This window comes from Terrapene carolina, unplaced genomic scaffold (genome assembly GCF_002925995.2).
Source record: "Terrapene carolina triunguis isolate 2854851 unplaced genomic scaffold, T_m_triunguis-2.0 Scaffold67, whole genome shotgun sequence".
NCBI lineage: Eukaryota > Metazoa > Chordata > Testudines > Emydidae > Terrapene > Terrapene triunguis.
Genome location: NW_020664418.1, coordinates 49,485,557 through 49,557,410, shown reverse-complemented (window position 1 = coordinate 49,557,410; position 71,854 = coordinate 49,485,557). Strand labels below are relative to the sequence as shown.

Genomic DNA, 71,854 nt, shown 5'->3' with positions numbered 1-71,854 from the left:
ACACCTTCTCCTCAGGCCTGGCTGCACTTGGACTCCTTCCTCACAACCCACCTCCCCCCAGCCCTACCTCTCTCTCTGCCCCAGGGACACCCCCCCCCCCTTCCTTATCTCTGGGGGAAGGTAACAAGTGAGGAAACCCCACCCAGCCTGTGCTAGCAGGATCATCCGCTACTGTATGCGGCTTTTGGGGCAAAAGCACCAGCCTATTCCCCCCGCGCGCACACACCCTGCCTCCCTCAGGATGTGGGGCTGGGAACAGACACAGCTGAATTTAACATTAGTAAGCAGCTCAGGTCAGCTCTGCCTTGGCGCTTCAGTTTTAGGCTCTTTTATTTCCTGCCAGGGCAATAAACCCAAAACTCAGTGACCCCAAGAACTGAAAAGAGCATTTACCCCCTTCCATCGCACTGGGACAGGTAGCTGCCTCCTCCACCCAGCCTTCGCTTGCTAGACTGAAGGAGGGAGGCCAGGGAGCCAGTTTTAAAGGGCCTGACTCCTCCCCCTCCAGCCTGCTCCACCAATCACAGCTTGGTTCCTACAGTTTGCTATTTTTTCCCCCTGAAGTGCCTTTTGTCTGCCCCTCAGAGCCACGCCCCCTACCTGCCTTCTTCCCAAATTGGAGGGGGGCAGGGCACATAGCAGCCATGCGTGTTCCTCCTTCCAATGCTATGGACAGTCTCCTCCAGCCCAGCCCCAGTGCGGCCTCTCTGCCAAGAGGAGGGTGGTATAGGAGCCAGGGCCGGTGCAACCCATTAGGCGACCTAGGACACTACAATTTGGGGGGCGGCGACCGCGGTGGTATTTCGGCGGCGGGACCTTCCGCTGCCTAGTGCAGCAGAAAAGCTGGCGGCGCTCCTGATAGGAGCCAGTATACTGCTTTAGGACAGTTCCCTCATGCCAAGGTTTCCTCCACCAGTTGTATCTGCCACATCAAAGCCTGCTTTGCTCTAGGGTCCCTGCCCGAGGAAGCCTTAGTAGGCCAAACTCCAGGCCCAGGAAGCCCACCCAGAGCATGGGCAAGAGCAGAATGAAACCCCGAGAGAAAAGGCTGCCCCACTTGGCCAACCCTTCTACTCCCCCCATTACACAGACCCAGCAAAGCTAATGCCAGCTCTCCCCAGGGCCATAGCGGTGTGGGCCTGACAGCAGGAGAGGGAAACCCCAAGGCCTGGCTTTCACTCGCCTTGTTCTAGTTCATTCTATCCCCTGTTGTAAGTTGTCAGGTCAAAGCTTAGTTCATTTCACCTGACCTTGAAGCTGGTATGAAAAGAGAGCGTTATGGACGAGGTGCTGTGTGAGTCCACGGTCACTCATATGTCAGGCCTCCTTTTCTCTTTCCCCCTAGCCAGTCTTTTAGCTCGGTCATTGTCTTTTGTTTGGTTTTGGTTTGGAACATAAGCAAAAAGGTAAGGAAGGGCCTTCGGTTCGGCAGAGATTAGCAGCAGTTAAAAAGCAAAGCAATTTGTTTAGAAAGACATCCTTTCTGACTGATTTGGAAAGGCGACTTCAGTAATGAAAGCCAGCCTGAGAAAAACTGGCATTTACTTTACGTGACCTGTAGCTAAGTCTATCGCTGGTGCTGAGTAAATACAGCAAGGAGAGAAAAACACAATGTCCTAAAGCAAACACCAAGGACAAGCTTGATGAGAGTATTTAAGCAGTTATTAGAGAGGATTTGATTGCAGGCCTTGTCGGTGCCCCATGGAACATGTGATGTTTGTTTTAACAGCACTTAGCAGCTATCCTGTTAAGGAAAAGAACAAAGTGTAGGTGTTATAAAGTCAATATTTTTACAAGAAGGAGTGTGACAAAGGTCCACAGAGCTGCAGTGAAATGAAATTGCTTTCTCATCGGTTTATACAGCTTAACTGAAGTTTGTATTATTTTCCCGTACTTTTCCAGATGTGTATGCCATAAAAGATTAAGATCATAGAACAAAAATGATTATTTCCACGGATGGAAACCTTTTTAGGTTGATTTTATTTTTTTCTTAAGTAGAAGATGGATTTGGGAATCAAAAAGCATATTATGAGTCCGTGCAAATTTCTACTTCAGCTGGGCACCTACAGTTCTTTCAGTTGGGTAGTCACTTTTATTCTAAAGTTTTGTCTCCTCTCAGGTGCTTAGAGACGCCACAAATAAAATTAGGCCTTGAGCTGAAATTTCTCCTGGTTGTTGTTAGCCAAGAGGTGGATTTATCTGTAAAGCCCAGTAAAATTCCCTCTGTTGGGTTCTGAGTTATTGGAGTGTGAATTTTAAGCCTTAAAAGACAAATTTTCAAACACTTTTCTTACAACTGGGACCGTAAGAAAATGGCTGCTTCTTAAAGCTCCTAGTTGCCCATAAATTTAGGGCCCTCCATAGCAGTCTTCATAGCTGCTAGCCCACGTGAGTTCTGCAGGACTCCTCGCCTTTGGAGCTACAAATGTCTCTCCGGAATTGGGAGCAGTTCTCCATAGCAGCAGATAGCATAGTGCCACCTGAGACATTACCTCCCAAACATTTCCCTACACACACACACACACCCCCCTCAAATGCCCCTCTCTCCCCCTCCCCCCCCAGTGGTCAACTATTTACATGCAGTGCTGCAAATTTAGTCTTTTCCAGCCCTTTGTACATTCAAACACTCCCTCTAATTTCCCAATTCCTGGGGAAATCCTTGTTGGCCTCCCACACCATCCCCAGGGTGCAGAATTACAGGCTGCCCTACACATATAGATCATCCTATCATGCCACCAGTACCAAGGGGAATGGGGTGGTGGGCCAGAGTTTTTGGAGGGAAATAATTACCAAAAAAAAAAACCCCTGCCAAAAGAAAGGTTGAAATTTTCCTATATTTTTCAGGTTTTCTATGAAAGCCTAACATTTTTCTATTTATGGCAACTGAAAAAATTCAGCCTTTCAGGCAACAATTTTTGGTTTTATTTAATCTTTTTGCCTGCCTGGCTGAATTTTTCCAATTTTGGTTTGCCAAAAAACAATTTTTTAAAGTTTGTTTTTGTTTGCCCCCAAATGAAAAATCTACAATTTGGCAAGTATTTATAGTCAAAAATAGACTTCCCAGAGAAATTTCCAGTTCGATAAAATAAGCATTTGTCAACTTAAAAAAACCACAACCACCGTTTAGACAAAATTTTCAACCAACTCCAGTGTTGGGGCTATGGAAAATTACAACAGCCCCTGTGATAAAGTTGTCTCCCTGCAGCATCTCTCTAGTTTCTGAGAGGCACAGGATTCTTTTCTTCAGGCCTCTGACCCTATAATCCAGCTCCCAAAGACTCAATCTGGCTGCTGGGTCCCTAGATTTAGCAAACATATGGTACTAAAGAACACTAAGGGGTTGGCATTACTTCCTACTTGCTGCATGGAAACCATATCTCCAAGTGTTCTGAGCTTTGCATGTTTAAATTCGCACCTGACCTTGCCTTTGCAGTTCTGTGCTTTTGGTGCATGCTGTAGAGAGGATCAGCTGTATCCTTATTGCAGCTATTAACCTCTGCTTTTGAGGCCATTGGAGGTAAATGAGTAACTTTTGATTTCATGGGCAATGGGAAAAAAAGACACAATGTTGATGCCAGTGCACTCCAATAAATGATTTTGTTTCCTTGTATACGTGTAAACACAATGATTTTATACACAGAAAAAAGTTAACCTGTCAGGTTGAAAATTTTCAAGCATTTTTAAACATATATACACACATATATATATATATATACACACACACATACACAGACACAAACAAACATCAGAGATGGTCCCAAACCAAAACCCCGATTGGAACATCCCCAGATCTTAAGAACTTTGGAATCCAACCGTAGATCCAGATCCACATTTTGTGAAAGGCCTCTGTCTTTATAATGGGCGGAACCAAAACACTGACATTAAACAATCTCAGGTTTTCACAGTCAGATGGAAATCCAGACTCAGATATCAATACTGCAGCATGAGCCCATCCTCTGTATTTTTCCCCTCTGGCAAACCAACTAAATATAGTTTCCTTCAAACGTCATTTAATCAGAGAGTAATATATATGCATTGCCTAGGAACAAAGCAATGGGTTTTCCGATATCTGCCTTTCCCCAGTCCCCGCGTGCGTGAAAACACACACACACACACTCTGCCACAAACATCACCTGCAGGTTTTACTTTTCCAAGCAACGCAGTTTCTATTAGCATATAAATCCTGTCATAAACACCAGAGTCTAATTTGCATCTTGCTACCTCACATGCCAAAGGACTGAGTTAAAAATAGTAAACTGCAGCGAGGTTTCCTTGTTTATAAGATTCGATGACTCTGATTTAAAACTAGGCCAGACAAAAAACACAGTGGAGGTCTCTGGTCATTTTGTTCTTTTCATCCAGGCTTAGCTGTATTTTCTTGCCATTCTGGTCCCCATGCTGACTTTGTAAATAGCAACTCTGTCTTGTTTACAGAGCTGATGTTGGCATTTTGTTGTAAATGGTAATGCCAACATGATAAAGTTAATTACTTATTAGTTGGAATCTAATTTGCGTTGAAAGCTGGATTAATAGGTAGAGCTTGTGTTTAACCAAGTGTGTTTCAAAAGCTCCTGAAGAACTAGCGCTGGTTAATTCACAGCCCTAGAGCTAGGTCCTAGTCACTCTGCAGTGGATATGGAGGCCTCAAGAAGCATAGCATGCTCAAACCCCTCCGTTAGAAAACGTATTAACAGGACAGTTGAAAGCATTAACGTACTGGAGCTAAGAATTCCCAATGCAATATCTAGTTCAGCTAGTCCAAGATCAGGTAAACGTTTACATTGTGTTATTATTCACATGAATTTCTCAAAGTGGGTGTGGAAACACATTTGCATCCTAAGTCAAGCAGGGCCCAGCTCTGCTTCCATTTCAAGTCAATGGCCAAACCCATCGTGGTTGTAGTGGGTTCTCAGGTCCATTTAAGTGCAGTTCTGAAAATAAAAAATAAAAAGGTTTAAAAATAAAGGCCCATAACTGTAGAGAATGATTCTCACAATCCCTTCATTGGTACTTCTCTCAAACAGGCCTTACAACCTTTGGGGCCAGTATATTCCATCACAACCCACAGAGAGAAAAATTTAGCATCATATTTGGGGGGGGAAATACTTCTCCACGAAGCTGTTCCGAGTTAAAAACTTGTGATCTGATCTCCTAGAGCTCCATTTTACAGAGATTAAATCCCACCGTGATTTAGACACCTAACTCCTATTTCAAGGGGAGCTGGATGCTGGCTGACTCACCTAAGTTCAGGCAGAAAGCCAGAGTCAGAAGCAGGTACTGACCCCAAGTCTCACCTTTTTTAGTACCATGCCAATCATCCCTCTAGCTTGAGAGAAATAACTATTTCCAGGGGCAGCTCTATGTATTTTGCCGCCCCAAGCACAGTAGTCAGGCAGCTTTCGGCGGCATGCCTGCAGAAGGTCCGCCGGTCCCACGCCTTCGGCATACCCGCCGCCAAATTGCCGCCGAAACCGCGGGACCGGCGGACCTCCCGCAGGCATGCCGCCGAAGGCAGCCTGACTGCCCCCCCTCCCCACCGCAGCTTGCCGCCCCAGGCACGCGCTTGCTACGCTGGTGCCTGGAGCCACCCCTGACTATTTCCTAGTGAATTCACTTTTCCCCAAAACCTTCTATGCTGCTAGATGTAACATTAATACCGCACCAGCCAAAACATTGTCCTTAAAAGACTCTTGTTACAGCCTGCTGGCTGGGATTAATTCACAGAACTCTACGTTAGCAGTGATTAAAAAAACCAACTGGTTTGTTAAGTAACCAGGCCAAGAAAGTCAGCAGAAGTTATGGTGTATACACACCAGTGGCTACATCCAACATCAGATTGGATTATATAGTGTAAAATAATTCTTCCCCCGCATTCAATAGTAGCTGATTGGAAAGCGTGACACTGGCCCAGCAATGGCATATAACACTGCCAGACAGCGCAGCGAGGGACCTGACGTGTTCTGTCTCTACGATAATTGCCAACGTGAACGTTTTTTGCCAGGGATAATGTTCCACATAAGCCAGTCACCAGTGGGCCATGTGCACACAGTGATGAGGGAAGAGTTTTCTGCTCTCTTGCTAGTCCCACGGAGTCCTACGGCCTTTGGCCTGTGCCTTGAGTGCAGTGCAATGATCCACCATGAGGATGCCGCAATGCAGAAGAGAAAGAACAGCAAAGCCCCACCTCCTTGACTTCAGTGCAGCAAAACCAGCATTCTGCAGGGAAGGGGCCAAGATTTACCCCTCCTCATGCCCCCAAATTCCCCCAGCAGCTTTGGGGAGAGGGCCAGGCTCTTCAGAAGCAATATGAGGAACCCCCCACTAGGGCAGAGAAACAGCCTAAAACAGGACTCCCACAGGGGCTCCTGGCCAGCCCCCATAAACTTCCCCCAGCAAAATCAGCTCTCCTCTGGTTGGGCCCTGGCAGACCCCTACCTGTTATCGTCACATGGGGAAAGCCTTGGCCCAGTTGTCCCACCAGGTACAGCTAGGGGGAGACAATAAGCCTGCTCCCACCTCCAACATCTTATTTGGGAATCTCCCCCTTCTCTCCTCACACCCAAACTTCCCCTTTCCCGACCATTTGAAATAGCTGTGGAATGGCTACTCTGAAATTAGCTAGCATAAATGTGCAGTACTACGTGTAGGGCTACATCCTCTGGTCCAACAGGCCCAGGTATGGGAGAGTAAAGGGGGCTGTAAACCTTTATCCTGAGACCAGCTGGAGACAGGTTTGCCCCCAAGCACAAGTTTAGAGCAACCCTAAAGCTGCTCTAACTTTCTCCTGACCTGACTCCAATGGCCTACTCATGATCTTTTAAGAGAGGGGGAGCAAAGAGCTACCTCTATCAGTCCCTACAGAATCCCTTGAGGAAAGGGAATACTCAGGCAACCAGCTAACCCACTTTGTAGTTGCTTTGCACTTGCGGCCTGGTACAAAGTAGTGACATTACAAGCCAAGATCTAGCTCACAGTGTGGTCAGCACGCAGCTCTGCAGTAACTGGCTGCACTGGCGCGCCTAAGCCAGCCGTCCTGTAGGAGAAATTCTACTGTGCTAAGTCAGAGACCTGCCACTTCGAGAAGCGCTTGGATAAGTTACCACAAGAGCTCATCACTCCTTAGCAAGTGCCGTCGTTAAACCCCCTGTTAATGACGCAGGGAGCTGTAAAGTTGTCTGCTGCCACACTGAGATGATAGATGGTCCGGGCAGCTATCACCAAGCCACCCTGAGCTTGGGAGAGATTTCCTCCAGTCATCCTTTTTATTAGGAAACATTTTCCACCCCCCGGAATGGTACCGCAGTTCTGCAGAGCCGACCGCAGAGACGGAGGTGGCAGCTCAGGACAGGGGCCCGGCCCCTGCACTTCAAACTCTTACCAAAAGCCACTGCCAATTTTGGAGCAAGTCTTGCCCCCTTCTGTGCAGATGGAGCGGTTCCCAGGATAAGCTGGGTGTTCATATCACTGTGTTTAACTCACCCCATAGAGGCGCCCTGTACAGGAAAGTCTACTAGGCTTTGGCTCATCCCACCTGCCTCACCCCAGTGGAGTAGAGCAGGGTTGTCGTGTCCATTGGGCGGTGAGTTCTGTGGGCCCGGGGTGCTTGGGCACCAGGAATATTCCTGGCCCGGGGTCCAGCTCCAGCAATGGTTGAGGCCGGGTCTCTCCCTTGGTCCCGCCTTCCACCCCCGGGCACTCCTCCCGCACGTCCCCTGGGGGATTTAAAATGGCCCCAGGCCCCCCCACCACCACTGGCAGCGCAGGGGAGCTGAGCGACTTCCTGCCTGCTCGCTCCACGTAGCTGCCAGCCCCTCCCTGTGGCCCCTGGGTGTGTGGGTGGGTGTGGGTGATATCTGTGTCCACGTGCGCTGCTCCCGCCCCAGCAGCCAATAGGAAGCTGCGGGGACAGTGCCTGGGGGTGGGAGCGCGTGGAGGCCCCCTGGCCTGCCCTGCCTAGGAGCCCCAGGTAAGCGCCGCACGCCCCCCACCCCCTCCCAGAGCCTGTACCCCCACCTCTTTCCCACACCCCCACCCCAAACTCCCTCCCAGAGCCTGCACCCCCACCCCATTCCCACACCCCCCCACCCCCAAACTCCCTCCCAGAGCCTGCACCCCTCACTCCCAGGCCAGAGTCTGCACACAGCACCCAAACTCCCTCCCAGAACCTGCACCCCAGACCGCCCCCCCCACCCAAACTCCCTCCCAGAGCCTGTATCCTGCACCCCAGCCCCAGCCCAGGGCCTGCACCCCAGACCTCCTCCCCCCACCCAGACTCCCTCCCAGAGCCTTAGGCAGGTGGGGGAAGGGGCAGAGTTTTGAGGGGGGTGGCTCCGGGTATTCTGGGGACCACCAAAATTTCTACAAACCTGCCACCCCTGGTTGGGTCTCTGTGATGCAGGAGCAGCTGCTCCATGGCCAGGAGATTTTTTCACCCACCAGCTCAGTACCAGGATGTGGGCTGCGTATGGCACAGCAGGATTTGAGCTGGTATGTGGCTGCGGTGCAGTTCGACCCGTCACAAACGAGCCGCAGGGTGCCCAGAATTCAAACAGGGCCACAACGGAGCCTGCACTTTGTGTTGCTTTCTCACTTTTTTCTTTACAGTTCCCTGGCTTGAGAGAGAAAGAACCTAGATGCAAACCACAAATATCACACATCAGGGAAAATGCAGAGAAGATCCACCCTGAAGTCATCCCATTTTTTCTCTGCCTTTCAACAGCCTTCCTTACCATAGATGTGGCCAGGCCCTCTCAGAGGTCCAGAGAGGCCTGGCCACTTCCAGCTTTTGAGGCCCCAGCCCTAATAAAAATAAAAAACGACACCTGAAAATAAAATAAGGCACCAAAAAAAAGAGGGAGACAATTTGAATCTTCTTTTATTTAACAAATACTTTTCTAGCCTTGTTCTGTGCAAAAAAATTATGTCTTTTACCAAACCACATCTCTTATTTGCTTAAATTTGAAGCTCTAAGCTGTGAGCATGTGTCACATTTTGGTCCGATAAGGATGCGCATAAAAAGAAGTTGCGAAACTTATCAAATGCCAAAAAATTAACAAGTGTCTAAATTTGAGGCCCAGGCCAAATGGCCCTCCTGCCCCCCCGATTGACCCTGGATGTGGTAATACTGACCTAATGGGCTCAGTTAAATGCTACAGGCAGATTAGCCTTAATTTTGAATTTCCTTGCTTTTGCCGGCCTTTAAAAAAGGCAACTTGTTATTTGCACAGTTATCTACTTTGAAAACATATAGAATATAAATGTTTCAAAGAAACCCTGGCTGTACCACCGGTGCATTTCCAGCAGTACAGAACGCACCCCGCATTGCTGTCACGGGAAGTTCTAGCGCAGTGGTTCTCAAGCAGGTCTTGCAGGGCGTACATCAACTCATCTAGATATTTGCCTATTTAGCTACATAAAAAGCACTAGTGAAGTCAGTACAAACTAACATTTCATGCAGACACAATGAGAAAGTCAGCAATTTTTCAGTAACAGTGTGCTGTGACACCTTTGTATTTTCCTATCGGATTCTGTAAGCAAGTAGTTTTTAAGTGAGGAAACTTGGGGGTACACAAGACAAATCAGACTGAAAAGGGGTACAGGAGTCTGGAAAGGTTGAGAGCGACTGCCCTAGTGTACTGCTGAGAGCGGCCAGTAAATTAAGCACAGAGCTGTAGCATGAGACCTTTAATGATTCATACAGCAAATCTCAATAGGCTCCGTTTTGTGCGTTTGTGTTAGATGGGTAATTTCCTTAAAGAAGAAAATGGTGCAGAAAGAATCCATCTGTGCTATCGTTTGGAAAAGGACTCTCAGAAAGGTGGGCCAGAACGTCACTAGTTCCCAGTGCCTTTTATAATACAACCCGGGGCTTCTCCCCTCCCCCTAACAAACTTTAAGGACCCAGGCCTGCAGCTTGCTGAGCGATTCTTGCAGATGCCATGTGCCGTCAGCTCCCAGCGCCGTCCATAGATGTTAAGGATATGCAGAACTGAGCCCCAGTTAGGGAGCAACTCCTCACCGAGAGCCTTGTTTGCTTTAGTCAGTGCTACATCGCCATCTGCTGCACACACGTTTTATTGTTGCACAGAAAATTCTTTGCAGAAAAGATGAGCTTTCCAACAGCTAGTTTACTGAGGGCTTGTCTACATCAGGGACTTTTGCTCCAGTTTGAGCTAGCAGTAAAGGCACTCCAGTACAAGTGCAGTCCACCTCCAGCCAGTCTCGTACAAAACCCCCTAATGTAGGCAAGCTCAAGAGTTCATGGGTTGTCATTTCTCGCTACTAAATCCTGAAGCCAGGCCGAGAGGTTTATTTTCAAGGTAAGAAACATCGTTTTTATGACAGGAGTCTGTCCAAAGAACTTTCCACTATTATTCCGTCTGACCTGATGGAAGGGTGAGGACAGCTGTTGCAGAAAGTCCATTGGTCATTGTAAAGATGCAAGTCCTTCTGCATCACCTACCTCTGATTTAGAGCAATGCAAAAGAGGAGAATCAAACCCACAGAAGTTAGCAAACATTTTCAAAACCTAAGTACTCCAGAAGGGCTAGTTAACCTAGACACAGAATAGGATACAAGAGTAACTAACTGATTCTCTGTTTGCTTACATTTTGTCTGATAAAGATTGTACTTTTTTGAGCCAACAAGGAACTTGTTGGAAGCAGAAGCTTCCCATGATCCACTGCTGTAAGGATTCATTTATTTCATTTCTCTGGTTTTCAGCTCCAGAACACTTTCCAACAATAAAGAACAAAAAGTAGAGTTCACATTTATGCACTGGATTCCACTGCTGATGGAATCCAGTGACAAATTTCATCTTTAATAATCCAGCCATATCATCATCCAGAAACTTGCAAAAATCTTAGGAGTAGGGCTTTATTCCTATATGAGAATTGTATTTTAGGGCTTTTTTCAATTAAAAAAAAAAAAAAAAAAAAAGAGAGATGGTAAGAGAACTTGATGGTGTGCCTAAAGATAGAGAATAATTAAATATGATTTGAGCAGAAAGAGAGCCGGGGAGAAGGGTGTGCAACTAGACATCTAAAACTCAGTACACTGAAAAAAAATTGTTGTTCACTAATTAAAATGTTTGCATCTGAATTGCAGATTAAATATTTGTTCAACTCCAGCACTTTCAGCAAAGCAGACATGGGGAATTAAATGGAATTCCTCTGCGGGGAAATAATGGTATAAGTAACTAAGTGGCTTCTCCTGTGAACTAATTCATAGCAAATCAGCTATCAGGAAGCCATATCTGCTTTCTCCCTGGCTGAAGAGGAGATTCCAGAACAAGTGGCAAAATCAAGAGGGGGAAAGTAATGTTTTCCAGGAAAAAGGTTATTTTTATTTTATTTTATTTTTTTTAAAGCAGCAACTTTTTTATAGCATCTTTTCTGTAAAACTGAATGTAGCCACAAGCAGTGTAATTTTAGCGAGCGATTGGATTATTTTAACAGCATAGTAATTTCATATCAATCATGACAGAAAGATGAGATGAATTGTATTTATGGGAAATACGGTGTGACTTGGGGGAAAAAGGATAATTTACTTACCTGTAATTTGGAGTCTGGGACTAGATCATCAGTACAGACCCGCACTCAGTACTTGGCTTCTGTGGTCTGTGCAGGCACATCCCAGGAGCGGAGTTCTGTATTGACAGCACTTGGAGGAGGAAGGAAGGGTTCATGATGTATATTGGCACATAAAAATATGACTTGCTTATAACAATGGATAAAATCCTGCCCCTTGGCTGCGGAAGCGATGCAGCAGTAGTAAGAGCTAGTCATTTTAGAAATTACTTTTCCCCATAAGATGACTTCTGACAAGAGAGTTATGCAGCCCTAGGTGGTGGTGAACGTCTGGCGCTAGAGGAGAGGACCAGTGTTTGAAGATGAAGTGGTATCAACACACACATCTATTAATCCAGGTGCTGATGTGTGTCGGGGGTCACCGATTTTTATAATTTAAACAAGCTACAGTTTCTCTTGCGTGCCATTAGTATTGCGAATAATTATTCATGCTGTGCAGGCAAACAAGCCAACAGGCTTCCCCCGAGGAGTTTACAATTTATATCCTGATCCTGCAAACTCTAGTGGATCAGCAGGCAAGAGCTATGCTCCTGCAGTGCCAGAACACGAGTACCAGAAGAAATGTAAGACACCGTTCCAGCTCCCCAGAACAGGGCCGCAATGGCTTCCTGGAGCATTGAAGCAGGACTAACGAACATTGTTCTTACTACCATGACAAAGATCATGAAAAAGGCACTCAGACGCCCGAAGGGGGGGGGAGGGGGAAAGCAGCGCTGCTTCGGCGGCACTCCTCCTGCCACGCACCCCGAAGGATCCTCTTACGCACCCCACTTTGGAGACCACTGGTCTACAGCTATGGTGAGATATGGCGACAACCTTGGGCTCGGAGAGCCATTTGCTCCTGTAAAGTCTCTGGGGGCAAACCATCAGCCGTATGACTCCACTAAGGCCTGGTCTACACTGGGTGGGGGGAGGGAAATCAGTCTAAGATACACAACTTCAGCTACGAGAATAGCGTAGCTGAAGTCAACGTATCTTAGATCGACTTACCTCCCGTCCTCACGGCGCGGAATCGACGGCCATGGCTCCCCCGTCGACTCCACTTCCACCTCTCGCCCTGGTGGAGTTCTGGAGTCGACGGGGAGCGCGTTCGGGGCATCGATTTATTGCACCTAGACGAGACGTGATAAATCGATCCCCGATAAATCGATCGCTACCCACCAATCTGGCGGGTAGTGTGGACGTACCCTAAGACTTCATGAGACCTGGTGGAGATTCCTGACCTTCCCTCAAGTTCCTCCCCGCCCCCCCCACACACACACTGGGGATGGTGTGGCCCTGTAAAGGGTTACATTAAATTGCTAATAGCGATTTGCCCCTTGATTTCAGCAATAAAGGAAGGTGTATATACACAACCACATCCAACTGAAGAGGAAAGAACCTTTAGGGGATTGGTCAAGAAAGTTTAAAGATTTCCTTCACTACGGATAGTCTTTTCCACATATATTTACAACACACTGATGGAACGTAACCCTGACTAAACCCGAGAAGAAGGCCTCCATTCAGACATCTTTCACTGGAGAGCATTGGTACATGCAGCTGTCTTACTGCAGGCTGCTGTTTGTTTTAACATTTCCCACTGAAAGTCAATGGAGACTAAAGAATGATTAGTAAACAAAGATACCCACAATAAATGCCAAGTCTTGTTTGCAGAGTAAATTGTGTGCTTAGACTTAGAGGAATCTTTGCAGGGTAAACACTGCCAGTGATAAGCAACAGAGGGTCATTTACAGATTCAGACTAACACGGCTACCCCTCTGATACTTGACTGCCAGTGATGTGCACTAGAGTGAGTGAGTGAAGAAAAAAAGAGCAGACGTGAATGGTGACTTCACTGGAACGTGATTTTACTGACAGGAGGGGGGCAATGGGTGGTTAAAATGGTGGGAGGGAAAACAAGGGACACAGGATCCATACGCTGGAGTCTGATTTTTTCAGCATTTTTCACAAATGAAGAAATCCAACCTCTGCCCCATCCCGTGAATTAGCTAATGACTTGACGAGTCCCTTCTGAAATAATTTGATTTCTCTTCCAAGTTTTTCCTTCAGTCTTTTGTGTTTAGAAAGAAACATTCTAACAAAGAGCCATTTGTTCTCATCCGTCATCTGGTTTCATTCTTTAATTTTCCACTCCCTCCTTTCCCCCAGCTTGAAGAGAATAGCAACAATTAAAGGGAGGGACCCCCACGTTCCAGTGGTTTTGGTTTCAGTGGCTGTGTAGAAGCAGAAATGCAAGCCTCAAATCCTCTGTCCTCACCCTGAGGCAATCATCTAGAATTACACAGCCAGGCCCAACATGGCCCTTCCTGGGCAGTAATGTACAAAAAAAAACCACACCCCTCTCTTCCTTGAAGATTGCCAACAGGCTCTGCTCAGCAGAGACCCAATCCAGCACACAGATAACAGGGAGAAAGATTCCATCCCTACAAACTGCTTCTATGGGGCGGCACTGGGCCAAACAACAAGTTGCTCTTCATAGACCCATGTACCAGGACCTGGTCATTTTATGACAAAGATTGTCGTTGCCACATTGCTCGTTCCCCCTCTTCCCCCCCTTACAATCCAATGATGTACAGACACATCCTTCTTAGTAGTAAGGTCTTAAGTCTGCCAGTCATTTAAACACCACCCAACTATGTTTTTTCCATTGATGATGCAGTTCTCAGCATGTTTCAAACTATTCTCACTGGAATTTGTCAGGTCTTCAATTTCAAAACAAAGACCTTTTCCCCCCAAAAGGAATGAGACTGGAAGAAGTTTTGCAACATTTAAGGCTGGGTGTCCATGTGTTAAAGAGTTATGCACCCCATCCCACCAGTGGTTAAAGAGCATTCTGAAAGCTTTACGGCCAGGCACTAGACAGGTTAACAGCAACCCGAATGAAGAACACCAAGGGTCACACTCACTCCACAGCTAAATATTCTTTCCTACAAAGATGCTTTGTATCTACAATAAGAACGGCCATACCGATCCATCTAGCCCAGTATCCTGTCTTCAGGCAGTGCCAGATGCTTCAGAGGGAATGAACAGAACAAGGCAATTATCCAGTGATCCATCCCCTGTCGTCCAGTCTCAGCTTCTGGCAGTCAGAGGCCTTGGGACACCCAGACCATGGAGTTGCTCATATAGTAGTTCCCCATCATATTTTTCTGCTGCTGCTGCTGTGTTTAGGTGGCAGATGGCCTGAATACTGCTTGTTAAACAGCGACACACTTCGCCCTGTGATTAACGCTAACAGATTAATTGGGATTGGGGTGAAGACTTATTTTATTCCCATTCTAAGGGGTTTTCTTCAAAACAAAAAATAGGTGGCTGCAGCCCCATTTGACTGTTTTATTGCTAATTCCGCTAGCTCAGCTTCCCAGCACTTTCAATCAGGGTAGGTCTATACTTACTCCGGGTCCGGCGGTAAGCAATCGATCTTCTGGGATTGATCCCGGAAGTGCTCGCCGTCGACGCCGGTACTCCAGCTCGGCGAGAGGCGTACGCGGCATCGACGGGGGAGCCTGCCTGCCGCATCTGGACCCGCGGTAAGTTCGAACTAAGGTACTTCGACTTCAGCTACGTTATTAACGTAGCTGAAGTTGCGTACCTTAGTTCGAAGTGGGGGGTTAGTGTGGACCAGGCCTCACTGTGAAGTATCCAAGCTGATGCAGTTAGACTCAAATTCCTCTGAGACAGCTCAACACTTAAGTCTGTATTAGTAAGCCATTTTCTTCAACTGGTACTGGTCAAGATCTTAGCCTTTCAGCAGAGGTACCAAGCAATAGGATTCGGATCACATAGCCTGGGTTACACTACACAGTATCTGGGTTCCAGACCTGAAACACAAGGATCTGTCTCTCCAATGTACACCTTGCACCAAGAAAAAAAATCTTGACTGACTGTGACCAGAAAGTACCAGATCCTGGCCCAGACAAAAGCCAAGTGCACAATAGCATAACATATCCACACACAACTCAACAAAATCCCCTAATCGCTCCAAGTACAGACCACATTTCCCCAGCTGCTCCCAGCCCTGGAAAGGAAGGAACCGTCTATAACCTGAGCAGCAGTCATTTGGTATAAGGAGAGGGGGCTGGCACGGGGGACTGGTTACAAGGTTTCTAAAGGCCAGCAATGCCCGAGGGAGGAGGCACGTCCCACAAGTGGGAACAGACAGAGGCTACCTCAGAAGAGTTAAGTTGTGGGGCTGGGAAGAATCTACGGTCACATACTGTTTCCTAACACTGGCAATGCTGTTACTGCAACCCCCTAGTGGCACTGGTTCAAGATGCCCAATGTAATTTATTGCCTTTTTAATACAAGTAGTTGTCATCTCCATGCGAAGCTATTGATACAACAGCCCTTTCCCTTCCATCTCTCCCTTTGTAGAGGTTTAAGTGACAGAAATGATGTACTCCTTCCACAAGGCTTCCTTACTGGTTATTTGAATCCTTGCTTTCCGCTTTCCTCTTCTAGTATTTAGCTATAAGTTACAGAAAGGCATGAGGCCCTACAACAAGGCCTGTACCCTATTCCTGAATGGGTCATGGGAGAAGTAATGACGCAAACAGTGGTGCTGCATATTTGCCCAAGACCTCTGTAAGAGCAAAGTGTTTCAATGTGCCTCAACCCATTTTTAATGAGTCCAGTCCCAGGGCAGGCAGCCGCATCATAGAATCCTATTCATAAATGTATCAAGCCAAGGAGGAGCAGACACTCTAGATCCCCTGGACTGCCTGCTTTGTATGTGGGATGACCACTCACACCCTTATCACCTGGGGAATCCTGCAACTCCTGGTCAACTTTTCCCATTGTGGAATTGCAGCTGCACGGGTGTGGGCAGTGGTAGCAGATCAGTCCAGCCCAGAGTGCAAGGACTGAGACTAAGGAGGGCAGTTTGCCCTTGGAAGCCTGCAAATGCTGCCTCACAAGCAGAGCGACTTTTGCTCTTCTCCAGTCAGTGCTTTGGGGCTGCTCCACCATTGTGGGGTGGGAACTGGGTTTGCGGTGTTACACGGGCAGACCCAGAGAGGTTGAAGGCCTCATTTTTGGTTTTCCCAGCCTAAGATGTAAGGGCTTTGAAACGTGACCTGCTCCGTTGTCTGCTCAAGGCTACAGGTAACAGCAACTAACATCTGAGTGTTGACGTCTATCGTTTTGCTCAGGGAGAGGTTTATTATTATGAAGCCTCACTAAGAATCGGAGTTGTAATATTAGCCTGGGAGGGGGGTGAGAGGTTACCAGAGTTGGACATGAGTCCTCACTATCTGTAGCACTGGTTTTTGTTTACACACTACACTTTTGGTTCAGACACTAAGGCCTAGTGTTGACTAGGAAACGAGGTATGTTTAGCAAATGTGTTAGCGAACACAAATATGCATATTTTTAAAACACTATTTAGCAGCCAGTGTAAACAAATTGCAGTTAAAACCATGCTTACTAGGTGTGGTCAAACCCTGTTTTTAAAAGCCATATTTTTGACAGTTATTTAAACACGTTAGCCAACACACTCTCTAAAGAGACCTTTTTCCTATTCCTAGTCCAAAGTCTAAAGCAAGACAACTCTTTCATCAAAAGATAAGGCAAGAGACTGAAGTGGAACTGGCTGCCTTGAAAGGGAGCCTATATAAAATCCCGAAGGTCTTGTCTGATGCTTTTAATGTATTGGAATTCACTGTAATCCCTTAGCCAAAGTTTCGAAGAGTGCCAAACCCCCACTTCAAAGATCCATTACTGCAGGATATTTTTGGCATGGTTGCTCTTAAAGACCAGACAATGCAAGATGGTATTGAAATTCTGGCCTCACATCTCCACCGAGAGGAAGCCCAGATTACATACACTAAAAGTAAAACGCTATCCAAAGTTAACAAGTCTACACTGAGTAAGAGCCATTGAATAAAAGTATTTATTTTAACACATTTGCAGATCCATGCTTAATATAATTGTCACCTAACAAGTGAGCATATTACCTTCATCCCCACATCTGCTGATGTAATCAGCATCATAGAACAGTTACTCATTGCACACAACTGAATAGGTATGACACCAATTCACCATTATGCACGGTCTCAGGATTCCTGCTTTCGGTCATTAGGCTGGCTCGAAGTCTGAAATGACTTTCAGAAGACGATTGTATATGTACAGAACACTGTCAGTGCAACAATTAAGTCCCATCTCTTATTGGGAAATTGTTCTGATGGGTAGTTCATATTAATAATTGTTGCTAAGTATAATAAAAACCTGAATGGGCATAGAAATATTTCTAAAGTGCATTACTGCAGCTAAATAAATAGCAGCAATTGTGTATTTTTCTTTTTAAAAAAAACAACCATACAAAGGATTGTGACCAAACTTGAAAAAGTTTTACACTATAAAAAGCAAACCTGGCAAAAACACAAGGCGAAAGCCTTGCATGATTCAGTCTACAGGAGATACAGAATATCAAGAGCTTCACACACACACACAAAACAGAAGGCTCTCTTCAAAGTTATCCATAATACACAGCAGGGCAAAAAACAAATGCGTTGGATACATGTATTTCCTCAGAATTGTGAAAAACAATCTTTCTCTTAGCTGCTTGCTGTCCAGCATAGGCCGTTATGAAATACAAGTCTGCAGCGTTAGCATAGCAGTAAATTTACCAAGACTTCACTGGCAGCAAATTCTGAAGAACTGATTAAAATCCCCATTTTGTCAACAGTATTCCAGTACAATAGTCAATTCCAGCTCATGGTTTTCTGCGCCTGAAATAAAAGACACACAACACTCTCAGCTCAAAGTTTTGATTCTCACATCATAACTTTCTATAATAGTGGTCAAGAATGTTACTTAGATTTACATAGTCTGTTGTATGAATACAAGTTTTAAGCGTATATAGTGATGGAAAGACAATCAATTGGTTCAGTGATACAACTGTGCTATGGATTTTATTCAACGCATCAGATCAGGGAGCAACAACTGTTAAGTTCACAATGTGCTTTTGCATAGAGTTCAGCCTACACACACAGTACAACAGCAAGACTGACCCAACAGGCAAAGTGAAGACTTGATCCTGCTTCTCTAAAAGGCAGTGACAAAGCTCCCACCCACTTCAATCAGGCCCCAAGATTACATGGAAGGGCGCTTTGAAGAAAAGTTTATACCATAGCAGGATTACAAGGGAAATGTTTGTAAACAGATCTAAAATCGCAAGTCTTCCGACTAGACATTCCCCAAAGCGCCAGATTTCAAATGTATTCCACCACTGCTACTGGACTTGTACAGACAAGTTTTCCCACTTGTAGCAGTGTACACCATAGACTGAAGTCTAATGCATTAGCTTCTTACAGTTGTTTAGCCTCTCTATTTCGACCTGAAATTTGTGAAGGTTGTTTGGTCATTATGGTATCACCATCCGTTTCTACCCCCCAATCCCCTTTTTGCTTCATGAAAAGCCTTTTTACCTCTGAAGCCCTCTCTCCTGCCTGTAAACATCGTGTAAAACTGCAAGCTTTCTTCCCCTGAGCTGAATGGATCACTTCCACAGCACTGCCAGCACCTATCTGCAAAAGGCCAAATCTGCAAGTGAACGCTGTTCTCCAGCAGCTAGGCTACCAGACTACCTAATAAGCACTTGTTCTGTCAGCAAGTGTTTGAGTTCCAGTCTTGCCGCTTATGAAGCTTCATGTCTAAACTATCGTTTGTTTGAACTCTGGTGTTAGAAACCGGGACTTCTACATGACATCAGGTGAGGTTTCTATTTGTATAGCGAGATGGGAGCTTTAGATTCACAAACTCTCCAGGGTGAGACTGAGCTACCCAAAAACTCCCCAAGAAGCCTCAGGCTGTCATCCAGGGCTAGGGCCTGTGCGTCTCTGTTAGAAGCTTTAAGTACCCAGTCTGGCAAGTGGTAGTTGGAATTTCATATGAACTACATCAACTTTGCCATCAGATTGTTGAACACCATCCCCCTCTCCAAGGTCCCTTAAACAGTTTTTGTAAACTAATAAAATGTATTTAAATTATCCTCCCCTCCCGCCATCAAGCAGAGATCGCGGATATGCCCATTTGCACTGCAGCATGTTACTAACATTGACAGGCATAGAGATTACTTTAATCCTTTGCAACCTTAGATGTATAATGGCCAAAGAAATCAGGGCATAGTATAGTCACTTCACTTCACTTCTGTCCCTGATACACTGCTCCATCTCTGAGCTGTCAGGGCAGCCAGTGTTCCAGCACAGGTTTGTGGGCCCACTCAAACTGCCGCTGAAGACATAAGGTGTCTGTCAGATTTTACTATCACGCCTCAGGCCAAGAGTTCCAAGTGTGACCGGTGATTCTGGGGACCCAGCTTGAGATGTTTTACATGGGACTGATGTTCAGAAAGTCGGCCCAACTCTGAACGTCAGGCTCCTTTCAGGCTTATCAAGTTGGGCACCCAAAAAAGTCACTGGTCATGCTAAATTTGGCTTCAATCTCTGTATTTTAGGCCACTTTGTCATTCCAATTGCCATGGCATTTAGCTGTCTCCAGTAGTCCCCTCGGTGACATATCATTGCTACTTGATAATCCGAGTCAGCAAGAGAACCCATTCACACAGCAGAGGAGAAAGAGTACATGGCTGGAACCACAAAGGCACAAAGTGGCAACGCCACCTGGTTTGACATTTTAGGACTCAATCTTTACCTTAAAGCTGGTAAGACTTGAGGGGAATAATATTTTTCCGGACAAAGAGCATTTAGAGAAAGAAAGCCAGAAGCTCCAGTTATGATAAGTTAATGTGACACCTACTTGGGCTGAGCATGATGCTGATATCCAGGTCCCAGATTGGATCCTGCCCTCATTTCCACAGCTACTGAACACTGGAAAGACATGTGCATTAGTCGCTGCTGCTGCATAAAGCCAGCAAAAAGACGACAGACTTACTGGCATTATTTCAGATTCACACCAACGTAAGAATCTGGCCGCCTACTTGTAACTTACTCTGGTTTCTACATCTGTCCATTCAGATTCCGCAGCGTCTTCTGGTGGAGTAGGACTTGAAGGCGATGATCTTCGCTTTCGACTGAAGGAGGCAGAGAGACGAGTTAGTCCTGAAGACTGCTGTATACAGCTCAACAGACTGTCAAACAAGTGACTGCACAAGCCATTATCTAGAGATGGTTCGCTCATCTGGAGATGATGAATAGCTTCTAGTACCCCAAAACCCCAGCAGCGTGCCAGCGCTACCTGTAGCTGAAGGATTTACAAGAAACCCTTATCTCAGTTTTACATATATTAAGCCAGTAACTCCAGTTCAAAATCTCAGCAACTTCATTCTTCTGAAGTTTCTCACCAGACCATTGATGGAATTAGAGCTGTGTGCACATTCTGGGGATACTAGGTTCTTGATATTATTGCAATTATAAAATTAAATGTGACTGACCCGGTTGGTGATTCTTGTTTTAGAGTCTCTATATCCGTGAACTGGACTGCCTGTCCACCACCTCTGGTTCTGTAAACGTCACCCTGAGGGAAAGAAACAAACAAGTTACTTACAAATTAATATAATTATTTGGATATTATGTTTGCACAGAAACGTGAATTGTGGCCAACTAGTACGGGACCTCAGCATTTGCAATAACTACCATTTCTTTCAAGGAAGCTCATCGATCAATCCAGAGAGCACAAACACTTGAGCATGCACTAGAGTGAACCATCAGCACATGATGTACCCAGAGGTTGTCAGCTGCCCCCCAAAAATGGGGCAAGAAATTCCTAAGGCCGCAGATTACAAACACAACTAAGTAATGCCCAGTTTCAATGCTTTCATTCGGCACTCTAGACAGGACTAACTGTGTTGGCAGATAAAGCCTGGGATAAGTGGGGTCAACAAGCCCTTGGGGTAGCATGGAGGAATTTTATTTTAAAAAGTGACAATGCCGTAGTAGTCAGAGCTAAAGGAAAATGCAGCTGTTTTATCCAGTTTAAAGTTCACCACAAGAAGTAATTATCAATGCTGTTTCTTTGGGGGATTTTTTAAGTGACAACAATTGGCATTTCCAAGAAACATGCTGAAAGCGGCCATCTGGCTGAAGAGACATCTTTTGTGAAACTAGCAAAGCCCCCTGGCACTTGAAGCCTACGCTGCATCCCAACTTGCTTTAGATGTTTGCCAGACTAACACTTGGAAGCTGCATTCTGAAAGTGTTAGATTTCACATTGCTGCTTTGTTGTTGCGGCAAGATGGGAACTGGCTCACGCTGCTAGAGGAACGAAGCGACATCACTTCAACAAGATGGTCAAACCTCTGTAACTAGGCTTCAGAAAGCCAGTGGAAGTCACAGGCTTGACACATCCACGGATTATGGATGGTGTCTTACATAATGGCCTAAAAGATCATTTTATTATGGTAGGTGCAATTTCTTTTTAATCAAACTGATGCAGATGAAACTTGGCATGCAAATAGCTAGAAGAGCACATTCAAGTACGGTCAGCTTACTTTAGAAATGTTTTCTAGGAACTGAAGTGTCTCCTACCCCAACATGCAACTTCCAAAATCACAATCAACAAAAGCACTTTAAGTCAAACACATCCTTATGCAAGCTAAGATCAGAAACTCCGGATCAGTTAAGTACGATTTGACAACACAAAGGTATTTGCTTTACCTTAATCAGTTTAGTTTCAATCTCCCCATCAGAAGCTAGTTCCTGATGCGTCAGCATGTACTTGTCACACTTAGCTAGTGCCTTTTCGTTTGCAGCTGCTACTGTGATGGCATGGGGGACATGGGGCTGCATGACTGTTTCAGTGGGCACATTAGAAGGTGGCTTATGATCTACCCATCTTTCCCCCGCTGAGCGTGATCGTCTGTGTCGGAGACGAACTGGAGGTGCAGTCTGATCAGAGTGGAAAAGGAACCAGAAGAAATAAGCATAATCAGTAGTTAAAGTGCAGTTTTTCAGGCCTGGTTAAAATGTATTTGGATGAAGGCCAAAATTTCATCTCTAAACTTTTAATGAGAATTGATTCTGCAGGGAACCATTACTGACACACTTACACAAAATCGCTATTAGAACAACACTTGGGCCAACTCATATTCTTTGCAGTTTTAATTAAGTTCAAAGTAGTTGGATGGATTCCTTAACCAGAACTTCAGACAAAAGGATTTGAACTTTTTTGCAGCAGCTCTTAAATGTCCAGCCAAATTAGGAGTTCTACACATATTAAAGAGGCCTGAAAAAGCAGTTACGTAAGACAGTTTCCATGGATACATTCCTGGGCCAAATGGTCTGTTTCTCAGGTAATCAAGGGAGCAGATTCATGGCACAGGTTTTAGGAGGTGCTACTTCAGCGTAGTCACTCAAAGATAAGAGACCTTAACTGTGTTACTGAGTAAATACTGTGGAGAAGGAAGAAGCTTGACATTAGTCCCCCTTTCCAGAGTGAGATTTTGACCCATCCAAAGTACACAAGATCTCTAGTCAGCCACACAGTGCACTGTCCCCATCAAATTCAGCTTTTTTCCTCCCATCATGCAAGAGTTTACATTGCTGAGAGAATGGCACAGTTTTAAGAGAAGAAAGATGAAACTAGCAAGACCACTGGTATGGGTAAGTGTTCCTCTGCCATCAGGCTCTGAGAACTGACAGCTGTAAATAGTAAGGGGAGATTTTACACTTCTGTCGCACATATACACCCAATGAAAATCCATTTCACTAGCAACATGTGGCAAGACCACCTAACTCAGATCCATGGATACTAACCCCCATCCACTGCACTTCCAAGACTCGAGCATTGATTACATTGTATTTTAGCAACAGGTACAAGGCTTACAGTGCACCCTCTTGATAGGTCTCTTCTCAGTAGCCCCAAACACGGTTTACAAGCATCTATGTTCTTATCAAAAACTACATGCTGCCAGGATGCAGAAAGCAACATTAAGATTTGGGCAAATAGAAGTTTTCAAGGCTCACCTAAAGCTACCCACGGAAACTTTTTTTTTTTTGGATGGGTGAGTGAAGTGTTAATTTTTCCATTGGCAATTTTTTGAGACAGTTCTGAAAAGCTGCCTTAGGAGTTTAGATCCTTAAAAAAGGGTGCACTGTATTTGACAGTAGACAATGTTCCTTAACTTGCTACCAACAGGGGTTAAGATATACTTCAATTTGAACGGCATTAGTATGAAAGCATGTCACTTGCATCAAAAAGTTTCTCTAACAGGAACTTTGATGAACAAGTGTGTAATACAATTAAGGGAGTCCAAGATATGGATTCACAATGTAATAGAGATTTTGCTCCTGTTTCGAACATCTCTCAGAATAATCTGATATTTGTATTTGTCTATTAGTTTCACCTGAACCCCTGTAGCAAGAATGTGATGATAAAGCGTATAGTGTTAAGACAAGCATCTCCTTGCGATGAACTGGTACACAGAAGAATCACTTAGACCAATTAAAATGGAATGAGAACTGCAAGTAAAACCACCAAGTTTTATTACAAATATTCAAATTTAGTAAGAACATTTTAATGGTTGTACGAATCCCAGACTCAGCTCTTTACAAGCGAGACTGCTTGTCCAAACAGTTTCCAGCTGATAAATGAAATTTGCACAAACAGCTCATGAGACCTTTAATCTGCCCAAAAATGACTCTGGCAATTGCAGACTGCCAAATAAGTTTGAGAGAGAGACAAATGGAGACACAAGGAGGTTTATAGTCAGAAAAACTGACTATAATTGTTGTTCCTGGAGAGAGCTACACACACGCTGAGGAGACACAGACAGACATACTCCTTTAAGGGCTTTTATATGCTGACTTTAGAAACCAAATTAGACTGTGTTTTGCAAGTGCCGTGACACACAACTTGGAGGCAGCAGTCAAGCATGGAGAAAATTTGTAAAATAGGGTCCAATTCCATTTCAGGGGTGAGCTCACATATGGCAGAACACAGTAAGCTTAGCAATTGTTTAAGAATGGTAATCTTCTGAGCCATGGCAACCAAGCACTGCTACATGTAACCATTGCTAGGAGTAGCACTAACCCTGCAGCATTGGTCCTCTTCTATTTCTATCTCATCTCTACGGCTGGGGACCTCAATGACTCCAGTCCAGTGCATCCCTCGCCTTCTGTCTGACACATTACAGTTTCTATTTTGCTCTGGTTCCTGTTGTCTACTCCTTGCCTTAGGTGTGCCAATGGTATGCTTGTTGTATGGAGGAATTTTCTGCTCCCACTCCGAAATACAGGATGCCACAGAAATGCTGCTACAAGAGTTAGAGCGTCTATGCAGCTGTGGCTGGCTCATGAGAGGTTGGCTGCTAGGGACTTGAGTAACATAGTTACTAGAAAACTGAAGAAAATGGGAGAGAAGTTAGTGAACACATACAATTTTGAACTGGTAACAAAGTATAACACTTCTCAGAAATCATCCTGAATGGCTGACTTGCATATATGCAGAGAGTAATCAACGCAAGTACTTCACATAATTAGGTGTTTCGTGGTCAGCTTTAAAAAGCCAGGGCACTCTTTCAATTAGTCAAGTGTAAGGTAAGAGCATGCAGAGACACAACACACTGGAGGAAAAAAAAAAAAAAAAAAAAAAAAAAAAACGTAAAGGAATTTAGTAGAGCCCAAAACATATACTCATTCTCGTGTCCCATTCCCAACAACTAGACAGAAAAATAATCAGTCACATTTAGTTTTATAAAACTGGTTTGTCTCTGCACTGACATACAAAGAGATTCATATATAACATACTGGTGCTGGCGGCGGGGACACAGATCTCTGAAAAGCTTTCTCCCGGTCCTTCTCCCGTGAAGGCCTCTCTGGTTTTTCATTCTTTGGTTCAGTAACAATAGCTTTCAGTTGCTTCAGTTTCTCATCTTTGACCCAGAGCTTGTTCTGCATCTCCAGCTGTTTTGCTGCCACACGGCGCTCCTGCAGGTGAGAACAGGGTAAAGGCTATTGTTTTAAATAAAGACCAAATTATACAAACATACGTTATTGTGATGAAAATTGAATTGAGGAGAGCTGTGTATTTCAAATGGAATGAAGTCTTTCCAGCCAAGATGTAGACTTGTCAAAGTACTCACTATGTAAACTAGGCCTGGCCAACTTTCAAAGCTATCTAGCATCTTTAATGTCCTAACTGAAGAACAAAGTGATTACATTCATTTAGTAGCACACGTAGCCACTACAATATGAGCCAAGTCTCTAGCTCAGGTAATGGATCACTATAGGAGGTTGATTTCTCAGACGCTATTCCCCCCCCCCCCCACACACACACACGCAATTGGCAGAAAATTTGCTGTTGCTAATGTACCACGGGAAGAGTAGAATCCTAAGTTCACATCAATACCCTTCTAGAAAAATTCTACCTCAGCATAAGATCACACTTGTCAAAATTTCAAGATGAGAGTGGATGGTCTGGTCTCTCTCTCAAAACTGGATACACAAAGAGAAATTAACTTCAGCCTTAGCTTGGTACAAGCACCATTGCTCCATGAAGCATTTCTAACAGATACGCTAGCGTACTTACACATTCCTTCTCCCACTTCATTGTTGTCTCTGTCACCATGCCTTGCAACCGTGCTTCCAATCGACGCTTATCAGAAGCCTGCCGCTGCAATTTCTGACTCTTGCTTTCTAGCTCTTGCTGCAAATTCCGTTTGTCTTCTTCATAAATTGTAGTCGTTTTCTCTAAAATCTCAATCTGGAGAAAAGACCATAGCAATTTCTTTTACGTTTCACATTAATTGCTCACGAAGCATTTTCTTGGAGAGGTGCACAATAGAGCAAAGGAGCTAATTGTATTTTAAGATGCTTTAGAACACAATCAGCGATTTTAGTACAGACACAAACACACACTCCAGTAAGATCCCTTTGAAATTTCAAGACAATTTCAGAAGTTTGTACCAAGTTTAGCAATTTCTGTTTTTCTTGAAAGAAACTTAACCGTAACCTTATGCTAAAGCCGAAACAAGTAAGACATTTTGAGTAATATCCCCACCAAATAAGAGAAAAAACAACTAATGTGGAACCTTATGTGGAAAAACTTCTGGCTTTGAATTAAAAATTTGCCATTTGCTAAGTAGGGTATAAGTTTTGTGCCTAAGAACTGAGTAATTTCAAATTATGCAAGAACAAACCTTGTACTCTAATGTTTTAGTTTTCTTTTCCAGTCGTTCAATCTCCATTTTCTGTCCTGCTATCATTTTCTCCTTTTCCGTGAGTTTTCCTTGAGCGTAGTTTTCCTTGGATACAATGCTGCTATCAAATTCTTGCAGCATAGTTTTAAATGCGAGTACTGGAACAGATTCAGACATTGTAATCCATATAAATTCACTTAGGGAGAATCTTTGCACTCCCACCCCAGAACATTAAACTAGATCAGGGGTCGGCAACCTTTCAGAAGTGGTGTGCCGAGTCTTCATTTATTCACTCTGATTTAAGGTTTTGCGTGCCAGTCATACATTTTAACATTTTTAGAAGGTCTCTTTCTATACATCTATAATATATAACTAAACTATTGTTGTATGTAAAGTAAATAAGGTTTTAAAAATGTTTAAGAAGCTTCATTTAAAATTAAATTAAAATGCAGAGCCACCCGGACCAGTGGCCAGGACCCGGGCAGGGTGAGTGCCACTGAAAACCAGCTCGCGTGCCGCCTTCGGCACGCGTGCCATAGGTTGCCTACGCCTGAACTAGATCAACTTCTGCCTCTTCCCAGCTAGCTTGAAATATGAAGATTGCCTTATTTGCTTGCTGTCACAACCCTGCCAAAAGTCTGATTTATTATATCAAACCACAATGAAGTTTTTAAAGCATCACTCGCAAATTTAGGTGAACAAAGATATGTTCTGCCACATGCCTACTGGGATAGAAGATATGGCTATTTTACTCCAGATGCTTTACCCAACTGTCTTTCATGTATTAGATTAGCAGAGGAATGGTTTCCCATGGAGAATCAATGCTCACCATTTTTGGTAAACTCTTCTGACAGCATCTGCCGCATTCTGTGGCGTTTCTCAAGGACTTCAATCAGCCTAGGAAGTGTTTGGTCATCATTCACGTCCAATAGTTCACATGATGGTAACGGAGGGAAGTTCTGCAGAAGCATTTCTGTAACAGATTGTTCTTCTGTTTCTGTAAGGATTGAAAGCAGACAATCCATGACAGCAAGCTATTCTAAAAACACTTCAGTATTACAGGGCACAGACTGAAGCCACACACTCACTCCCTCTCACCCCATAGCATTTTGGAAATATAAAAGCCTGAACATTTTAATCAGGCAGTTTCCATCACCTAGATGGTAGCTGATCAGGCACAACTGTACCAAAAGAAGGGTTTGAATGTGACATTGCTGCATATAATAAGTGTTTCAATAAGAGAAGTTATAAACTAAAGGTAGGTGTAGAGGGAAGCTTGGAAATTTAAGAGAGAGAAATTACAAGTCCTTTGAGCATAACTTTTTTTATCCTGTTTAAAAATTATTTCTTTGTCCAAATATTGCTGTATTTCTATATCCATGACCTCCCCCAAGGGACAGGGTAAGGGAAAGTTAATCTAAGTCTGTTATCGCTATATTAAAAATTTACCTTGTAACTAGTAATATGTGCACTAAAGCCAACTGTATTCATTAGAATTTATACCCTGCAGTATAAACCCAAGGTAACAGATATACTTATGACTTTATTGTATAGGTTAAGTTATAGATTATGTAAGAGATTTTTGTTTTCTTGTAATGTCTTTTCTATTAGTCAGACTGGACTAATAAATCTGTGCTATGAAATCATGTAACATCAATCCAGGTTTTACCTCCGCTGATTGGGCCACCTCGAATCTCAAGTTTTCGTGAGAGTTCATCCTTAAAGGCCTGGTTTCTAAATCGGCGTCCAGGGGTTAAGCCAAAAAGTGGTTTATCAACAGGTCTCGCAACTTCAACTTCTTGGGTCATTTCTGCAAATCGCATGACTTGCTATGATAGAACAATATTCAGTTTTAGATACTCTGTATTTAGTTACCACAATCTTTAGCCACAGTGTGAACTCGCAAGTACTAAGATACATATTAAAAAGGACATTATCAAATTGAGATGGCTTTTAAAAACCAAGTTACAGGTAGTTCCAACTACTACAGCTCCGGCCCAGTTTCCCTGGTGGTCTTACAGGGGCGCGTGCGCGCGTCTCCCCCCCCCCGCAATGCTGCCAACAAGGGAAACAGTGAAAGTGACTATACAGAGTGCTGGCAAACAGTTAATGCCTAGAAGAAATGTGACTTCTTTCAGTTATAGTATTCTTCATGCCATTTCTAGGAGTAGGGAGTGTGACTGTTAGGTTGTGGGTTTCCCTTTAAAGTTTCAGTTTTGTTCCTTGTGCGAGATTCCCTCCCCTTTATATTTTCTATCTCTTCGTATTCATTTCATCTGTTTAGTTGGGATGGGTTTGGGGGGGGGGGGGGGGGGGGGGGGGGGGAGGAGGAGAAAGAGGGGAAAACACATGCAAGTTACCAAGCTCTCCTCATAGTCCTCGGCCTTGGGGTTAACGCACACGATCATACGCACTTTTCCTTCTCCATCAAAGTAGTTCTTGAATAGGTGGGTTAATTTGGAGTCTCGATAAGGGACCATCTAAAAAAAATTGAAAAAAAAATCTAATCACATTCTCAAGCAAAAGTCTTGAGAGGTTAGAAGACAGTAAGGAGGTGGGTTGTTGTATACCTTGTTGGTTCCATACATTTGGTTCTCCCGTAGAACTTCAATACATGTTCTTAATGTCATAAGTGACTGGTTAATATTACCTGAAAGAAACAGAGCTAGTGTTAAGCGCTCAGTTGGATATTGCCCCTCCATTACAATACTCCAAAATTAGTGACCAGTTTATGCCTAAAACAGCATTGTTGGGAGGATAAACTACTCTGATTAGATTAGGAATATCTAAAGCCTTTTCTAGTTACATTAAGACAAGTAAATGCTACAATGAGTGGTGTCCAGCTTTCCAGATAAGGGGATTTAAGAGAGTCATTTGACTTAATAGAACAAAAAGACACCCCCACCAGGATTTTTCCAGGATATTTATCTTGAGCCAGGAGGCATTACCATACGACCAGCTTGCTAGTCCACAAATAGTTGCATATGAGCATATAAGCAACAGACCACCCAACAGACACCAAACCAACTATGTACCTGCTTCCCGTAGTCTGTTTCCTTCAGCTTTTGTCCTATTCGTTCTTTCACTTCCAGCTAAATCAACCAAGGACATCTGGCTTAAAGTTATTTGTTCTCTCTCCTGTTCAAGAAAAAAATTAAATGTTTAATGCCATTTGCAACACTTCCCCAATATAGGGGAAGAAATAAAATTACATGGGACTTTTAAGCCTTACATAACTGCTGTAAGTTAATACTTAAAGGTTAGAGAGAGAATTGAGGATCTCTCTTATAATTATGTGAGAGGCTAGGAGCTCCTAATGGTTTAATGTTCTAGCATTCCAGGTTCTGGAACCCAGGATTCATATTACATCTCAGGCAGCCTCAAACTAAACGCCTTTCACAAAACCTCTCCCAATTTCTATATGCTTAGTTTTTGCGTAAGAGTAGCCAAGACAAAGAGCAAGAGAATAACAAGCTTTGCTAATTTCGTTAATGCTCACCTTGACAGAGGGAGCTTGGACTTATGAGGCATTTAAAAAGTGCACCTGGAAACTAGTAATTAGAACGTCCCAGACAGGAGCCATTGTCTAGGTAGGTCTCCGCCCTTCCCACACCCACATTGTGCTCTTAAATAATTAGCCTCTGAATTTCACCTGCAGAACATTATCTCCATCCGCATCCAGTGGCGCCTGAGCCAACTTAATCATAAACACACTGTGAGAACGACTAGATTCGCGATTCAGCTGAGTGTTAGCAATCCGCCTCTTCTTTTGACCTGTTAAACAAGAGTCTTTTAATCTGAATGGCAAATCTGTAGAGGTCATGCAGGTCTTCATGCCACAGGGTTTCTACTGTACATGAAGGGATCTATGTGACTAAAGTGACCACTACTTCTGAACATTTCTTACCTCTCCAAAAAACTTCAAAAGCTTCTTCAGTAGATTTTACCTCTACTTCGGTGCATCCTATAACATACATGTTGTGATTCTGGTCCTCACGGAGTACTTTGGATTGTGGAGGCCTGCAAAGAGCATGGTTTAGATCAAGCTGACAGACAGCAAGGCTTTTAAAACAAGCACCATGCAAATCCTTATGTTTAAGGATCAAATTCAACCTGAACACAGATGTCAAACATTCTCCCACACCCACAGGACGGAGAGCCAATACAAATGCATGGGGAAATATTTAGGCAGGATTAGTTACACTTCCGTTATTGCTTAAGCCACATTTAATTGCAATGCATAGTAGGCACTAGGAGGCTGGAGGACTACTGCTACTCTCCTACATGCATAAGCTCATACAGAAGCATGTAACAGATTTAAACAGCATTATTCTGAATTTGCTAGAGAAGCAGAGAAAGAGATGGGGGCGGAATTTATTTACAGCAACACCATACAATGAATTCAGCATCTCCAATTTTAATAGAAGGGACAATATGCTGGGCACATACATAAAATCACCATTCTGCACAGGAGTGTTGCAACTGTTCCACCTATCGAAGGAATAGGGTAAAATATTACAGCAACCACCTAACATTTTAATCACTGTTGTTTGCACAACGGGAAATCATGTAAAAGTTAAGACCAATTTATGGAAATGTTCAACAAGATGGTGATCCTCTAGTGAGAGCTTAACAAGAGGTTAAACAAAATCATTGTAACTCTCCTCTTACAGCCTCATGACATAGCCAATATGTTCTAGTGGTTTGTGGACCCTATTCAGAGAAGGAATCCAAAAAGAGTAGAACCAAAGATCTCAGGCCAGAGTCATAGCAAATCTGTGTGCATTAATTGTTCTGCCGTAAGTGTGTCAAGTTTCACAAAGATATTTGTACACCAGTAGCTATTTGTGAGAACCTTAATTTTAGATCCATTTAAACAGAAGCACAAAGCAGAGAGTTAACGTGGAGACAAGACAAAAGTTTAGAGGTGCGCTTGTGTTGTCCCTATCGGGCATTGTTTTCCCCAAAGTTCCCAAACACTGTAGCAGTGGGAGGCAGCTCATCCAGAGGCTGCCTCCAAAAGCCAGCGTTTCAGACTGACACCTAACATTTCTGTTCCTGTTTCAATGAAGTGTAAAGCTGATTAACAGTGAGTCATGTTCCCCAAGCCAGTATCAGTTTCTTTGGAAACAGGAGTAGGAATGGCAGCTAAGTTGTAGTATAGATTGCAAGTTGTAATCATCAGTTGAGTGCTGTTTGTCAGACAGCATGAACAGGTTTGGGAGTCCTGCAGGTTCCAAGAGCCTGTGCCAATATAACTGAAACTTAAGTTCCTCTTTTGACATTCCCTCTAGAGTAGAGTGACCAGACAGCAAGTGTGAAAAATCGGGATGGGTTGGGGGGTAATAGGAGCCTATATAAAAAAAAAGCCCCAAATATCGGGACTGTCCCTATAAAATCGGGACATCTGGTTACCCTACTCTAGAGCATGTTACAATTTAGCACCAGCAACAAGACACCTATTCTGCAGTTTTAGACCCTGCTGTAGAAACTTAAACAAGCCAACTCCACACTACATCACAGCAAGTCCCCGTTTTTCAGATGAGGTTGAGGCAGACTTGCACAAGGCTACAGAGGGTGCCAGTGGCAAAGTCAGATATAACTGTCTGGTTCACAGTCTTGTATCCACACCCCTGTACCCAATATTCCTTTCTTGAGTAATCTTGTTTGGACTCAAGACAAAAGTGGTGGGGGTTGTGAGCATGTCTCGAGGTAACCCAATATTAATTACAACCTGGACAGGTGATAATCACTCAAAGAGGCATATTAAAAGAGACACTTACTTTGGTTTTATTGGATCGAAGGGAATTTCCTCCAACAGATCATATATGTAGTTATTGTAGATTTCAATATACGAGACAAACACACCGTAGACATTGTCTTCTTCAACCTCTTCCACTTTGCAATGATCTCGTACACTGATCATATCAGCAAATTCTGGATCTATTTGTCGTCTGTTAAAACATGTATGACATTATTAAACTACAGCATCCATGACAAGCTGAGAACTCATCACATATACTCTAGAATTAGAAGCTATATTGAAAGCAGCACAGTATCAGGAAAAACTGTCTAAGGGTATGTCTACACTGCAATTAAAAACCTTAGCTCAGGCTAAGGCACCATTTAAATGCAGTGTAGATGTTTTCAGGCTTGGGCTGGAGCCCAGGCTCTAGTACCCTGCGAGGGTCCCAGAGATTGGAATGCAGCCTGAGCCAAAACGTCTACACTGCAATTAAATAGCCCCTTAGTCAGAGTCAGCTGGCATTGGCTAGCCACGGGTATGTAACTGAAGTGCCAAAAATGCTCACATTGAACACTGGTGCCAGGCATCCAGTTCTCCAGAAAGAAAGATCTAAAGCACTCGTGAAAGCAGTAAAAAGCTTAAATATAGTCACGTTTATTACTATAGATTGTGATATAAAATTTTCAGATGTAGTTGTGTTACCTAGTCAATTACCAAGCAGTTACAGTTAGTCAGCCCTATGCAGAGCTCATTAATACTTTGTACTTATAGCATTTTCCATTCATTAAACTCAAACACTTAATTTAACATACCTTTTAGTAACAGGAAAGACTAAAGCACAGACAGTTTAAGCGACTTAACCAAGGTAATGCTACGAATCATATTGCAAAGAACAGAACCTAGGTTGCCTGCCTGCAAGTACGCAGCTTTAAATGTTGACTAGACTATCTTTATCTCACCAGAAGATAAAGGAAGAGTGATATATTAACGCTCCCTGAAAGTGGTGAGAAGTGTTCATGAAGGGCGTCTAAGTCATCAAAAGTCAAGTTTTAGAAGGACATGTATCAATAGAGACAAGGTAGGTGAGGTAATCTCTTTCATAGACAAATTTATGAGATTACACAGAGCTCTTCTTCAGGTCTGGGAAATGTACTCTGAGTGTCACAGCTACATAAACTCTCAGAGAAAAATGAGAAGCCAGAAACACCACATCACCTGGGGGTGAACACTTTTCACCTCTGTATCGGACGTTCCAGTCCTCATCCTCAAAGGAAACCTGCACAATACCATCAAAAGTAGCCTGGGAGCTTAAATGCATAACTTTTCTAGATACTAAAAATCATAGACTGAACGGAGACACTGGATTTATGGCTTATTACAACAGTCTATAATCTTGCATAGTGACAGGTTTCAGAGTAGCAGCCGTGTTAGTCTGTATCCGCAAAAAGAACAGGAGTACTTGTGGCACCTTAGAGACTAACAAATTTATTTGAACATAAGCTATCGTGGGCTACAGCCCACTTCCTGCCAGTTTCTCTCCCCCACACCCCAACCCCCACGCATGGAGAGGTGTTAAAGGGCCACTTTACCTTGAGTGGTCTCTTACAATGTGTTAATTACTAGGGCTGTTGATTAATTGCAGTTAACTCACGCGATTAACTCACAAAAATTAATTACAATTAATTGTGGTTTTAATCACACTGTTAAAAAATAATATACCAATTGACATTAAATATTTTTGGATTTTTTTTTTACATTTTCATATACATTGATTTGAATTACAACACAGAATACAAAGTATACACTGCTCACATTATTTTTGATTACAAATATTTGCACTGTAAAAATGATAAACAAAAGAAACAGTATTTTTCAATTCACCTCATAAGTACGGTAGTGCAATTTCTTTATCGTGAAAGTGCAACTTACAAATGTAGATTTTGTGTTACATAACTGCACTCAAAAACAAAACAATGTAAAACTTTAGAACCTACAAGTCCACTCAGTCTACTTCTCGATCAGCCAAATCACTAAGACAAACAAGTTTGTTTACATTAACCGGAGATAATGCTGCCCACTTCTTATTTACAATGTCACCAGAAAGTGAGAACAGGCATTCACACGAGACTTTTGTAGACCGCATTGCAAGGTATTTACGTGCCAGATACGCTAAACATTCATATGCCCCTTCATGCTTTGGCCACCATTCCAGAGGACATACTTCTATGCTGATGATGCTCGTTTAAAAAAAAAAAAAAATGCGTTAATTAGATTTGTGACTGAACTCTTTGGGGAGAATTGTATGTCTCTGGCTCTATTTTACCCACATTTTGCCATATATTTCATGTTATGTTATAGTAGTCCCGGATGATGACTCGGCACATGTTCATTTTAAGAACACCTTCGCTGCAGATTTGACAAAATGCAAAGAAGGTACCAATGTGAATTTCTAAAGATAGCTACAGCACTCAAGCCAAGATTTAAGAATCTGAAGTGCCTTCCAAAATCTGAGAGGGATGAGGTGTGGAACATGCTTTCAGAAATCTTAAAAGAGCAACACTCCAGTGTGGAAACTACAGAACTTGAACCACCAGAAAAGAAAAATCAACCTTCTGCTGGTGGTATCTGACTCAGATGATGAAAATGAACATGCGTCGGTCCGCACTGCTTTGGACTGTTATCGAGTAGAACTGTCATCAGCATGGACGCATGTCCTCTGGAATGGTGGTTGAAGCATGATGGGACATACGACTCTTTAGCACATCTGGCAGGTAAATATCTTGCAACGCCGGCTACAACAGTGCCATGAGAACGCCTGTTCTCACTTTCAGGTGACATTGTGAACAAGTGGGCAGCATTATCTCCTACAAATGTAAACAAACTGTTTGTCTGAGCGATTGGCTGAACAAGAAATAGGACCGAGTGGACTTGTAGGCTCTAAAGTTTTTACATTGCATTCAAAAATAAAACAGTTATTTTTTTGTACATAATTTTACATTTGTACGTTCAACTTTCATGATAAAAGAGATTGCGCTACAGTACTTGTATTAGGTGAATTGAAAATTGCTATTTCTTTTGTTTTTTACAGTGCAAATATTTGTTATAAAAATAAATATAAAGTGAGCACTGTACACTTTATATTCTGTGTTATAATTGAAATCAATATATTTGAAAATGTAGAAAACATGCAAAAATATTTAAATAAATGGTAATCTATTTTGTTTAATAGTGCAATTAATTTTTTAATCGCTTGACAGCCCTATTACTTACTTATTCTAAACAATCTGTTCCTCCTTGTATTTAGCTGTGACACTCTGACTACCTTTCCCAGACCTGAAGAGCAGGGCTGTGTAGCTCAAAAGCTTGTTTCTCTCCCCAACAGAGGTTGGTTCAATAAAAGATATTGCCTCCCCCACCTTCTCTCTCTAATATCCTGGGACCGACACAGCTACAACATTTCATTCATATGTATTAATACATTATTTCATTCTACTTACTTGCCAGACGGAGTCTTTGGAATTGGCATGGCATCTCTTTTCTGACGCTCTAACAAAGCATCAACTTCACACTGCACATCCACACCGTTCTTGTCATCAAGTTTAAAAACCTGAGGGCAGCAAATGGAGTTAGCTGTCATGTTACGATCTTAAACACTGGAAATGCCAGGTTGTGGTGAGGGTTAGTGGTGATAAAAATGTCAGCACGATAAGAGTGAAAATATGACTAATGATCTCTGGGATAGTCAGACCAAACTACTTCATTTCATTGACATGCCATCCTGTAGTCGGTCATTCTCCTTTTTGACCAGGCTCTGCTTCGTGTGCAGATGTTTTGTTAGATTAATTTATTTCCAAGGACTGTAAGGTTACTCTTACAATTTAACTATTTGGAACAGAGAATAACTATTTGGAATGGTGTTTTAGGCTGTTACTGGGAAAGTTTCTCTTAAGACTTAAAGCAAAGCAACTCACAAATCGCTTGGCCTGAAATGGTCCTATGCTGTTGAAGATCATGTCTAAGCACCGGGGAAGAAGTCCTCCATCACCAGGAGAACCTGTCATTGTGTGTGTTTTCCCACTACCTGTCACACCATAGGTGAAAAGGAGACCTAGGAGTAAAACAGTTACAGTTAAATATTCCTAACTGGACCTTATTAACTAAAAAACGTTCAACTTGAACGGTCACTTGATCCTATCCAATAAAGACAGAGGCGGGGGGCGGGGGGGAGAGAAAAAAAAAAAAAGACGTCCTCATTTGGAACAGTTGGCACTAATACTCAAGACATGTTGGTACCATCCCAGGCGTGGGAAAGAGTTAGTCCAAAAGAGGAAAGACCACAGCTGCATGTCTTCAGAGCAGTGACTGCCCAGATAGTAGGACTGGGCCAGCTAGTGTGAAGACATTTCCCCAGCACACTGTAATGCCGCTCAGGACAAGGCTAGCTGGTGCTAGTGGACAGACCTCAGGAAAGTACTAGAAACAATCCGTTTTTAATAAACTCTAGCTGCTCAGAGTCCCCCCTTTCTGGTTAAGTACATTTAGAAAGGAGAGTGAAGGCAGCCATTTTGACCGTCACTTCAACCTGACTGCGGGAAGCTTGTTTGTTTTTATTCTGCTCTGAAGAGCTTCAGATACAGCAGCCAGATGGACCTGAAGAATCTGGCCTCATGGTATCAGACAGGTTTTGATAGTTCAGATGAGCCAATCACCAAATTACCACCACCATCCAGCTCTTCAATAGTACTTTTCATCCGTAGATCTCAAAGCTCTTTTCAAAGAAAGTTGGCATCATTATCCCCATTTTACAGGCCAGGAAACTGAGGCATGGAGTGGGGGGTGACTTCCCAAGGTCACCCAGCAGGCTGGTGGCTGAACCCAAAGTAGAACATAGATAGAGCCCTGGACTAGGATTCAGGAGACCTACTAGGTCAAATTGCTGCCAATCAAGACTCTAGGCTATATGATACGATGTCATGGTTTTGTAGACAAAAGCCTCTACAGTTATTGAGGCTTGATTTTCTTGCATACCAATCTAAATATCTTGCATGCATCTGAAACAGGAGTAATTTAGAATTGGAGGCGGGGGGGGAAGGGGTTTCTTTGCACTTTGTTACAAGGAAGTAGTCCTATTCTTTCATGAAAATAGGAACAATTTGAAGACTTGTTTTCGAGCAGACAAACTGAGAAACCTTGACAATTTGGGGGAGTGCCAGAATAAGCGAAGTAAAGCTGAAGAAAATAAGTATCCTTAAGTTTTGAACAGCCTTAACAGTGGTTTAAAAAAATAAATAAAAAGATTCCAGGAGAAAGGCAACCAAACGAGTTAAAAAAAAATAAAATAAATGGTTTTAGCTATGCAGTGCCACTGCAGCATGTTAAATACAAAACATACTGCATACCATTTTTCCCACGAATGAGATCTTCTACTAGAGGTCTAGCCACAACATCAAAGAGTGCTTTCTGAGTGACAAGAGTTCCAAATACTTCCTTAAACGTATACTGCGTCTGGGGAAAAGAAAAAACACTGATGTAAATCTGGTTTTTAGATATCTCTCTGCATAACTAAAACTCTGCTTTTCACTAGTCTAGCAAAAGGGCAAAGTAGATTCTTTAGTGTAAGATTTCATATAGACAATCACATTACATATGTATATAGGGCTGCATACAAAGAGTAACCGTTCAAATTCTGGTAAAGTCTAATACTAAAGACAACCACATTATACTTAAACACATGCTGTAGTATCAGGACATACCAGTCACCACCATGTTGTTCCTCTCTGCCTGTCATCTTTTTTAAGTTAGAATACATGCTTGTTGGGCCTTTGTGTGTGTTCAGGAAGTACCTAGCACATTCCAGACAGAAGAAAAAGCCACGCTCCTTCCCCCAAGATAATAAGAGGTTAGAATTGTGTTTGAGTAGGAGGATGAGGAACTGGATGTGTGCATAGTGTGTGGTCCCATGATGGAACTGAAGGGGAGCATGTTGTGGAGCTGCAGAGCTGAAGCCTGTTTCAACATGCATTGAAGTCAGAGGGATTCTTTCCACTGACTTCAATGAGCATTAGATCAGGCCCTTGGTAGTATGTTAACATATTATGTTAGGGAATTAAAGGCATGCAAGTTGAGGTTATTGTGGATGTTAATTGGTTAGTTCCCTGATTTTTAGCGATTGAGTTTAAGCCATTTAACTGTAAATTAAGAACTTAGTGTGAGAATAAATACATAGTTTAATCAAACAGTTTACAAAAAAGTGAAATACATATTTTAGAAGCCAGCCCTCTGTAGATTGATATACGAACTGTATGGCAAGCCTATGATAAACAGATTAAGTCCAAAGTTTGCTGGACAAAGTCAGCATGAGCATTAGCTATCAACTTGCCCATTTTAAATTTGTTTCTACTGCTAGTCTTAAAAAGTACTATACCTCCCTGTATTCCCCATTCCGGAATATTCTGTAGCCATCAGGAGGATGAATCTGAATGGTTGTTTCACTGATCACTTCTATGCAACACTCCTGATCCTGAACACTTAGGGGACGCACCCTGCAGTACACCTGATGGAACAGAAGTAAGTTTTCTTAGAATAAAAAGTAGTAATAATAATAATAATAATAATACAAAGCCAGTCTACTCTTGTTCAGTTTTGGGTTTTTTTTGACACAGTCAAGTGAAATTAATATTTTGACGTTTGCCACTACAGTTTACACGCACCTTAGACATTTGGTCAATTGAATCTACCTTAGCCAACCATTCCCACCTACTGATATTTTTGCCATGTACTTCATGCTGTAGAACGCTTAATTTGTTCTACTTTAAAGTAACCAAAGGAATCGTTTTATTTCAGCATCTTATAATTATGTACCAGATCATATGTACTTGAAAGTACACATGATTTACCCAAAAAAAGAGCCACATGAAGAAATTCCCTGGCTGCTTCTCTTCAGAGAAATTCCTACTATGGCAGTGACAGGAGAATTTTAAGACAAAAAAAAATTGTCCAGTGCCATTAGCAGATTAACAAAGTCGCTCTTTTAACAGATTTGTATCTACTTCTGTCACTTGCCACTGTATACTGACAGTGCTGTCCTTGAAAATCTTTCTACTCTAAATTACCACACAAGAGTCCCACATTTAGATTCTGGAGCACACACTGCCCTCGTGGGAAAAGGCCTGCCTGTCAAGTGCCTCCCGTCAACCCAGGAGTGCCACTGACAGATTCTTATGATCCCATACAATCCTTGTTGGCAAGAAGTAAAGTTATAACTCAGGACCTTGAGCCATCGCATCAGTGAAAGATGAGAGGGGAGTAACTCTGCTGGGGATGGGAAAGAAGAGAGAAATTGAAGGAATAGTCTCTGCCACTACATGGCTTTCCTCCCACTTCATCCCCCAGAACCACAGACTCACCAGAAAGCAAGCAGAAAAACACTGAAGAAATGGATTAGAAATGCATAAGCCTGATCGCAACAAGTGGATTCCAAAAAGACTTAAGCACAAGTGAAAATAAGCCTGTACAACAGGAGGGGAGGTAGGGGCTGCTTTCACCTCATCTGCATTATGTCAGGCACACACAAACCAAGGAGCCCACAGTGCTAGTAGAAAGTTAATCATAGAAATTAGCCTCTCGAAGCTACAGCAGGTTTGCTTTCCAGTTGACCGCAAAAAGAGCAAGAGTGGAAAGCAAGACACCTTACCCCAACTGGATCTTTCAGACTTGTGTTGGATGACTTCTTTAGCACTGGTTTTCTAGGAGTTTTAGTTCTACTGAAAATAAAGAACTGAAAGTTAGACTTGTCATCCAGTCACACGATACATATATTGATTAGCATAGTTCTACCTAAAGAACATTAACTTGCCTCTCCCCAACAATCTTTTAGACTAACTTTCCAACAGCAATGATCTACCTACATCTCTTTAGGAAAACATTGGTCACTTATAGAAACAGGACACCATTGCTCCAAAATGGCAAGTCATATGCTCGCTCCTAAGGCCTTGTATTCACTATTGAAGGCTTTTTTTTTTTATTCTTATCTCAGGGTAAAAAAACATAAGAGCTATACCAAGGTACAGACACAGTGAAGACAAGGCATTTTATTTTACCTGAGGTAAAATAGGAGAGGTCAGCACTGTACTGTAATACTTACTTCAACAGGGATTTATTATAACTCTGCAAGCACACAGAGAAAACTGAACTTCCTGCTACACCTCCCCACCAGATATAACAACTACTAAACTTGGACAGATTAGATTTTGTAATCAATAAGTGTCAATAAATATCAATTTAATCATAAACACACAGACTAAAAAAATACTTCCATCGATAATCATCAAAATTTACAGATAGGCAAAGAAAAAAATGCTGCCTGAAAACTGTTTGATTTAAGACTATTTACTATATATATTTTGACATGTGATGTTGACAATGTGTTTTAACAGTATAAAGCTTTAACTTTTTGAATCAACATCTGTCATTAAATAATTATTGTCTGACCAGTTCCCCATAATTTCCTGCAATTGTGAAAATTTAGATAAAAAACGCTTAAAAATAAACATTATATATTTTGGCAGATATGATATATATCATAGCAAATTCTGCCAAGCCTAACAACAGAGAAATTAATAATTAATAAATAAAAATATGTTCAGAACCCCCTCTTCTGGTCTTCAAACAACCCCCAACCTCATCATCACAAGTAAGTTACCCACAGACCAGGACTCACCAACTCAAAACAGTAACAGAACCTGCCAGAACGACAGATGCAAAACCTGCAGACATATCTCCACTGTTATGAACATCAATAACCGCACATCAAACCTTTCAAGATCCATGGGTCCTACACATGGATATCACAACATGTGATGTACCTAATCCAGTGCACTAAAAGCCCCCAATAAAAATTATGTGGGCAAAAACAGACAATCACTACGCTCTCAAATGACATACCAAAAAAAGATAAGAGACAAACACACTATACCACCCAAGGGCAAACATTTTTCACAATACAATCACTCCATATCTCTTAGTCCTCATCCTCAAAGGAAACCGGCACAACGCCTTCTAAGACAAGTCTGGGAGTTTAAATTCATAACTTTGCTAGACACTAAAAATCGCAATCTTAATAAGATGTATCTGACGAAGTGGGTATTCACCCACGAAAGCTTATGCTCCAATACATCTGTTAGTCTTAAAGGCGCCACAGGACTTTCTGTTGCTTTTTAATAAGGATACTGGACTTATGGCTTATTACTGCAATCTGTAACTCACCAACCCATTTTTTGTCTTATGACAAAAGTGGTGTTAACGGCCACTTCACCTTGAATGGTCCCTTACAACGTGTAACTACTTCTGATAAACAATCTGTTCCACAATGTATTTAGTTGCGACACTCTAAGTACTTTTCCCAGACCATATGAAGAGCTCTGTGTAGCTGGAAAGCTTGTCTCTCACACCAATAGAAGCTGCCCCAGTAAAAGATAATATCTCACCCATTTTGTTACTCTAAGGCCTGGTCTATACTAGGGGGAGGGATCGATCTAAGTTACGCAACTTCAGCTACGTGAATAACGTAGCTGAAGTCGATGTACTTAGACCTACTCATCGTAGTGTCTTTACTGCGGTGAGTCGACTGCTGTCGCTCCCCCGTCGAGTCTGCCTGCGCCTCTCGTGGCGGTGGAGTACAGGAGTCAACGGGAGAGCACTCAGGGGTCGATTTATCGCATCTAGACTAGACACGATAAATCGATCCCAGCTGGATCGATTGCTGCCCGCCGATCCGGCGGGTAGTGTAGACATACCCTAAGGCTTGGTCTACACTACAGAGTTAGGTCAACATAAGGCAGCTTATGTTGACCTAATTATGTCAGTGTACACAGTTCAGCCTTGCTCCCGCCGATATAAGTGCCCTACTACACTGACATTATAACTCCACGAGAGGTGTAGGGCTTATGTCGGTGTAGTTAGGGCAACTAGTAGTCTGTGTAGACACTGCGTTACTTACATCCGCTGTTGGCTGTCATTCATGCAGGAGCCGTGAAACTGACAAGCAAGCCGGGCTCCTGGCCATGGGGGAGCTGCGTGGGGGGCTGACAGCCCAGGCTCTCAGCCCCCCACCCTGCCCCTGTTAAGTCAGTAGAAGCGCTGCTGGTGAGGATGTGCACCAGGGACAAAAGGAGGGTCGCATGGACACGAACCACTGCAGTAATCACGGTGAGGGCTGTAAGTCGACCTAAAGCAGGTCAGCCGACGTTTCTAGGCTAGACCTGCCCGGGGGCCAACACACGAACAAGCCTCATAAGAGAGACAAGGTGGGTGAGGGGATAGGTTGTACTGGACCAACCTCTGTCGGTGAAAGAGACGGGCTCGCCCCGAGCTCTTTGTCTCGCTCTCACCACGGCAAAGCCTAAGAGCACGCAAGGCAGGGGCCGAACCCCCTCTGCTGGGGGTGGGGGGGCTGCCCGCCCTGATCACCACACCACCCGCGTGGGGCTGACCGGGTTGTCACCGGCGGCAGCGCTGCTGTAGTTGTGCCGGTCCCCGCACCTCGGGGGCGTGGGGGGGATTTCTCAGGCCCGGTGCTCGGCCCCCTCCAACGCTGGTTGCACACGCGGGACCCTTGCCGGGGGAGGGGGTGGACAGGGGGTGACTTTCTCCATGCAAGGCCCCAGAGGGGCCCCCCCCCACACGCCTCCCCCTCGGCGGGGCGGCTGGATCGGGGCCTCGGCGAGCGGCTCAACCCACCGGCATCGCTGGGGCATTTCGACCCGCCGCCGGCCTCGAGCGGGGCAAGCGGGCCGGGCTGGCCGGGGGAGGGCGGTGACCCGAGAGCCCCGGCCGTAGGGCCGGGCCTGGGGGGGGGTCCCGCCCCATACTCACGCCGCCTTCATGGTGCCGCTCCCTCGCTGCGGGGCCGCTCTCGGGTGCCGGGACGGTGGCCGGGCGGGCTGGGGTCGGGTCCCGGGACGGTGGCCGGGCGGGGCCGCTCTGTCGCGGCCTGGGCGGTGCTGGCAGGGGGGTCTCGGTCTCTCTCTCACTTAGTGATCATTCGATTTGAACTTTCCCTCCGCTCCCATCGGCCCGCGCGCTGCTGTGATTCAAATCCGGCCAATCAGAGGGCGCCGTTCGGCGAGCGTCGCCACGCAACGCGTATTGCGCGCCGGAGCGTCACGGACCATCGTCGTCACCATGGAGACGCCGACAATACCGCCCCGGCTCCAGGTGGGTGGACAAGGCCCGAGGGGAGGAGGCCGGGTCCCAGAGGGGCCTGTGCAGCCGAGCGGGGACTCAGCGTAGCCGGGCGGCGCGGGGCAGGCAGCCCCCAGGGTGACCAGGCAGCAAGTGTGAAACATCAGCACAGGGGTGGGGGGTAATAGGAGCCCCTATGAGAGAGATTGCTTAAAGAGAGAGCTGCCAAATCCTGATAGATTAAATATGTAGCGCGTACTCCAGTGTCTGATCTCAAGGTGACACAGGCGTGGGGGACAGTTGCATGGCCTGCATCCAAAAAAAAAAAAAAAAAAAAGGGGGGGGGGCTATTACCTCCTAGCTCTCCCTAGATGGAAAAAAGGCTAACTTGGCTACAGCCGCTACCTGATCTTCTAGCAACAGCCAGGATCCGATTGCTCTGTAGAGTGCAAACCCTGGCCACGAAAGGCCAGAACCACCGCTCGGTCAGTGGGCAGAAATAACCCACCCGTCTCTTCTGACTGCTTCTGTCAATCAACCAACATCACCTCAGTCTTATGGGAACTGAGGCTTGGTCTACACTTACCCCCCAAGTCGAAGTAAGGTACGCAAATTCAGCTACGTGAATAACGTAGCTGAATTCGACATACCTTCCTTCGAACTTACCGCGGTTCAGACGCGGCAGGCAGGCTCCCCGTCGACTCCGCGGCACTCCTCTCGTTGAGCTGGAGTACCGCAGTCGACGGCGAGCACTTCCTGGTTCGATTTATCGCGTCCAGACCGGACGCGATAAATCGAACCCGGAACTTCGATCCCCAGCCGCCGAACTAGCGGCTGGGTGTAGACCAGCCCTGAGTCTCAGCCAGTTAGCCCTCATTTATGCCCCAGTTTTCCCCCAACATTAAGTAATACATTCAATAGCTCCTGATCATCAGTGGGGTGGAGATGGAGAACATTGGACCTAAGAGGTGTAGAGCTTGCCATGCCAATAAAGTACCACTGAATTGAAATATATAACTGAAATAATGTTCTAGATTTGGTCTTAAAGTTGAAGGGCTTTGCCTATTTCTTAGCTGGGGGTCTGATGAAGAGGATGCAAATTAAGGTCAGTGTTTGGGGCAGGATAGGCCAAAGATTGCCCTTCAGGTTGTAGGACTCTGTGTTTGGAGTACTGTACAGACATGGTAGAGAGGCTGAAGGAAACAAACAGTTATTCTGGCATCTTCACATGTAATACTATGACAAGACCAATTCTTCATAAATAGACTTTATTTCTTTACATCTGTATAGCTTAATTCATGGTATGGTTTTGAATGTGTATCTCACATTATAATGAATCTGGCTTCTCTTTCCATATGATGTTTCAAGATCAGAAAATGTTGGAATGACACTCAACTAATTTGCTCTATTAAAATGTGTAAGCGTCAGACCAGATCCCCATGTGACCCTACTGTAGGGTCTAGAAGGATGAAGGAGCAGACTATCATGTCAAACAGAAATGTGTTGTTTTACAGGTAGTTCTCCTATGAACCACTGCATATTTGAAGTTACACATCCATAATTAGGTAATAGTCACAGAACATGGGACTTATTGAATCTGAAAAGTTAGACTACCAACTGAGAAGGAAGTTCCAGATTAATTAATTAATGCTGTAGAATCTTAAATCACTTCTTGCAACCAAAGCCAGACTCTTTCCCAGTTATACTAAAAGACAAGATAAACAGATCAGCAGCACATATTAGCGTTTTTCTTGTCATAGTTATGATTTTTTTTAATTAAATAAAATGTTGGATAAAAACGTGATGTTCCAGTGCTAATAAATGTTAATAGAAATCTTGATCAGCTTTCAGAAGAAAGTAAGATCATTTCCAAGTTGTTTTTTTCCCAGAATATATTTAAAGATTTTGTTGTACTGTCAACCCAAAGTGCATCTATTACACCTCGATGGAGGCTACTATTTACAAAACATATAATAAACCCATACAGTTATCAGGAAGCTTGATAATCTCATTGTAATTTTCTGCATTACATGTTTATGTACCTAATAAAAATATCATATTCCAATAAGATTGCATATAATCCAATATGCAATCAAGTCACAGATAACCTCAAAGCCTGAGACATTTGAGTACCACTCCTATGTATAAAAAACAGTAGTGAAATACTCTAACGGACATTATAACCTGGCCTAGTACCTCTCTGGTCACCAGCTGAGTGCAAGTCGGTCCAATCGCAGGGTGCCACCTGCTTCCAAGCCAAAATTTATGACCCCAGATTGCAATTTTGATGGCTTCTCAGTGATAGTCTTTCAGTGAGGTGTCTGCTACAGCAGGTGCATACTGGGGGGAGTTTTAATTAGGAGCAATGGAGGCTTGATGCTCCTCTCATTCACATTATTGTAAAAGAGGAGTGTAACTGCTGAAGTCAGTGAAACTACCCCAATGTAAGACTGATATAAGAGCCTGAATTACAGCTCATTGTACTCAATGGAAAAACACCCACCAACTGATCAAGCCGTAAACAAGTGCAGAATCAGGCTAAGGAAATTTAGACTGAATATGGGAAAAACATACTAACAGTGAACTCAGACTGGAATAATCTCCCTAGGGAAGAACTGAAAGGCCCAGTCCTAGGGACACTAGGATTCTAGGGTGAAATCCTGGCTCTTATTGAAGTCTGTTGCAAAAGTGCCATTTACTTCAGTAGGATCAAGACAGCCCAGCAAGCAGGTGCTTGGGGCGGCCAAGGGGAAGGGGCAGCATGTCGGGCTGTTCCGTGGCAATTCGGTGGCGGGTCCCTCTCGGAGGGAAGCACCTGCTGCCGAATTCCCACCGAAGAAGAAAGCGGCGCAGTGGAGCTGCCGCCGGAGTGCCGCAGATCGCAATTGCGTCTTTTTTTTTTTCCCCCCGCCGCTTGGGGCGGCAAAAACCCTGGAGCCTGTCCTGGATCGAGATGTTACCCCACGTATTAAATATATAAAATATAGACACTTATGCCTATGAACTGACATAAGCACAATGTACCATCATGTTATAATCAAAATAATCAAGTTTCCTGGTTTCTCCCTAAAGCAGTCAACTGAAATCAACACAGATAAATGGCCATTGACTTAGAAGATGGTATCACAGTGAGTTTCATCATTTGGATTAAATCTGCCCTCAAATACTGGCTTGCAAAACATGACACTTCTCCCTTTTACAATGTTTTCATTTTTTTCTAAATAATTTCATGCTAAAATATCAACTTGACCCGATTTTAAACCATTTCACAATCTGTCTCCAACTTTAAAGTCGTATGTACAAAAAGCAGTGCACTATAAAATGGTTCACTCTTGAAAACCCCTTGAGTGAGTATCTTCCCCAAGAAAAACCTTCATCAAAATCTCTCATCACCTTCATTGATCCAGTACTAAAGTTACTTGGTATTTCTCATTTGCAGCAATGTAACTAAAAACCAATCTCTACTTAAAGTTTAATGCCGATGTAGTTTTTCTGTCCTAGAGGACTTTGGTGTTGAATAGAGAGCCAGTGAGAAAGCCCCAATGATAGTTAGGCTAATGATAATGGAGATACCAATTGAACCAACTGTTTGAGAGAAAGAGAGAAGAGGTGAGGAAGCTAAGAGCCAGTCACGGCGAGCGTTCATGTCTATAAAGATGGCCTCCATTTGGAAGTGTGTGCCAATGATCCCACATACATGGAAAAGCTGGTGGCTGTGCCCTGCAACAGAGTCAAAATATTTAACAAGAAATTTCTCTGGGTTTCATTAAAATACACCTCTAACAGCTTTGAAAATCTTATGTGCAAAAATTCAGTTTATTTATTTTACTAATTTATATGGCTCTTATTGTGATGCTGCTAAACTAAGGCAATTGTCCATCTGGAAACTCACTGAATCCCTGCTTATCATAAACTGAAGCTCTGCCTTGTGCTGTGATTCTGCCAGAGACTACAAACTAAGTAGAACTTGGCTGGATCACTGCTTGGATGGGAGACCACCAAGAAACACCTGTGTGCTGCAAGAAGTAGTACTGATGAGTCAGTCTTTCTTTCAACTCAGTACTGTGTAGCATGGCACGATGGTGTAGATTGGGTCGGCAACTTTTCTGAAGGGGTGTGCCTAGTCTTCATTTATTCACTCTAATTTAAGGTTTTGCGTGCCAGTCATACATTTGAACGTTTTTAGAAGATCTTTTTCTATAAGTCTATAATATAGAACTAAGCTATTGTTGTATGTAAAGTAAATAAGGTTTTTAAAATGTTTAAGAAGCTTCATTTAAAATTAAATTAAAATGCAGAGCCCCCCGGACTGGTGGCCAGGACCCAGGCAGTGTGAGTGCCACTGAAAAATCAGCTCGCGTGCCGCCTTCAGAACACGTGCCATAGGTTGCCTACCCCGGTATAGATTTTTGGATGGCAAAGAACCACTTTGTGGTCATTAAAGATTCTATGATACTTCTTGAAACAACAGGTCATTGGAGATGGCTTCTTACACAACTATGCATGGCTACTCTAACCATGAGTGTGAAACAGTGAATGCATTTTCCTGATATGAACCATTTACTCTGCTCCGGATATATTATATCCCTCATGAGATGCCCAAGCTTCTGTGCTCTTAAATGCTGGAAATAAAAAATAGCAAAGACAAGAATCACAGTGTTCTGCACTCACCAATATAGTCAAAGCGTCCCGGTGCAAGTCTCTCAGGCAAATGTGCAGCAAAAATGAAACAAGTGAGGAAGGCAAACACACAGTGCCTGTAGTGGACTGGGATTACGCTTTCCATGCAGCTTTCCCCAGTACACAGATATAGCTGTGATATCAAAAGGAAAAATTACACATGGGGTACCAAGAAAAGGAAAGTTAGAGAACTACTGAAGAATACCTCTAGATTGGGGCCAGATTTGCTGCTATGCTAAGGTCCCCTGGCCTCATAAAACGGCTAGAGGCGTCTTGTGGAGTAGTCACCCCACACAGCAGAACGCTCCACTAGCAGAAAGCTTGCATAGGCAGTTCCCCTGCCCCCCGTGCTAGCCACTTCTTCACTTCCAGTGTAAGCTGAGAGTGGGGCTGGGGCAGGGGCATTCATACATTGGGGCATGGGTGGGATCAACAATGAAGTGGGCGTGGTTCTATCTGAGTCTTATTCGCCACTGGTGTAAGGTCCCTAAGGGCCCTTATGCCAGTGTTGTAAGTTAAAGCCTTTTTCATGGAGCTTCAGTTTAGACTGTGGCTGGGAATCAGATAGCCTCAGTCAGCTCCTGTGCCCTCCATGCTGGGACACAGTGGAGAATCAAGCCCAAGCTCTCTCTCTATAACAGGGCTTTCTTGTCTGTCTGTCGCGTGTTTCCAAAGAACACACCACCTATCCCTGTAGCCCTATATACCAAGATGATGAGGCTTTGCCATCTTTGACTACTAGCCATCTTAGTATGAGGACTAAAAGTGGCCACTTATTGGATTATTGTACGCTGGGATCGGGAACACTGTGGGCAGAGCCCAGTAGTAGATATGAGAGCAGATGCAATCATCACTATTTTATGCAAATTAGGGTGCAAATACTGATGACCTTACTCAGGCAGAACTCCCACTGACATCCAAGAATTGGGCCAAGGGCAGCTTTTGGGCTCATGGTAAATTGCCAATATGTTTGAGTGCCCCTGTACTGAGCATAATCTGTACATCAACAAATATTTGCTAAAAATAGCCAAACACTGTTTTCTAGCTCATATAATTTTCTTTTTAAAAACAAGTCTGTATATTTTCCTAAATACACTCAGTCTCATGTTAATAGCCGATAGTTACTTCACTGCAGGAAGCCAATGTATTTTATGGCATCTTAATAAAAGTTGAATGTTCAGTGCATACCCTGTAGAAGAGAGGGGTGCTGTCGAACAGGTACGGATATGCAAAAGCCAGCGTGCGAAGAGTTTTACTGAGCCGGGGCTGCTGTATCTCGGGGAACCTACATAAAAAAGCATTTCAAATTACAAAATCAAGGCAAATAAGAATTGTGCAACTGCCAGGGATATTTTCGAAGGAACTGTGGCTTGCAGAACATGCTTTTTATGTAAATTTTTTGCACAAGCCATATTCTCATAGCTGTAGTAATCTATACTAGCATACAAAAAGCTGTCTAAATCCAGAAGTGGGGCTGGAGAAATTAAAGTCAAATTACAGCCATCCTCAATTTGTTTTTGCAACTAATTATTGTAAAATGTGGTAGACAAACAAGCCACATAAATGTCCAGGTTTGTTCTAACAATGGCCTTGTTTATAATGTATCAATCAGCTGAATTATGCAAAGACTGGTTAAAACTGTGGGCCTGGCCCAACTCTACTGAAGTCAATGGAAAGATTCCCATTGCCTTTACCATGAATGGATCAGGCCTTTTGAGACAGGGCACCCACAATCATTCCCCACTAAACTCAATCGATTCCCCACTTCCTCGGCTCTCATGTTGTAGAGAAGACAAATAAATTGAAAATAGCTGAATCTTGCACTAATACAGGAGCCATAGCAGGCCAGTCATCATCAATAATAAGGAATGATGAATGGAGCAGAGGGATATCTTGATTCTACAATTCAGCAAACTTCCATGTTGGGTCTCCAGCCTGATTGCTAGTATTGTGGTGTGCTGCTGTGTCATTGTGGTGACAGAGTCCAGCATAGACAGACACTGGGAGCAGTGTTGGAATTGCTGGTTCCTTGTGTGGTTCTTTCCAATTGTTTTCTGCAGGCCACAGTGGAATTAGCAGCATATTGAGGAGTCTGTAGCCATTTCCATAATGGCTGAATCACACAAATTTATTTCCCAGATTACAAGATTCTTACCATTGTGTAAAATCACTGAACAGCAAACAAATCAGACACAATTTTCTAAGCTCTGATTGACTAAAATGGATGTCTCTTCTAGATGTAGATTAGCATGCTAATCTTCAACACAGACTCTGAGAACAACTTTGAAAGTATGAAATCTTTTTACATCATCTTGGCACACATTTCAAAGCAGTATTAATGGCCTAAGGGAAAACACTGAGAAAGTGCTTCCTTTAAAATTTAGCAACATCTGTCATACGTCAGTTGGAAAAAAACAGAGTTTACTTCTTTAAATAGTTGCCAAAGTTATAGTTATTTTGACCTCTGAGTTTTTGTACTGCTTCATCACAGGGGCTAGATATTGAACTCAGTGTTGTCATAAAAAGAGATCTATTTATATTGGATTACAAGGCCTTGTAAGTAAAGCAGCATTCATGCCATGGTCATGAATGTTGATTCATTAAGTTGAATCACAGTTTCGGTTTACAATGCATGACACGTGTCTCAGAATACTTATATTTTACATCTGGCCAAGATTTTGTAAATGCAGCATTTCAGGGAATACAAACATATCAGCTAAAATTCAAAATAAAATAAATCTGGCCCTTATTACCTTTCTATGACATCACTGTTATAATGGAGGTATGGAGCACCAAGCCTGTTGATTACAATCATATGGTAAATGAGAAGGAAAGGGTATGTTTGGGTGGAGACATATGCTGGAATTTGTTAGCACTACCAAGAAAATTGTTGAGATGCACTTTATACTTTGTTGGTGCAAAGTCTAACATAATTTAACAGTCCTCAGCAAATGTGCAAAGAGCTGAAAGAAGTGGTAATTGTGCCAAAGAGGAGAGTTAGAAAGAACACCACACCTTTCAGCAGAAAAAACATGTTCATAGGTGACTCATTTACTCAAATGAAGAGCTTGAGATTCCAAACCAAGACAGAACCAGAAAGAGACACATTATTGCTCAGTGGTACACATACAAAGTTCATAGTAAATGCGATGTATTACCATTCTATTCAGGTCAGAAATCCAGTTGGAATATCAGTGATCACAGACACTTCACTTATCCCTTAGAGTCAGATTCCTCTTTGTGTCTGATATGGCAGTCACTCCACACACAATACTCTCACTGCAATGAGCCCAATTCATCTTGTGTCATTTATAAAGTGGGTGTAAAATGACACCATACTAATTTGGTAACATCAAGCACCCAGTTTGCATTGGTGAATGAAGATGCCAGTTGCAGGGCAATGGTAAATTGGCACCTCTCCATGTGATTTTTCTCATGGATTGAGCAGAAAAGGCCCAATGTTTACAAAGTTATTCAACCTCACAGGCAAGGCCAGTGAGAGGTTATGGGCACACATCTTCAGTAGTCTATGTTTTCACTCGAATTGAATTATGAAAGATCCACTCCCTCACTGTTAAGAATTTTCCATACCAAAAGAGCTCTACTACCGATGCAACCTCAAATGTGCTCTTGTTGCCAAGAAGGCTAACGGCATTTTGGGCTGTATAAGTAGGGGCATTGCCAGCAGATCGAGGGACGTGATTGTTCCTCTTTATTCGACATTGGTGAGGCCTCATCTGGAGTACTGTGTCCAGTTTTGGGCCCCACACTACAAGAAGGATGTGGAAAAATTGGAAAGAGTCCAGCGGAGGGCAACAAAAATGATTAGGGGTCTGGAGCGCATGACTTATGAGGAGAGGCTGAGGGAACTGGGATTGTTTAGTCTCCAGAAGAGAAGAATGAGGGGGGATTTGATAGCAGCCTTCAACTACCTGAAGGGGGGTTCCAAAGAGGATGGAACTCGGCTCTTCTCAATGGTGGCAGATGACAGAACAAGGAGCAATGGTCTCAAGTTGCAGTGGGGGAGGTCTAGGTTGGATATTAGGAAACACTATTTCACTAGGAGGGTGGTGAAGGACTGGAATGCGTTACCTAGGGAGGTGGTGGAGTCTCCTTCCTTGGAGGTTTTTAAGGCCTGGCTTGACAAAGCCCTGGCTGGGATGATTTAGTTGGGAATTGGTCCTGCTTTGAGCAGGGGGTTGGACTAGATGACCTCCTGAGGTCCCTTCCAACCCTGATATTCTATGATTCTATGAAATGTACCCTAGAAGGAAGTGAAGAGTTCAGATAGGGCAGGTCTACTCGCGACCTAACGAGCGCAGTCCTGTTCCCCCGACCTCAGTAGGAATTTTGCCACCGAGTTCAGCGCAAGTAGGAAATGGCCCAGTTTCTTTTTCACGCCATTCATTTGTAAACTGCAGGTGCATTTGTATGACAGTTACTGCCGGGCACAGCCCTGATCTGATACTCACTAATCAAGGAATGAACACAGCGTCCATTGGTTTTGTATTTGCATTTTATTTATTTTAAAACTAAAACCAAAAAAACAAAGATGGGGAGTGGACGATACAGATGGGGATGAAACCAGATCATTTCCAACCCCAACATTCCTAGAAAAGAAAGATGGAAGCCTCAGTTAAAACTAGTGTTTGCAACTCTCGTGGTACTGTGGGATATTTAGTTGTGTGAGTGGTTTCTCATGGCAGACTCAACTGTGTTTTTCTACCTTTCATTTCTTTTAGCATCCTAAAAAGAGAAGAGACACAGGCCTTGATCCCGTAAATCCTTCAGCGGTGTAGCACAAGTGGAGACTGGTTCCATGTGAGGGCAAGGAAAGATAAGCATGGGGTGTAGTATGGCGAAAGTAAGCCTCAAATCTCCTTCATCCCTGCTCCCAAGTGTGGTTACATACAGTGTATTGAATGGATGTGTCTTGATGCTAATTTGGGTTGTCTTAACTCTGCACTTCTTCCTTAGGTCTTATTCTTGCTATCAAGGAGAACTAACGTGGTAGCTACACAGCAGTTGTTTCATTACTGCAAGTTCAAATTTCTCACTGCTCCTTGTCCTTGCACCTTCTACATGCAGCATTCTGTGCTCAGGTCATCTAAGGCTCCCTGCCAACTTCTCAGCTCATTTAACACCCCGTCTCTGCAAAACAATTCTTTGTAACTCTCCGGACTTTCTGAGCAATGAACTAGATCAGTGTTTCTCAAACTTTTGTACTGGTGACGCCTTTCACACAGCAAACCTATGAGTGCGACCCCCCTTATAAATTAAAAACACTTTTTTGTATTTAACACAATTATAAATGCTGGAGGCAAAGCGGGGTTTAGGGGTGGAGGCTGACAGCTCGCGACCCCCCATGTAATAACCTGGTGACCCCCTGAGGGTTACGACCCCCAGTTTGAGAACCCTTGGACTAGATACTTACTAGTGCTCTTCAAATCAGATGCGAAGCTGGCTCCCAACAAAGCTCTGACACAATTTAGACCTCTGTGAAAGCCTGTTGTAAGCTCTGCAGACTTTGGGTATGGAAAACGATGATGAAGATGATGAGCCTATTGGCTTTCTTTTTATCCTCCTTGTAGGGTGCTGAGCTTCAGGTGCAAGTGTAGATTCCATCCCATCCTTCATGTCCTCATGCCACCCATTCAAATACAGCTGTGCTACTATTCGCCCCGCATTTTGCTACTTTTTTTTAGCAACGTACAAATCTACATTTACTTCCATTTCTGAAACACAACACCAATTCTTCAGCCCAGGTGCGCAATAATCCATGGGATTTTATGTTCTGCAAGAAAAGTTTAAGTCCCAGGAATACTTCTCTGTTTTCTTCCATATGTCCTGTCTTTATTCTAGCTCCATGTGGGAATCTGAAGGGAGATGTCCAAGTTCTCAAGCATGCGAGAGCTCTTGAGTTGCAACTGCTGCACAGATGTTGATTCAGTGGGTGAGAAGGATATGGGAAGAAGTAGGAAGTTCTCAGTGAGAGAGCAATGGAGGCATCCTGCTTCCCCTAAAAGTCAAAAATAAGTTCGTTTTCAGCCATTTTTATACACTTTCACATTTGACAATTCAGTATTCGTAAAGTACATAAAAGGAAAAAATGCTTTATTACTGATTCACCAATCAACTATCCAGTATTGGAAGAAATTCCTGAGAAGCTGGTAAGAGCTGGTACGGTAGGTTTATAGAAACACTAACCTTTTCTGATGACCATGATAAAAGTTTCTGCCTTCATCAAGAAGTTCCATCTTCATGCTGATACACTGATTCATATTCCTGTTGATCTTCATGAGGAATAGTATGAAGTGATTAAGATGGATGGGTACATAGAATCATAGAAATGTAGGTCTGGACGGGATCTTGAGAGGTCATCTAGTCTAATCCCCTGTGCTGAGGCAGGACCAAGTAAACCTTATTCTGCTGCTCTCGCTTTCCTTTCCTTAGAATCATGAAATCTATCATTTCATGGTCACTTTCACCCAAATTGCTTTCCACCTTCAGATTCACTACCAATTCCTCCCTGTTGGTCAGAATCAAGTCTAAAATGGCTCTCACCCTGGTTATTTCCTCCACTTTCTGAAATAAAAAGTTGGCCCCAATACATTCCAAGAATTTATTGGACATTTTGTATTTTGCTGCATTATTTTCCCAACAGTTGTCTGGATAGTTAAAGTGCCCCATTACTACCAGGTCTTCTGTTTTGAATATTTCTGTTGTTTGTTCTAGAAATGTCTCATCCACTTCTTCCTGATCTCGTGGTCTATAGTAGCCCCCTACCATGATGTCACCCCTATTTTTCCCCTTTTATCTTTACCCAGGGATTTTCAACTGGTATGCTTCTCACCTCCTTCTAGACTTCAAAACAAGTGTATATATTCTTGATATATAATGCAACATCTCCTGCCTTTTTCCCTGCTGGTCCTTCCTACACAATCTCTACTAATATTCCAGTCATGAGATTTATCCCACCAAGTTTCTGTGATGCCAATTAAGTCATAATTTAGCTTACGTACTAATACTTGCAGTCCCTCCTGTTTATTCCCCATACTTCTTACATTTATGTACAGGCATGCTTGTTGTTAAAGGCTCCAAGTACCTGAAGGAATCCTACCAGGACCCATGAATCTTTCTCCATTTTTAGTTATTGTAGAGCAAGTAAAAATAGTTGCCAACTGCTTGATGTCCCATTCGGACAAGTTAATACTGAGATGGCTGTAATCTGGAGCTGCAGGCTGTTTGATGGTAGTGGCTACAGATTATACAGTGGCTGGGATTAATAACCAGACCCATGCAAGCTACTTTGCTGTTTACGACCACCTCAATATTAACCTGTCCGAATGGGACATGGAGCAGCTGCCAGCTGTCAGATACTTGAGTAGCGTCAAAGACAATGCTGAACAATGCTTCAAAAAATGTGGACGCTTGTATAGCACCATCCATGGTTCAGGCCTTTCAGCGGCCTCTGTGGGGACCTCATGACATCAAGCTTTCTACGAAGCTGCAGGTCTATAGAATGACAGTTACACCAACTCTGTTGCACAGAAATGAAACGTGGGTGAATCGGAGGGCTGAAGATCACTGGACTGATGGTTCTAATTTTCATTGTCTCCGTCATCTGCTCCATATGAAGTGGCAAGACAAGATCAGAAATGAAGATATTCGAAGCCAAATCCAACAATCATCTCCATCAGGGCTGGATCAGTTGCAGCAGCTTTGTTGGTATGGATATATTATAAAAACGGAAGACCAATGAGTTCCAATGCATGCTTATCAATGAATGCTGCTACCCCGCTGGTGACCATGTGGGTGCCAAACACTTCGGTGGCATGACAAGATTGCCAGTGATGGACAGAAACCTCAATATATAACCAGACAATCTTAAGCACCATGCCAAAGATGAATCCAGATGGCGATTGCTTTACAAGAAGGCAACGTACCTTTGGGATTTGCCAAGATGATGATGAAGTGCAAATGGCCTCAGTATTAATCAACCTGAAATCGTTATACTGTATTGTTGCAACTACATCATCTTTTACTCACTAAAATAATCTACATGCCTATGAAAGTTAGTGCCCAGTACGTTTGAAGGAGTGGAAATATACCTGCTTATTGGTAGATGTGGTTGTGATGGGATCCCCCCAGGGTGCAGCCTGGGACTGTGGGACCACTGTGCCCCCTGAACTCTCTCCAGCCTGGGCTGTCTCTCACAATGCCTTGCTAGTGACCAGCAGCAAACCCCTCCAGGTGCTGTGATCACTCAGCACAACAGCATGTGGAGCCCCACACCCAGCTAGATTGTGTGAATGCTCCCAGAGCCACTCACGAATCACACAGAGAAAGGCACCAACCAAATCCCCCCAGCTCCCAGCACTGTGCCCCAGGAATATACCGTCTTGCACTGCTCAAGACGAGCAATACAGATTTATTAATTGGTTCACCACTTCAGCAATGGAAAGTGGACATACACCAGCCTTTGCAAACCTGAGCAGATTTGCCACACACTTCATACAAACTCACTGGTAAAGATAAACAGTAAAACAAATTTATTGACTATAAAAGGTAGATTTTAAGTGATATTAAGTGATAGGCAAAATGTCAGAATTAGTTACCAAAAGAAATAAAATATGACCACGCAGTCTAAACTCTCAACCCTATTAGACTGGGCAACAACTAGACTAAGCAGTTTTTCTCACCCCACTGGATATTGCAGTCCTTAGTATACAGATGTCCCCCTTGAAATCTGGGCCAATCTCCTCTGTTGGAGTCTTGCTTGCAGCGTAGGTGGGGGAAGGAGAAAGGCCAAACATGTGGCCACTCTGTCTGTTTTATACCCTCAGTCCATGTGCTTGGAAAACAAGTCCAGGCATGTCTGGGTGGGCCTTGCTGAGTCCCCAGGCAAGGCTGAGTAATTCCCCTGGTGTGGCTTCATGCAGGTGAGTCATTGCATTGTAGCTCCCTTGCTGGACAATGGTCGTTGATGGATTGTTTGACACCCCGCCCAAGCGTTGGTTACTTTCCTTGTTGTTGCCTCTGGGGAGCTAATACCTCACTGATTCCCTAACTTACAGCATGTTTTAGTGACCACCATACAACACAATCTCATAACTTCCTATTCATTAATGATATACACATATGGACAGAGAAATGACGTTCAGCAGGTCATAACCTTTCCCCTGATACATATAAAGCATGACTTGTAAGGTAAGATCACAATCATATATAAATGAGGAATATGGGGGTTCCAGGACACTCCCCCAAGGTATAGAATGTCACAGTGGTTTTTCTGTGAATGGTCATAAAAGCTATGGTAGATGTGGATGGCTCAAGATTGCATTGGCCTACTACTGAGAGTGTTTTTTTAAAAAGACAAGAGAGATTCATGGGTGACTGCACTTCTAAACGTGTTAGACTGCATTGCTTCCAACATTGGCCATTCTGCAGTTTGGACCAAATTTTGCTGTTATAATTCACATTGATTTTGAGGAAGAGTTGCACTGGTGTAACTCAGCAGAATCTGGTCCTTTAGCTATAGCAATTAAGATTACGGAAGGATTCTGTGTTGTATGAAAGCAAATGAGATTTACTACTGTTACTGAGCACTAAATTTCCTGCATGGTGCTGAATGCCTTAAACTCCCAGGGACTCAGTCAGTCCCATTTTCTCTCCAACCTTTTCCTGTTGAAGCAGGCTCTCTGCCCCTTGCGTGGCTCATTGCACCCTTTGGGGATGCAATCGTGAGTTAGCCACTTACATAAACAAGGAAGAGGACTTTGGCGAAGAGACATTCACAAAACTATGGATTTTACGGAACTGTGCACTCCTAGTGTATTTCACTGAACATCAAGGCCCCCTGGGGAAAATGATTCCGTGCCACAGGGTGGCATTTCTCTTCCTCTGCAGCTGCGGGCCTGAGCCTAAAAGAAAAAAAGAAAGGAGAGAGACAGACAAAAAGAAAAGAATAGCTGGAGAGTCTGGTAGCTAACAAAGTCATTGCTGGCACACTATAAGCTGAAGCTCCATGCTACTGCAGTTCATTTGACAGGGAAGCTCCATTTTGCATGAATGAAGTTAGGGAAATATATAAAAGCTTCCGATAAGAGTTCAACGTCAACTGCACAGAGATATTCTCTGATTTTATTATATGTTTATTATGAATAATAGAGAAGTTACCGACTCACAGGGGACCACATTGCACGGCCGATTGTGAAGCAACAGGATGGTTGGGTAGGAAGAGGAAGATGTCTCTAGGATTCAAGAATGATCACTAGGGCAAGAGCTATTATCCCAGCAGAGATGGCAATTAGAAATCAGTGGGCCTGATTCTCCACTCAGACTGGTGTAAATCAGGAATCATATTATTTGAGTCAATTGAATCACCCTGGTGTAAAGTTAGAGCAGAATCAGGCCCACTAGCCACCATTTCTGCTTACTTGGGAACCTTTTTTTGACTCGTTAAAATGGTGACATTTGATACTTCAGCATTGCTGAGACAACAATGTGACACTGTCTTATCCGATCTATTTGGTGCTGTAAAATTTTTACATGACCATATCTACAGTTCTGCAATTGGGTGATGCTGGCATTTCAACTTGTAAATTAAAAAGAATTTAAAATAGGTTTAAAAGCTACACGTGGACTGGTCAAACTCATTGATATTTCATAACTGGGTTAGCCTGGTAATACTTGAAATTGTAAAAGCTAGAGTTAACCACTGTCTTCATTTGTCTAACCAGACAACAGAAATCAAAAGTCAACCAACACAAAAGAGGAGGGAAAAACAAACAAAAGAAGAGAGAAACAGAGGGAAAAAAGAAAAAAGGAGAGGGGAAAAAAGGCAAGACAAGTGGGATGGTCTAAAAATATCAGTTCCTAATTCTGCAGTTCACATAATACTTGGTACTAAAATTAAAGTGATGGAGGCAAACCTGCAGCCCTGACTCTAGTGAGTAGTCCTCTGCAAGTACCCTACAGAACCTCAGTAGAGCTACTTCTGTGAGTAAGTGGCTGGATCAAGACCCATCTGGGACAGCCAAGCTTTGCAGCATGATTTTGGTAGACCCATGTACTGCTATGCTATCAATTTGTTCCCCCCTGGAGTTGCTTCTTTTCTCTGCTACAGCAGAATCACCTCTGCTGCTGTTGGTGTTTTACCTTTGGGAATTCAGCTCTCCCTGTTCTGTGGCAATATCATTTCAAACATATTTACATGTCAGCGAAGGCCACGGGTCAGACGTGGACTTAGAGCCACTAAAGCTGATAGGGAAGCACTCCTCAATAAGCAGAAGCTATTGTGGTGCTTTGTCCTGTAATGGACACACATTCTAATAGGAAAAACTGGGATCACTCCTCCAATAAAAGGACAATAAACTAATTACGCTGAACTATTCATGCAGCTCCAAAACCAAAAATCAGTTATCAGTTGCAGAGGCAAACTGTGTGTCATCTTTATGGCAGAGATTAACCTTCTACAAAGAAGGCTTTAAAGAGGATTTCCATCAGATCCTTTTTGAGATTTGGTAGGTAATTCATAACCAGAAGCTAGCTGAGTACTATGGAAGTTTTTAGAAATGTTGCTCAAATCCAAATTCCATGCCAGGATACTTTCAGTTTATAATAAAGTCAGATTTTCAGGGCAGTTAGATTTGAATGATTTTCTCCTGGTAAGCATACAGTACACGTCATGTTTATTACCCTTTACAAAGGAGGCAGTTGGGTGCGAGGCCCCAATCCTGCAAACCCTTACGCACGTTCCTAACTTTATGCCCATGAGCAGTCCCCTTGACTTCAACAGGACTAGCTGGGTGCTTAAAATTAAACCCATGCTTAAGTGTTTGCAGCCCAGGGGCCCAAATTTCTTTACCCCATATATCAGGCACACTGTAGTTAAAGAAAAAAACAAGTTACTTTAGGCAGACATATTAAACATAGTAAGATATCAAGCTAGCTTTCAGCAACTCTAAAAATAAAGCTTTACCGATAAGTTATTTCACATGCTCTAGCTTCACTGTATGACATGGTTCTAAAATTAAACGTCCTTTCCCCAGTGCACACAGCGTTACATATTCCAAAGCTACATTTGTAAATAAACCTGCTTTAGCAGTCACAGTGGGATAATCAGGAGGTAACTGTACCTGGAGTAGCAGGAAAGACCAGTGCTAATGACCGTGTTAAGCACAGCAATGGGTACATAACAGTGATGGAAAGTGCTATTGATCCATTCTTCTGGGAAAACATACGTTGAATAAGCAATCGCAGAGCCTGAAAATAAAATCAGTGTCCAGGTTAGTTTTGAATGTTATTAGTGCCCTTCAGTAACCTCCCGGGTAATTTGGTGATCTTGCAGGTTTCAAACAAGCAAACCTATGTTATCCTGTGTTTCTTGTAGACAGATCCTAAATATATTTCAGAGGTGATGAGCACTTGTAGCTCCCTCTGCAATTAGAGAAAGCTGCAAGGAAGGACAGGATTTCAGCACCTTGGAAAATGAAACCATTGATTTTTAAATAAGCCTCCAGATTCAGGGGCAAGACTATCAGAAAAAGTCCATTGTTGTTTGAAGCTGACTGATATTGGATATGTAGTGTTGTTGTAGCTGTGTTGGTCTGGAGAAAAGGTGGTTGAAGTGATATCTTTTATTGGACCAACTGCAGTTGCTGAGAGAGGTGTCTGTCTCTCTCACCAAGGGGAGTTGGTCCAGTAAAAGACATTACTTCACCTACCTTTGTCCTCTGATAGTGGATAGTCTGCCATGGACTTGATCAGAGGTGTCTGCGAGTGGACTAGGGACCTTAATTTAACACATGTGAAAGACAAAATAAGGAAAAAAGTTTCATCATTTCAGATACTAGGTTAAACACTTCATTAATTAGAGCTTTGAAACTGGTCTGTATCACAGGACAGAAACAAATTGACTTAGGACAATAGCATTCCCCTATTTATTGGCAGCCCAGCCTGATAACATTCTATTCTAGCTATGTTTATACCTCTTTTTCTGGTAGAAAAAATTAAGGCAAATTATGTAGCTCTGGGCTGATTCTGTTCTCACTCACATTGGGTTTTATGCCTGTGCAATGCCATTGACTTCTTAAATATAAATAAATAAATGGAGATATCCTATCTCCTAGAACTGGAAGGGACCTTACATTGAGTCCAGCCCCCTGCCTTCACTAGCAGGACCAAGTATTGATTTTTGCCCCAGATTCCTAAGTGGCCCCCTCAAGGATTGAACTCACAACCCTGGGTTTAGCAGGCCAATGCTCAAACCACTGAGCTATCCCTCCCCCCAACTTCAGTGGAGTTCCTCTTGATTGACCCCAGCGTAAGCAAGAGAAGAATCTGGCCCAGAACCTTTTGTTTTTTCCTGTTGTAAAGTGACAGAATTGTAGTTTGCTTCAGCCTGCTCCTTTCAGATATTTTACAAAAAACGAAGAGCCCGACCCTGCAACCAGTCCTAACTCAGGCATTTCCCCAGCAGTGACTGCTAGGGCTAAGTCAGAACTGCAAAATCGAACCCTTCAATGGATTTTTTTTAAATTGCAGTGGAGATGTTCGTACGTTTCTGTTATATTTATGTGGTTGCCAGCGTATATGCTTTCTTTAGTGTGATTCATATTTATGCTTGAATTATTTCATTAAGTGCTGAAGATAACTTTATCGTTCCCGTTGCTGTCAGCACGACTTCCTTGTAACAGAGATGACGCATCCCACGGGGCCCATTCCTTTACAAATATAATAAATAAACCCAAAGGCAGTAACTTCATGTCAGGATATCTCTGATTTATAAGCAAGACAGCCAGGTCCCTCTGGATCCTTATGTAGATGCAGATTAGACACATCACAGAGGGGAAACTCTGACTCAGAGCAGGGTACTTTCAGCAACCCCTTGTATGACTGTGCACTGATCAGAATGACCAGCAACTTCAAAGGAGGCTGGACATGTCCCGTGATAACAGATAAAACATGCTATGTTGGCACTGCAGGAATGCAGAACATCTGAACCAGCAGGTTAGGTCTAATTTACCTTACTTAGTTTTTTGGGGGGCTATGGAATTATTTGGATCGTGCGATTTCATCCTTTTACTCTGAGCATTAGCAAAATGGCAAAATCTAAAAATGTTGGTGACACATGTGTTTTACAAGCCACAGGCCACTCCAAACCGAAACAGCAGGTGTAATCCATTGTAGACAAAAGCATGGAATTAATTCACAAATGGTGAGATGGTCTGCATCTCCCTCGATGGTATCAATAAATAAAACCAGAGCTATTCTCACACGGGTTGCATGTACTCAGCATTCTTTCTATAGAGCCATAATAGTGTCAGGCCACTGCTTTGGTCCCCTCTACCTCCAAGATTAGCCATTAACACATAGCACAGATTCATGATAGAAAAAAGTCACAGTTTTACTTCAACGCTCCCAGACAAAGTGACTTTACCAAATGTTAACATGCAGGACTGTACTTCAACATTCTGCGGATGGTAGTATCTAGCAAGCCACGTCTTTGACTTCGGCAGGCATCAGAGTTGGATGAAGTGTGTGTGTGTCTGTCTGTCTCAAGCCCTGGGTGTGTCTTCAACACAGTCATGTTGCAATAGTTAAGGACAAGAGGTCCTCCAATCTCCCCTTGCTAATCGGTGGAGCAGGATTTCAATTCTTGGCTTGATGCAGGACTTGACTTGGGGGGAACAAAAGTAGCTTTAAGCCATTTTTCAGCTGTCAATCTCTTGGTTCCTGGCATAAATACCAGCAGCCTCGGGACTTCCTGTGTGACTTCAGACAAGGCATTTAAACTCTGTGCTTTAGTTTCTGTAACATGGGTATGACAGTACTTCCATACCTCATGAAGGTGTTGTGAGCCTTACTTCATTAATGTTCATAAAGTGATTTGAGATCCTTGAATGGACGGTGCAAAGCATGAATTATTATTAACTGAAAAACACCCATAGCAATCCCAAAATACTTGACATTAAAGACGAATGAGAAAAAAAAATGAGACACTGGGCAACTTTTTCAAAAGTGCCTAAATGACTTAAAAGCCTAAGTCCTATTTTCAAAAGTGAATTAGGATCCCATGTTCCATTGACTTTTAATTAGATTTAGGCTCCTAAATACCAAAGTCACTTTTGAAAATGGGGCTTAGGCCCAGATCTTTAAAGGTGTTTAGGTACATAATTCTTACTGATATCAATGGGAGCTAGGGGCCTAAATACCTTTGAGGATCTGGGCCCCAAGTCACTTGGATGCTTTTGAAGATGTTGCCAATTATTCTGTTACATATTTAACAAGACAATGTTTGGAGACTCTTACCTAAGCTGTACATACTAAGGGCACCATAATCAAAGAAATAACAAATATGTCTCGCCTGGATGGACATCGTACTGAATGTGTGGGCACAGCTGGATGTGAAAGGATAAATACAGCACGTGAGCATGTAGGCAAGAAAGGGCCAGGCATACATGTCGTTCCAGATATCCAGCGAATAGGCCAAGGCAAACAACTTCCATAGGAAGTACCTGAAATACAAAATATTGAGTTAGTACCTTGTGCGTTACTAGTGAAATGCCGCCCCATTGAAATCAGTGGCAAAACTCCCATTCTCGAGGATTTCACCCTCACTGATTTATTGTTATTTTGTCAGAACTACGATGAATGCATTGATTATTATTTGAGTTCTCAGTTATATTTTCCTTGTCCCTCCATTAGAACATTTCCCACCCAGGTCCCATAATCCTTCAGTCACCCCCCATCACAAACAGCCATCTACTTAGGGTGATTTTAAACATTTGAAAATACAGCAGTTAATTAAAACCAGCTCAAGTACCAGGCAGGCAAAAAGTGTGTCCATATATTTAGTGTTTCGTTTGTCATCTGGAAGGCACTGAGGAGACAGTCTGCTACAGAACTTCTTGGATGCCGATACCCAAACAGGATGCCCTGCTCTCGAAACACCTGCAAGGGGATGATTAGAAGTGCGTTGTTTAGCTGGACTGTACAGTCTGTATATTTCGCAATGTGTCACAGGAATTGGAGCATGAGATGCCCAATCCTGCAGCTAAACTCCCACTAAACATCTCCTTGTAAAAGGAGAACTTTATCAAGCTGCAGTGCAGAATATTAATTCAGAAAGCATGCTACAAAGGCAGGAGAACACATGTTAACAGTGCAGTAGGGTTGTTGCAGAAACATGGTTGCATGTTCTCGTCTAGGACATGGGCTCGGGGGGTGAGGAACAATCGAGGTAATAGCTGCTAAACAGGGCCCTAAGAACGGCCATACTGGGTCAGACCAAAGATCCATCTAGTCCAGTATCCTGTCTTCTAACAGGTGCCCCAGAGGGAATGAACAGAACAGGGAATCATCAAGCGATCCATCCCCTGTCGCCCATTCCCAGCTTCTGGCAAAAGTGTGAGGATCATGGGGAAATTCTTGATTAGGACCATGAGCTCAAAGGACATCTACATATAGGAGCCGACCCTCTACCTGCGAGCCTGCAGCAGAACTGTGGGCAATGGCTGGTCCCCCAGCTGCTAACTGCTCCTAGCCTCTGTCCCCTCAGTGGCATGTGGAAGCTAGGCTGCAGCTCAGCTCCAGCCCAGCCCATTTCTGCAAAATTAGGTCATTCCGAAAATGGTCACTGATTTGCAGGGCCTCCAGTTGGGAGCCACACGAGAGACACTTTGGGCCTGATTTTCAGAGTTGTTGAAGAAACTAGCAGCTGTTGGGTCCTCAGCAATTCCGAAAATGAGCCCACTTAATTAGGTGCCCACATCTGGACTAAGGGTATGCCTACACTGCATCTGGGAGGGAGCCTACCAGCCTGAGTCCACAGACTTGTGCTGGCAGGGCTTGCGCCAGCGCATTAGAAATAGCAAGCAGGGCTGTTGCGGCTTGGGCTGGAGCTGGCTCTCAAACCGGCGTGGTGGGGGAGACTTGAGAACCCAAGCTCCAGCCCCAGCCACAATGTCTACACAGCTCTGTTTAGCGTGTTAGCAAAAGCCCCGCCAGCACAGGTCTGGGAGGCGCATTCCAAGATGCAGTGTAGACATACCCTAAGGGGCCTGGCTTCGGGCACCTGTTTCTGAAAATCTTGTCCTTTAAGTTCAGACTCTTTAAATGAATTCAAAATATTATTGAAAATCATTATCAAAGTATTTGATCAAAAACCTGGTTTTTGGTGAATAAGTTTTATAAGCATTTTATAATGTTTTCAATTAAAAAAAATTAAAAATACGCTGAAAAAAATTCTCTGCACTGTTTTTTCAATGCCTCTCTTTCAAACTCTTCAAAACAAAAAATTACACAAAACAAAACAACTTCACCATTTCAAAAATTTCCACAAAAATAGTTTTTTTTCCCAGCCAGGTCGAGGGCCACTGATTTGGACATAGGGTTTGGCCAACATGCTTTAATCAAAAGATTCACATGTAGAGCATTAGAAGAAAGTTATAATTAAAAAGAGAAGTTGTAGCTGAAGTTTTATTAGGCTACTGAGCCCACACAGATCAGCAGCCAAATAGGAGATACATTTAACAAAACCTTACTTACTTGAGGCACTTGATTAATACTGAGTTGCCTGGGCAACTTCCAACTCAGCATTGTGTGTTGGGCTAGGTGGTGTTGATTTTGGCTTGGAATGCTTGTTAAATCTTCACCTCCTTAGAGACAGACTCCTACGTAGTCTTCATCTATGGCCTCAGGCCAAACTCAGCGTTATTTACACCTTCCTGTCTCCTCGCCCGGCTTGTTGCCAAGACCCCCAAGCGCTTTGGTGCTAGGGAGAGCAAGAGAACAACACAAGGGAGATTGCTATGCAAGAGGAACAAACAAGGTAACTGGATTCAAACCCTCATTGGCAGCTCTAGCCTGTGTCACATCCCTATCAGCTGCTCTCTTTTCTGTTTCTATACCAAGTTAGGGTGCCAGTTTGGGATTCTTGGGTTTAGTGAAGGCAGGTGTGATGTGGAAGGCAAGACAGTGACATTCACCCCTGTGCAAAGCCTATGCACAGAGTATGTCGCACGTAGGCCATCAAAATGGGCAGACGTGAAACCTATGCTCTGTGATGACCTTTTGCACGAGGGAATGAGTACATAGAGAGACTCGGAACTCAGCGCCAGACGCTGCAGGCCTTACTCAGGGCTTGAGCGGTCCCACGGCTTTTGAGAGCAGAGGGTACTCAGAGCTGGAAGAACCAGCTTTGAGGCACAGAAAGGAGAACGGCGTCTCCATGGCAATGCCCTTCCTCCTAATCCCAGGGAAGCCTCTTCATTGGATGAGGTACTACCAGGCTAGGCCCAGTGGGTACTTTGAGACCCCAGCCTTCTGGAAACTACCAGGGGTCTCCAAGGAGGAAAGCAGGATGTTGTGTAACATAGATCCCCATGCAAGCAAGTGAAATCCCTGCAATACGGGCCAATCGGCAGGCCTCTACAGCACTGGCACAGGGACTGGGAAACAGGGTAGAGGTATTGGATCTCTGCCTTGAATACTGCGTGCAGATGTGGTCATCCCAGATATATTGAAATTGGAAAAGTTACACAAAAGAGCAACAAAAATGATTAGGGGTATGGAACAGCTTCCATATGAGGAGAGATTAACAAGACTGGGACTTTTCAGCTTGGAAAAGAAACGACTAAGGGAGCATATGATAGAGGTCTATAAAATCATGCCTGGTGTGGAGAAAGTAAATAAGGAAGTGTTATTTATTCCTTCTCACAACACATAACATAAGAACTAGGGGTCACCAAATGAAATTAACAGGCAGCAGGTTTAAAACAAACAAAAGGAAGTACTTGTTCACACAGTCAACCTGTGGAACTCATTGCCAGAGGATGTTGTGAAGGCCAAGATTATAACAGGGTTAAAAAAAACAACTAGATAAATTCATGGAGGATAGGTCCATCAATGGCTATTAGCCAGGAAGGGCAGAGATGGTGTCCCTAGCCTCTGTTCGCCAGAAGCTGGGAATGAGCAACAGGGAATGGATCACTTGGTGATTACCTGTTCTGTTCATTCCCTCTGGGGCACATGGTATTGGCCACTGTCGGAAGACAGGATACTGGGCTAGACGGACCTTTGGTCTGTCCCAGTGTGGCCGTTCTTATGCCTATGTGGACCTTGGGAGACCTGTAAGTTTGGGCTAGAGCTGAGCGAATAACCAGTATTTCAGTTTGGTGGCCGAGCTGAAAAAAACAGAGAAAAAAAGTGTTATGGATCCCACCAAAATGAAAACATCTCTGATTTCCTGGCAAAATTAAAAAATTGAAATAATTTCATTTTGTTTCATTCTGATGGGTTTTAAAACATAATTTAGAGAAATTCAAAATTGGAACATCTTTCCAAAACAAAAAATCAAAATGTTTCATTCTGGAACATTTCTGAAACTTTTTGCCTTTTTTTTTTTTTTTGAATTCACAGATTTTTTTGGTCACCCCACAACTGCATTTTTTGGTGGAAAAAAAACTAGTCTCATGAAAAATTTTACCCAAGTCTAGTTTGGGCCCTGCCTAGTCTGTCATGGGGGTCCAAACTCCCCACCGTTGATGGAAATATTGGGAGGCAGCTCAGATGCCCACTTGAATTGACATTCTGGGGCCTGATGCAGCCAATCAACCCACACTGAAAGCTCCCATCGGCATTGACGTGTGCTACATTCAAGGCAGGACTGGCCCCTTTGTAGAATGTCACTTGTTTCCCATATTCTTCTGCGGGTGGTTCCCATTACAAGGGGAATACGCAGCACGAGTGGCATTATTTCCTTAATACTCCATCTAGCGGTGTCTGAAATTTCCATTTATCATCACACACAAAAATCACTCAAGAGAGAACCGGCGAAATGGCAAGAGGACCAGCCTTCCATGTGCAGTACTGTGCTACCACTCAGATGGTCTCTGCTCAGCTATGTCCTTGGACATCAATAGACTGGGGAGGTGAGATGAGGGGCAGGCGGGCTCTCCTTAAAGGAGTGGGGAGATGGGGGGGATCCAGGCAATGCTGCCAAACCTGCAGCTGTTTGGGGTAGTCTCAGGCATGGGAGCCCCTCCTCATTCCAGCCAGTATCAGCCAAAATACTAGTTTAAGTGCTTATTGCTCCCAGTCCAATGCCACAAGGTGTGGAGTACAAACTCCTCCATGCCCAGTGACAGCTCGGTGGTGTTAATAACATGCAGCCCCTGGGAAATCAGTATGTCTCCCCCTTTATCTCAACCCCTACTGGCAACTTTCCCTAACAGTAAAACTCCGTCTGTCCGGCCCTCTGGCCCCAGCTGGCATTGCTGAGAAGGTTGGGAGGTAGCTGGGAGACTATCAGATGCTGAATCCTGGGCATTGGCAGCTAAGGGCTAGCTTGAATGCCCTGGCAGGGGGGCCCAGATGTGTTGGAATAGGTCCTGGGAAAGAGACGCAAGCTGCCGGCTTCTACAGCAGCCAAAAGGGGCCACGCTGCACTCCTGATGTCGGAAAATGCAAAAGGATAAAGGGTGGGTGTTACAATAGTCTGCAGTTGTTAGAGGCGCAAACTCAGGACTCCTGGGTTCTAATCCCAAGTTTGCCACTGACTCACTTTGTGAGCTTGGACAACTCCCTTCACCACCCCGAGCCTTCACGTCTCAGCTGTGCAATGAGGGTAACAAAACCTGCCTCACCGGGGTGCTGTGATGCTGAATAAGCTAATGTATTTAAACCTGTCTGGGACGGAGGCAGGGGAGAGGAGAGCCCCTTTCCATGGTTTCATCAAACTCCCAGCCTTTAACAGGTGCAGTGACGGTCAAAAGTGCTCCTTAGCCTTTCAGAATTAAGCAACATTGCTGTCAGCTTCGCTTAGGCTACAACAGAAACAGAGCATTGAAAGTGACCGGCTATGGAAAGGTGTTTGTAGCGCCATCTACAGGACATTCCTTGGCACAGAAAGGGACTGAGGTTTCCCAGACTGTCCCATAACTTGCTAACTCACAGAAAAATGAAGTGAGTTCATTAAAACAAACATTCTGCTGAAACCATTTCAGAGAACACTCCGTTTTCAAACCTTCTCCTTTTTGAATCTGTTGGCTCACAATTGGCATGTTGCTCTTACTCCTGGCATGGCAATGATTTTCTGACAGCATTTACAATCATGTTCATTTATTGCCATGCACCTATTTCAAGCCTACCGGCGCAGGGCTAGGTTGACAGACTAATTCCTGAGGTTTCCTCTGGGGGGGTGGTCATGCTGGGAATGCATCCAGGGCCTGGGATGCCTCTCTTTGGAATGGCAGGTGAACGGTGAAATGTCTGTGCACTGCTCACAGTTCCCCAGAGCTTTTTTGGTGTCTGTTTCTGCAAAACCTTTTCAAACGTCTAACTCAGGCAGCCTCTTCCGATTCCTGACAGCTTTCTTTCTGCATGAGAGAGACCGCTTTCTTTCCTTTTTGGACCACTTCCCACAGCATGCAACTGCAGAGCCCTACTTCCGTGCTCTGTGCTAACCTATTGCAGGCTGCTGGAGTTGAATCAGCAGGCTCTCTAGCTCCAGGTCCACAGACTTCTTACAGCCTGAACATACGTCCTACTGTGTAGTCAAAGATTGTGGAGAAGGGTCATTTAAGGGTGAGTATCCAAACGTATATTTTATCAGCTTGCCTCGCCTTCCAGTAGGCCTGTAGCCAAGTGTTACTAACACAGCCACATACCAATCGCAGTGCCTGGACAATATTTAAAACAGTATTATCCAAGTGACAGAAACTGGCACCACAAACTTAGATTTGAAAATGGCAGTTTCATTATTTTCTATAGCAATACACACTTCTTGTGACAGACAGCCCAATTATTCCGTCTTCCCCTTTTCTCTTGTGCATAATGTCCCCGTCACAACTCCCCTAACAGCTGAGGGGCAGCAGCCCAGTACAGGATCAGACTTTAAATGTAGACACACAGCACCAGTGGTAGAAAAACTCCATATCAAGCAAAGCCTTTGATATCCTTTTCCACCCTACTTCTCTGGGTAGAGAATAATTGTAAACACACTCCCCTTTTATTTTCCTGCAAATGCCCCACACCTTATCATTAGAGTTTGCCTCACTCTCTCATATCCATCCTTCCAACACTATTAAACACAGTTTGTGGCTGTGCAACTCCCGAGCTGCACTGTATAATGGGAGTCTTCCGTGCAAAGCTACTTCCCAGGGAAAAGGGTTAGATGTTCACTCATCTATTTTAAAAGAAAATGAACATATCCCAGAAATGTAATACGTGACATGAAAACAATCAGAAATGCTTTTGAAGTTTACATGTCTGATTTTTTCCATGATCCGTAATTACTTTAATTCTTTCAGATTTACAACCAGGGTCCCACAGGCTCAGAGTTTTGTCTTGTTACATGCAGTGTCTGGTCTGTTAAGGTCCCCTTTTTACATAGGATTGGAAGGGACCTCCTGGGTCACCATGTCCAGGCCTGTACTTTTCCAGGCAGCCCCCTCATAGAATTCCCTTCTGAAATTTATCAAGCTCCATCTTCAAACTAGTTTGTTTGTTTGCCTGTATTAGGGCTAATGGGAGGCTGTTCCAAAACGTCACTCCTCCGATAGCTGGGAACCATCTCATTTCCAGCCTTGATTTCGTCATGGCAAACCGTTCTCCCTTGTGCACCACTAGCTTGCCTGTTCGCCCTCCAAGCTGGCATTCACTGCTGACCAGAGAGAGTCAAAGTACCCAAAAAGCTATGTTGATATGAATACATCTCATTAATTACATGCGACTGAAACAGCTAAAATGTCTTCTGGTCTCACTGTCCAAGTGTCAGAAATATAGTTCCCTCTCTAAAGCTCAGAGTCAACTATGCACAACTCTAGAACCAATGAAAAGACTAGCAAGGGCAGACAACCAACCCTAGGGTCCCATTTCCCTCTGCTCCCACAGCAAGACCCCTGTGGCCTCTGGGACGCTGTCAGTGGTGCTAGTAGAAATCATTTCTTGCCGGAACTCCACTCATGGGAGGGACATGGGGGGGGGGGGAGACGTGACCTCCCCATGTGACCCTCCATGTGACTCCTCCCCATCCCGCCCCCAGCCCGGGGCCCCCACCATCTCCCTGTCCCCTCTGGTGGCCCCCTTCATATATATAAACACCAGCGTGCTTAACTACTCACTTTCCCCCCAAATATGTAGTATTCAGTCTGTTTATATGGAATAGAGGAGTTGGGTGAGGAGCCATTTCAGCATATGTATGACTTATTAAAAGACAAATTTTAAGTAGAACTGTATCCTAAACTGCTTTATGGTATTGTACCCAAACATTGCATTTCAATGGGGGATTCAACTTCCTTAATAGGAGCAGACTCCTGAAACGCATACCAGTCCACAAGAGTGGCCCATAGTCATGCAAATAATCCCACTGTCTTCAATGGGATTGATCAAATGATTAAGGGTTTACAGGATTAGGTTCCAAGTTTGTAAATTGTTCTGGATGAAACTGACAATGCCTGAGCTGTCGGATCAGAAGAAGCTTCATTTGAATAAAGGTGGGCAGATGTGTGATAAGTCTTAGCTCCGTTGCTAAGATGAGGAACATATTTTCAGCAAAGT

The 71,854-nt window shown here is 43.6% G+C and overlaps 2 protein-coding genes across 7 annotated transcripts; both read right to left on the bottom strand.

Moving 5' to 3' along the window:
• Nucleotides 1-17,780: 17,780 nt before the first annotated feature.
• Nucleotides 17,781-43,440, bottom strand: KIF23 (kinesin family member 23). Of its 6 annotated transcripts, none has more exons than XM_024199550.2 (24): nt 43,301-43,440; nt 40,122-40,191; nt 38,853-38,981; nt 37,828-37,933; nt 36,400-36,536; nt 35,926-36,035; nt 32,466-32,636; nt 31,132-31,173; nt 30,590-30,702; nt 30,335-30,456; nt 29,718-29,820; nt 29,253-29,332; nt 29,043-29,162; nt 28,352-28,511; nt 27,512-27,679; nt 26,683-26,840; nt 26,073-26,246; nt 25,292-25,471; nt 24,576-24,884; nt 22,202-22,432; nt 20,980-21,062; nt 20,538-20,619; nt 20,346-20,416; nt 17,781-18,316 (listed from the first exon to the last, which is right to left on the bottom strand). In XM_024199550.2, exons 1-24 carry the CDS (start codon nt 43,309-43,311, stop codon nt 18,301-18,303), a joined length of 2,946 nt encoding a protein of 981 aa, XP_024055318.2. In that variant the 5' UTR covers nt 43,312-43,440; the 3' UTR covers nt 17,781-18,300. The 6 variants fall into 6 exon arrangements, with proteins under 6 accessions (XP_024055318.2, XP_024055319.2, XP_024055323.2 ...); XM_024199551.2 differs by having other exon boundaries at nt 40,122-40,188; XM_024199555.2 differs by lacking the exon at nt 43,301-43,440 and adding an exon at nt 42,765-42,783 and having other exon boundaries at nt 40,122-40,188.
• A 3,641-nt stretch (nt 43,441-47,081) lies between these two features.
• Nucleotides 47,082-65,893, bottom strand: PAQR5 (progestin and adipoQ receptor family member 5). The gene is made up of 7 exons (XM_024199592.2): nt 65,843-65,893; nt 64,119-64,246; nt 63,605-63,810; nt 60,430-60,556; nt 49,478-49,574; nt 48,281-48,422; nt 47,082-47,329 (listed from the first exon to the last, which is right to left on the bottom strand). The coding sequence occupies exons 1-7, from the start codon at nt 65,891-65,893 to the stop codon at nt 47,082-47,084; spliced, it is 999 nt and encodes a 332-aa protein (XP_024055360.2).
• Nucleotides 65,894-71,854: the final 5,961 nt, after the last annotated feature.

Excerpts from the sequence above, each read along its gene's own strand:
- KIF23 (XM_024199550.2), bottom strand. Across the intron at positions 37,934-38,852 it reads GGAATGGGGAATACAGGGAG|ACGCAGTATACGTTTAAGGA; the intron begins GTATAGTACTTT and ends TCTTTTCCCCAG. Across the intron at positions 36,537-37,827 it reads TCTCATTCGTGGGAAAAATG|GTCTCCTTTTCACCTATGGT; the intron begins GTATGCAGTATG and ends TTTTACTCCTAG.
- PAQR5 (XM_024199592.2), bottom strand. The coding sequence starts at position 65,893 with ATGCTGAGTTGGAAGTTGCCCAGGCAACTCAGTATTAATCAAGTGCCT. Across the intron at positions 49,575-60,429 it reads GGTCTTTCCTGCTACTCCAG|GTTCCCCGAGATACAGCAGC; the intron begins GTACAGTTACCT and ends TTTTTTATGTAG. Across the intron at positions 48,423-49,477 it reads GCACCCCTCTCTTCTACAGG|CTATATCTGTGTACTGGGGA; the intron begins GTATGCACTGAA and ends TTGATATCACAG.